Below are 72,089 nucleotides of genomic sequence, written 5' to 3'. Positions count from 1 at the left end.
GCGAAGGTGGGATGCCTGGAACTGTTTAGTTTGGATACTCTTAAGCATGGTGAAGGGTTTCCACATGTGTCTGACAACCAGCTGACCCCCCAAATAATCAATGATTATGTCCAGTGTGCTCATACTAGGATCATCCTGGCCAGCATTCCTCCAGTTCAACTGTATGATTCATTTCACAGCTCTTTCTGGGACATTTCTTTGTCTAAGATTCCCCCTTCCTACTTATAAATCATACAGCATCATTATAAATGAGTGCTTTAACCTCTCTTTGTGCTCTTCGCTGTTCTTTCTCATCTAATTTTCGCTGCTTCTTGGCTCCAATTTTGCCTTGGGTTGGAAGTTCCGGATCATCCGTTCCTGTTTCAGTTTCAGCAGCTACGCATCGGACAGAAAACAAAACAAGCGTGATGCAAGTATCAAACTGGAAGATTGCGCACATCCGAAAACAACAATTTTGGGACTCAAATGAATGTTAGATTAATACAATTACACTAACATCCTCAGATCAGAAGAGCAAAAAAAGGTGCATAGCTTTAGAACAAATTTCAAAACTTTTTAAAATAGCATCATTCACCTTACAGCAAGGTTTATGGGTTGAAACCTCACAAACCGTCTAGAATAGTCAGCAGTTATCTTCCATTGTNAAAAAAATATTTCTCCTGCTGCAGTCATCCCTTATATCTGTTTATCTATTGCATCAGAACAATCTGAGCATAAATCTACTACAGCAGTAATTCAAAGCCGTTTGCTCATACAGTAACTAGAAGGGATTTTTATTTCTAGTCGGAATAGAAATCTACGCAAATTGCTTTTAAGACTTTCATCCCACGTGGAAGGTGCTTTATAAATGTCTGTTGTTGTCACAAATTCAGCTCCATTTTATGCAGGTTAAGAGAGCAATAAATGTTGTGACCCAATTGTTGAAATATAGCTGAAGTTCTTCACTGAGCATCATCACACAAACTGAAATGGAGCATTTTATGTGACTGCACTGAAGTGCTAAGGCAACTCATTTTTCTGAAGCAGGACAGATTGGCAACCCACAATACAGGGACCAGAAGCAGACTGGCTCACCGAAAGGGCTCAGGATTTTAATGGAAAAAAGGGGCACCAACACCAAAGGTATAAAACAATGCACAAAGGCACGGCCCCACCATCCTATATCTGTATCATCCAAACCCTGGCCGCCAGGCTCAGGATAAGAGCAGCTGGCCTGGTAGATGGCAGGGAATTACTAACGCACTCACCAACATCTTGGTGGTGGTGCTGGCTTTTTTCCTCCAGGCTTCACGGCTATCCTGCCGTGCGCCGAATCAAAGCGCGGAATTCACCTGGCAAAGGAAGAAAGTAGCAGTGTCTGCGCTTGTGCCGGGCAGAAGAGCTCCCGTTTTCGCTTGCACTCAAGTGCCTATAAGGCCTTTGTTAATTCCTGGGGACCCACTGCAGTGATGGCACAGCTCATGCAGGTAGTGTCTTTCAGTAAAATCGGGAGCCATTCCTGCCAAGTGTCGTGCTCCAAAAATACTTATCTCTGTGTAGGCAGAGGCTTTATAAGAATGGCTAAATCAATAGAAATCTACCTACATCTAATTTGTTTGGCGGATAGCAGGCAGAGAAGATGCTTCCACAAGGTCAATAAAACTTTCTAATTTGACCAATGGAAAATATTTAGTTTTACAGTGGAGAAGGAGGTAGGAACAGAGGAAAAGATAATGAGTGGGTTCTCAGTATTTTAAATCTGTGATTCAGGTTGCCAAAAAGGCTGTTTGTGATGCCAGCATGAACTAACAGAACTGTACTTATAAAAATGTACAGTTTTTGGTGATCTATTAGAGATACACCCTCTTAATCAAAGCTACCCAGTCTTCAAACTACAAGAATGGTAAACTCTTTATTTTCGATCATTAATCACTTTGGTGCCTGATGGCTCATATGGTATCAATGGGTTAAAAGGTTGCAGCTTCAAGTCTAACCTTACGCTCCAGTGCAGTAATGGGAGAGTCCTGCTTTGTTCTTCAGATGAGATTTTAATCTAAAATCCAATTTGGCTGTTGTACAAGTGAATATTAAATATCTCACAATACTACGCTTGACGCTGATCACCATGAAGTGCTTTGAGAAGTTTAGATGTGATCGGGTGCTATAAAAATGCAAGTTCTTTCTTTCCTCATTTTGGATAGGAATCAATTCAGCACAGTAACTCAAGAATTTAAAACTAGCATTTGTAATTTTAGTCTGGATAAAGAGACTAAGGAAAAAATCAATGAGCCATCTACGTCCATACAACTTTATAGCGCAGCACACCTTAATATCGTAATTAAGAAATGGTTTTGTTGCACGCTGTACAGTAAAGATCGCAAGCCCACACGTTATGAAAATGGGTAGGTTGTGATGTGGGAAAATGCTAAAGTTACCGACTAAAAAAAAGGAAATGAAGTACTCTTGAAATGTACAATCAAGAACTGGAAGCAGATCTTTTAAAAATGTCCAAAAGTAAGCAGAAGGGTCAAATTATTTTTCTGAATAATAATGTTGTTAAGTAAATATTTCCTTAGCTAACAGCTACCCACTGCTGTTTCCAGTTGGCTGAGTATGAGCACTGATGTGACTGCAGTCAAGTTGTGTGACCTTGTTTTGTGAACCGTTAATAGTTGCTTAGAATTGTTGCTGATGCAATAAAACGCAGCAGTGGAGATTCGTTACTCAGCAATTCCACGCGATCATTTGTTCTCTCAACCTACAGCCTGAGGCATTAACAATAGTCTGCCACTGGAAAATATATGTTAAAATTACCGCTCGCCGAGACAGCCCAGCACCACGCTCAGAATTAACGCTGTCAATTGTGAAATCAAACAGTAATTCACCACTCGCTCTATTCCACTGAACTGATGCGTGTGAACTTCAAGCGCTTTACAGTAATTGATGGCTGCTTTTTGTCAGCAAACAAGCCAGCCATTTTGCACTCAAAAAGGTCCACTGACAACAAAGTGCAGATACAGGATTAACTTTTGTATGGACATTGCATTGAAATAACAGCCTGGTTGTTTGAAACACGTGGAACTTGAACTCACCACCTTCTTACCCAGAGGTGAGAGTCCTAACAGCTGGGCTAAGCAGACCCAAGACTTATAGCTGGTGGGAAGTTCTATTTTGACATTCAGTTTCAGACTCCCTCTGATCACGCCACCTCACATTAGGTGTTTTATTATACCCTGCAGATATCACATTCCTCAGTCAATAGTGTTTTTTTTTCATTCCTCTAAAATGGAACATGTTAAATATGTCATGTAAAATTAAAAAAAAATTCTTTCCAATATAGATTTCTACTTTTTTTTTAAGTTTGATGACCAACTGAGCTAAGCTGGCCCTAGACTTACAGCTGGTGGGAAGTTGTGTTTTGGCATTCAGTTTCATTCTTCGTTAATGATTCTGTTTAAAGGTACAGTATTTTGTTTCAAAAACACAAGGTTTCTTCTCCCCCGATTTAAAATTAATTTGTATCCCTCTTATCTCCCTCGCAACATGTAGCAGTCAGTGGTAGACAGACATGGTAGACAAAATGCTATCAGTCATCTGCCGCTGCTGGTCTGTGACTGATAACTGCACTGACTGCTGATTGCTCAAAAGCAGTCTGCATTAATTTGTCCTCCAATGTTCCTGCCCTTTGGCAAAACATTTTGCCTCTCTCCCTGTCGCCAGTTAACTATAAGGATGGACTATGAACAGCACTCCACCTTCATGAGGTTACAGGAGCCATGTAAAGGGCGCTATATTGTACTGTAAATTGTATTGCATATACCATTTAGTTTACATTGCCAAAATTTATTTTCATTTAACTTCTTACTATAATAATAATAATCCTTGCATTTGATATAGCGCTTTTCACGTCGGAAGGACGTCCCAAAGCGCTTCACAGAACACACTGTAAAGTGAATTGACTGTATATTTGTGGGCGAACGCGGCAGCCAATTGCGCACAGCAATGTCCCACAAACAGTCGTAGATTGAAAATGACCAATTTATTATTGTTTTTGGAGGGATTATTATTAGGCTCTGTGTGGAGTAAGGAAACTTGCCCAAGGTTTCGCCCTCTGCCTGGAATTGAACTCAGGTCTCTCGCTTACATAGCGAATGCTCTAACCACTGAGCTACAGGACTCCACTGTCAAAAAAAAAGCTTACTGTCATATCCCAATATCAGAACCTTTCTTATGTTATATCTGTCACTTCTCAGAACTGCTACCCAGTTTCTCTAAATCCCTCTGTATTCTGTCCGCTCCTTCCCTTTTATGAATAACTCTATCCAATTCAGTATCACCAGCAAATTTGTTTCGAAATTGTTTTCTGTTGCTACATCCACATCAATGTATGTTGTAACCAGCAGAGGCCCAACAATGAACCCTCAGCCACCCTGACCGGCTGGTAACCAGCGTCCAGTCCATTTGTGCAACAATCATTCACATTCAAATCTGTAGAATCATTCAAAAGGGAATTGGATAAGCACTGGACCAGACAGTGGGATTAATAATAAAGGGTGATAACAATAACAACTTGGATTTATATAGGGCCCTTCACACAGGGTAGAATTCCAGGGCGCTTGACTGTGCAGAAAATTTTCCTAACATTTTGCCCAGTCCGGGAATCAAACCCAGGTCCCCTCGCTTGCGCTGTGAGTTGTCTAATCGAAATGGTAAAGGACCCCATGGATGGGTTTCTTTCCGATATAGACAAACTTTAACTTCCAGAAATGTTAAAAACATATACCACTACGTTATTTTTATCTGAAAAAAAAGATCCATTACCTTCACGCTCCACTTCAGCTTCCTGAGCTCTCCGTGCCAGGAATCTGTTTCTCATGTTCCGCCTCACCCTGGGCATGCCTGCTGCCCGATCCTCATTGAGAGGACGAGGCCGACCCACGGCACCTGCAACATCTTGCTGCTGATCCCGATCAGCTGGGGAAAGGAGAAAATATGTTTTAGAATCATCATCCTGTTCAGATGAAGTAGCAGTAATAAAGATTATGATAATAATCCTTGAATTTGATATAGCGCCTTATCAAGTCTTCTAGAGTCTCAAAGCACTCCACAGAATATACTGTAAAGTAAAACGATTACATATTTTTTGTGGGCGAAACCTGGCAGCCAATTGTGCACAGCAGTGTCCCATAAACAGTCGTGGAGTGAAAGATCAAATTATTATTTTTAAAAAAATAATTGAAGGGATTATTACCCCGAGAAAGCGATCCGCTAATCGACTTACATTCAGAGGCAGGTGGAGTAAGGAAACTTATCTAAGGTTTCGCGCTGCCTAGAAATCGAACCCAGGTCCTCTCATTTCCGAGGCGAGAGCTCTAACCAAATCAGATTGTACATAACATTTATGAATTTTCCAACATTCTGAATAATAGTCTACAGCCTAAAGTTATGAAAATGCCTCTGCCATGTTAAACACTAAATTAGATGCAAATTGGATGCCATGTTTGCCTACCGAATACAGATATTACATTTTACAGTAAATCGTGTGAAGCACTTTGAGATGTCCTCCTGGCACGAAAGGTGCGATACCAAATGCAAATATTAGATACCAGCCTAAAAATAATTTGAAACACAGAATTTTAAAGTTAAACAAATGTTGGAGTCCAATAAACAACTTTCATCAAAACATGTAAAGAAAATGCAACATTAACTGTGAGAACAAAACGCAAAATACTGCAGATGCTGGAAATCGGAAACAAAAACAGAAGTCTCTGGGAACACTCAGCAGGTCAGGCAGCATTTATGGAGAAAGGAAAGTGAGTCAACGTTTCGGGTCCACGACCATACGTCAGAACTCAACAGATCTTCGTCAGAACTCAACGACATCAATCTTTGGCTTGTAAGGTTAACAGGAATTAAGTGGGATATCCCCAGTGACTGATCTGCAATTTTGACTCCTAAATCTTGTAAGACATGCAAATGTAAATGTTGGTTCAAATATTTTGAAATAAGAGTGAGGGTAAATGTTACCCTAACATCTGGTACAATCTTTCTGATAACCTAACATTTGTTTCACAGCTACTAAACTACCAACCTCATGTCTGCTTCACACCCACAACGACGTCAGAAACTGAGTCTTCAACCAAATTTTTCATTTAGAAATCTGAATTTCAAACAAATACTTGCAATATGATGTTGGACACATTGCCCTTTAGAAAGTTAGGTGCAAATCATTCTGCATCATCCTGTTATTGGACTGGTGTAAATGATTACAGTACTGTGAAACTTTCTTTTGCACATGAAGCACATTATATTTTAGAATACAATACACTTGATATAACAATGTTACCAAACATCATATTTTGTCAACCATTCCTACAGACTGGCATTCAACTGATCATCTCCCTTTCCGACTTGGAAACAATGATTCAATTCAAAGCCCAAATTCAAAAAATGTCAGATTAGTTAATAATATTCCTTACATTTCATTTCATGTCCAAGGGCATCTCAAGCACTTTACAGGAGATACTGTAAAGTGTATTGCATATATTTGCAAGCATACAATTGGATATCACTAAGCAAGTACTGATTTATTTTTTTGATCCAGATGTTACAGCACAGTCTCAAAGGTTGCTGATTGAGTTAAGTTTGGATCGTATTTTCATCCGAAGGACAGCATCTCCAATAATGCAGTGCTCCCGCCAACAATGCATTGATGTGTTGTCTTAAGACTATGCAAGTTCCAAGTCCCAATGTGGGGCTTGAAACCACAACTTGCTAACTTGCAAATTATTTCGACCACAAAATATACAGTCAATTCACTTTACAATGGAGGAAGAGGGTGGGGGGAGAGGAAGTAGAATCAGGGAGGAGAAGCAAGGAACATAGAGGCCTGGGAGAGATAAATAACTTTGGAATAAAGAGTCGTCCATAAACAGGAAGGATCATTCAGCGAGAAGTGCAGACAACTGCAGTTTTAGAGTGATGTGTGTAAATGTACGGAGCGTGACATATAAAGTTGGTGAGCAGCAGGCGCAAGTTGCCAGACGGGATTATGATGCGTCAGATTTACCAGAATGGTACCAGGAATGAGGGACTTTCGTTATGTGGAGAGACGAGAGAATCTGGGATTGTTCTCCTCAGAGCAGAGAAGGTTAAAGAGAGATTTAATAGAAGTGTTCAAAATTGAGGGGTTTTGATAAGAGCAGATAAGGAGAAACTGAATCCACTGGCAGGTGGGTCGGTGACCAGGGGACATAGATTCAACATAATTGGCAAAAGAACCAGAGGGGAGATGAGGAGAATTTTGTTTACACAGAGAGTAGTTATGGTCTGGAATGCACTGCTTGAAAGGGCAGTGACAACAGTTTCCATAACAACATTCGAAAGGTAATTGGATAGGTACCTGAAGAGGAAAAAATTGCAAGGATATGGGGAAAGAGTGGGGGAGTGGGACTGATTGGAAAGATCTTCCAAAGAGCCGGCCCAGGCACGATGGGCCGAATGGCCTCCTTCTGTGCTGTAAGATTCTATGATTCAGTACATCCTATGAAGCACTTTGAGACATCTCAATGACGTGATAAGGCTCTATAGTGCAAGGTGTATAGCATTTCATTAGATAAGGAAAATGTTGCCCTTTTTTAAGTTAAAAATCGTGAGAGCTGCGCGGCTGGCCACACATATACTCTGTCAGTCATCTGTATTCTATTCACTAACCACGGCATTGCTCATTTCATTCTTCCTGGCCTTTGGTTGATGTACTTAATAACCATATATATATATGTATACATAGTATAGAGAGATAGACATATATAAAAAGGATTTTATCTCTGTTCCCATCCTTTTTTTTTGCGCTGTCGAGAACCACAGAGCGGGGCAAAACCTTGTGCAAGTTTCCTTCCCCACACGCCTCTGTTTACCTAAGCAGTAAGTAGGAACCCGGTTGTTGGTCGATTGGTGGATTGCTTTCCGGGGGTGATAAACCCTCAAAAAATTTTTTTTTTAATTTGGTCACTCAATCCACGACTGATTGCGAGACACTGTTGTGCGCAATTGGCCGCCTCATTTTGCCCACAAAATACCATCAATTCACTTTACAATATATCCTGTGAAGCTTTTTGAGACGACTCGAAGACGTGATGGGCGTTATATCAAATGCAAGGATTATTAATATATCAAATATAATAATTATTATTGTCCCTTTTTAGGTTACTTGTTTCATAAAATGTATTTGTACAAGATTAATACAGTATGATTGGGTAAATTAATAGTAATGAACTGGGTACTTGTATCAACAACAATAAAAAAATGAAATGTGCTGTCCAGCGCCTAGGACAGTCCCCTCGACATGAACAACAACAAAATTACATTTGTATAGCGCCTTTCACATTTGGAGGATGTCCCAAGGCGCTGGACAATCAGTGCTTCAGACCTGAGCGGAGGGTCAGGGTCGGGGAGGGTGAAAGGCACTATACAAATGTCATTTGTTGTTGTTGAAGCAATCATTGGTGCCCCATCAACAATCACAAAACCAAACTCATGGACAACATGCAAGTTCAGATATTTTGCAACGCCAGATAGAGATACATTTTAGGCTGTTAAAAATTACTAAAATAAGGAACATAATTCATTAGTTTCAGCTTTGTTACAAGTTTGTGCCTTCAGTAGGTGGCAATGACACATTCACAGATGTGGTCAGACACAGTGCAGATCAAACCACAAAACTTATTTTGTTCAATAATAGTTTCAAACAAAACTCTTGGTGCCTCTAGAGTAGTCACTGAACTAATTTTCTTCACGTATGAGAGTGCAGGGGCCTAATCGCACAAGGAATGAGGCTGGATTTTTTTAAATTAAAAAGTGTAAAAAATTATTTTAAAGCAGACAGATAGTAACCATATAAATATCAAGGTGCACTGACATCAGGCATGCATAAAATATTAACAACAAACTGCATTTATATAATAATAATAATCTTGTATTTGATCTAGCGCCTTATCAAGTCTTTGAGACATCTCAAAGCACTTCACACAATATATTATAAAGTGGATTGACCTTGTATTTAGTAGGCGAAATGCGGCAGCCAATTGCACACAGCAATGTCCCACAAGCATGGAGGGACCAAAAATGTTTTGAGGGATTATTACCCCTGTAAAGTGATCCACCAATCAACGAACAACTGGGTTCCTACCGTGTGGAGTAGGGAAGCTTGTCTAAGGTTTCGTCCCATCCTGGAATCGAACCCGGGTCCTCTCGCTTACGAGGCAAATGCTCTAATCACTACACTACGGGACTCCACATATTGCGTCTTTTATGTCGGGAAGAAATCCTAAGGTGTATTTCACAGAATATACTGTAAAGTGAATTGAATGTTTATTGTATGAGTGAAACCCACCTTATTCCGAGAGGTTCTCAAACTTTGTCAAAGTAAGCCCCATTAAGCTAAGAAAAACAACTGTACCTAGATTACCAAGATAACACAAAGAGCTGGAAATCCTACACTTTGCAAGTATACTAGTAATAAAGTAGAAGGACTTTGATCTATATAGTTATAATAAGTGTCAAAAGTACTAAGTTTATTTCATAAAGCACCTTTTGTGTTATTTCAAGTTCTGTTCAAAACGAGTAAAATAGCAGTAGCTAAAATAAAACTGCACAAACATTTTAGGAAATCATAACACCAAAGGATTACAGATTACGTCAGTTCACTGTTGTCACAGGGATTGTTGTGGTGGGGAGCGTTGTGGCAGGGTGTGGTGGTCGGGGGAGTGGCTTTGCCAGTCCAGTAAAACCCAGGATTGTTGGGAGGTATGCAATGGGTCCACCCCTGACACACGTCTCGCCTCCCCAGGGAGGCGAGCTAGAGAACCTCTGCTCTAGATCAAATGGTCATTCACCTATGATTGTGGGACCCTACTGTGTGCAAGTTAGTCACCGTGTTTTATTTCCATTGGTCAGGCAAAGTTGATCTGCTGACTGTCGGGAGCAAAGAGGAATCTGGCAAGAATAGCTGAATTCATTCTTGCGTCAGTAACCTTTCTGGGAGAAGGACACTGGCTGCAGAACTACAGGATAGTTGGACCTGATGGGAGGATGGAGCGAGGCCAGCTAGTGAAGAATGCACAAGACAAACGTCAAAGTAGTAAAAACATGGATAAGGGGTTCAATTACGAAGTGGGTAAGATAGGGGTATAGACTGGTAAGATCAGGGCACAGGCAGGCAACGTTGCATAGATGGAAAAAAGAAATTTTGACCAAGGTCAGATGTAGGTTTTGAAGTAGGGCTTGGAGGAGGCAACCAGAAAGCCAAGGTTACACTCTGGCTCAGTGATTCCAGTTCAGGCAACATTTTAAAATCTTTTTTGGGGGCCCTCTTCCATCCCCACCCTTCTTCAAAAACTTCTTTAAAAAACTTTAGCTTCTTTAAAAACGGATTCTTGTCAACTTTCCCAGTAAGTCAGATTCTTATTCTGAAACCACCCATTATGGTACAACAACATTACAGACAAATGAAACTCAAAAGCAGTTCTACCGAAACTATTGCTGCGTCAATTCTGAAACAGGAGACCAATTTGGTAAATTTCAGACAATCAAAGAGACTTGATTTGAGATTTGAAAGGCAATTATCCTTAATTAAGAAATCCTTTCAATGTCCATTGCAGCTTTCAAAATTTATCAAAGTAGAGTTATTATGCTGTAGTTTTAAGGCTGAAAGTAATAATAACCCTTACATTTGATATAGCGCCTTATCACATTTTCTAGACATCTCAAAGCGCTTCACAGAATATAATACAAAGTGAATTGACTGTATATTTTTGTGCAAGAAGATAAAATTACGAGCCCTGGGTTTTGTTTTTTCTGTACTTTTTCTCTTTCACCCACCGCTCCTCATATGTCACATGTAGTTTTTGTCAAACAGCTCCTTGCGAACAACAGCTCCCCAGAGAAAAAAATTTTCCCTCCCACCTTGCCATTTTACTGTCTAGACCCCCTTTCCTAAAAGTGCCAAATCATTTCTAGAGTGTGTTTCAACCCAACTCAAGTGTAGGCATGAACCTACACTTCAAACTGCAAACATCTCAATATCCACTGGCATTAACTTCAAAATCTAATATTCATCATAATAATCCTAGTATTTGATACATGTTTTACTACATCATTGAAACATCTCAAAACACTTATACAGTATTTTCTGTAAAGTGTAGTGACTGTGTGTTTCTTGGCCAATCCAACAACCAAAGCACTAGTTTTCTTCTCAAAGCACTTTACACTTGTTGCCATCAATTGATGTGACTTTTTATAGTCAAATGCAGGAAGCATTTTGCACACAATAGCCTCTCAAAGAACCATGAGGCTAATGACTGAAATATCTGTAAGATTGTTGGCTAAGAAACACTTCTTTTTTTGATAAGTGCCTTTAAATATGGGGCTTGATCCTACTATCTTCTGACCCAAAGGCGAGTGAGCTACCAGCTGAGCCAAGCTGTAAAGCAACATTGCTAATGTGGTGAATTCTTTCGAAAGGCGATTCTCATTGAAACCTAGAACTCACAGTCTAAGTTGATGCTCCAATGCAGTGCCAGGGTTGGGCAGCATCATCAGAGGTGCCATCTTCAGACGAGACATTAAACAGAGATCTTGGCTGCCTGTTTAGTTGGAGGTTAAAGATCCCATGGTACTATTCAAAAAGAGAAGGGAGGTTTCCCAGTAACCTGGCCAACAATCTCCCAAATAAAAGTAGCCACTCACTTCATGGAACTTTGTGGGCAAATTGGCTGCCACATTTGCCTTCAAAATACATGAACTCTCCACTTCACAGCAAAAAAAGGGCTTTGAGACATCTCAACAATGTGAATGTAAACATTTTTCTTCTTCATTATCATTAGGTTAATAAAGATACGTACAACAAAAATGTCTGAACCAGTGACACACTAAATCCATATCAGTGTTCACATCTGCCAGTACTTTCCACTGCCCCACAAACGTTAAGCATTAGAACCAAAGAAAACTAGCATTTAATAGACATAGTATTGGACGAATGTTTTTGGCATCAGCCAACATGGTACTATTGCAACAGAGTTTTTGAACAGGAATTGGTGCTGTCCAAAACTCTGTGAGGTTACAACAGGGTCAGACTGTAGGCGGATGGGAAGAGACAGCCAGGGATCCCACAACTTAGTCACACAGTAAACAACCCCAGACTAGTGAAAAGGTGATGATTGTGCCAGACTATCAGTGGGCAGCTTTAGTCCGCAGAACTCCACATCAAAAACAACAGCACTAGCAGTGAAAAGGTTCTTACGTTAGTTATTTTTATTACAAAGGCCAAGACAGCTAGTTTTCTCTGAGGTATTATGAAAGATATTATGTCAAGATTATTAATGATATGATCACATCACCCATTGTATGAACAATGTATACTGCAGCTTCATTAATCATCATTTTGCACACTTTTTAAAAATTCCCAAAATCAAACATTTTGTTTGGGAATTTTGCTTTTGCTACTCTGTATTTATAATAATGACGAACCACAAATGGAAACAGTGTTTTGATGACGCTTGAGAAATGACTTCAGACACTGTAAAGTTGGATTATTTTATGTTTCCCAATTATTCACCAGAATTGGTGTCATTATGACTCAGCAGCTGGTCTGTTTGCAAAAACTAGCACTTGTTAACGTAATGGATTAATGATGCAGCATGAGATACTTTTGCACTCTTCTATACTAATAAAAACGAAATGTCTGTCTGTGCATCTATCCACCAAGAACGCAATAACCGATTGACATAGAGACATGATTTATACCTCATCGGAAAGGTCTTGCATGGCGAGTGTCATGGGCATATTTTTGGGGTGGCGATCTCCTATCGTTGATGAACTATATTTAAAAAATGCTTTAAGTAAGCCCTAAAATATGAGGTAGGCTGCAACAAAATAGCAACAGAGGAAATCACATATTCTTCTAGAGAGATACATCTATACCAATATATTCTGCAACAAAGTAGTGCAGAGAAAAGTTATGAACTAAACAAGCTCATCACACATGTATGCACTCCATGGAGTCCTCCCAACACTACTCCTCCCAACAAGGAGTCCTCCCAACACTAGTCCTCCCAACAAGGAGTCCTCCCAACAAGGAGTCCTCCCAACAAGGAGTCCTCCCAACACTAGTCCTCCCAACAAGGAGTCCTCCCAACAAGGAGTCCTCCCAACAAGGAGTCCTCCCAACAAGGAGTCCTCCCAACAAGGAGTCCTCCCAACACTAGTCCTCCCAACAAGGAGTCCTCCCAACAAGGAGTCCTCCCAACACTAGTCCTCCAAATAAGGAGTCCTCCCAACACTAGTCCTCCAAACAAGGAGTCCTCCCAACAAGGAGTCCTCCCAACAAGGAGTCCTCCCAACAAGGAGTCCTCCCAACACTAGTCCTCCAACAGGTGTCCTAGCACAGGAGTCCTCCCAACAAGGAGTCCTCCCAACAAGGAGTCCTCCCAACACTAGTCCTCCAAACAAGGAGTCCTCCCAACACTAGTCCTCCAAACAAGGAGTCCTCCCAACAAGGAGTCCTCCCAACAAGGAGTCCTCCCAGCTGAGTGTAGATGAAGACAAAATGTCTGTCTGTGTATCTGTCTGTGTGTCAATCTTCATTCCAAATTGGATCCTTTGGTTGCAAGCGAAGCTGCAATGGGTACAGCTACTTAAAAATAAAAAGAGGTACGGCTTAGAGAAATAAGTAGTAAGATGTAGATTTTATTTCTCTTTTACTTCAGTAAATAGCATTTTCACTTTTGCATCAACAGGTTGTAGCTTAAGCCCAATGTTGAAATTCCCAGCGCACCCTACACTCCCAGCGCACCCTACACGCCCAGCGCACCCTACACTCCCAGCGCACCCTACACTCCCAGCGCACCCTACACTCCCAGCGCACCCTACACTCCTAGGGCAGGCCACGCTCCCATTCAGGCCACACTCAACAATGAAGCCATATATGAGTCATGTCCACATTTAGTAACCTGAGTTAAACTTTAGCAAGCAAAGGTTGCCTATTATAACTGGGGGACTTAATAATAATAACCCTTGCATTTCATATAGCGCCTTACCGTGTCTTCGAGATGTCTCAAAGCTCTTCACAGAATACACTGTAAAGTGACCCTGTGTGGGCGAAACGCAGCAGCCAATTGCGTACCGCAATGTCCCACAAACAGTCATGGATTGAAGTGACCAATTTATTATTATTTCTTGAAGGAATTATTACAGGAAAAGCAATCCACCAATCGACTAATCCCAGGTTCTGACTGACTGCTAGGTAACAGAGGCATGTCGACTAAGGAAACTTGGCCAACATTTCGCCCTGTCCCGGAATCAAACCTAAGTCGTCTCGCTTGCAAGGTGAGTGTTCTAACCACTGAGCTACAAGTCTCCACTTGCAGGGGATGTTATAGGAATGAGGGGATTTAGGATAGTGGTGAGGGAGCACAGTTCAAAAAAAGGATTTTTCCAATGCCCTAGCTAACAATCCTCCAGATTAAATTGGTGTTCACCTCTTGGCTGAATACAGGTTCCAGCTGTGCACAAATAGCTGTTTACCTACCAAAATATGTCAGTGTACTTGTTAGTAATTACTTGTGAAGTTCTTTGACATGTTTCAATATATAGTAATAACTATTAAAAATGCCAAATGCTTTCTTCTACCTCCAGAGCATTCCCTTCCCTCTCCTTACCTGATTACCATCACCAGTGTTAGCTCCAGGTACGATTTCTTCAAATACTCTCCTCAATCACCTCCTTGGCTGCACCCTTCATAAACTGCAACTCACCCAGAAATTTGCAGCCTAAATCTCTTCTCACACAACTATGACCTCTACCCCCTATCATCGCTGGGTCAAACGTTTGTGGGTTCAAGCCCTGCTATAGCTTTAAGTTGACAGCGGAGGCTGACACTTGAGTACCATAATGGGACACAGCTTTGTATTGTCAAAGTACAGGATGTCTACAATGTCCTGTTAGCTTTTTTCTCTTTCTCTACAGTGCACTGACTAACTACGAAACATGTGGAAGAATGAGATAATTGTATTTAGAAGTACTTAATTGTATTCAGTACAAGTGGTTAACTGCATTTAGATGTCCAGAGGATGGGTGTGTGTGAGTCCCATCATTTTCATGGCAGATAATGACCCGTCACCATGTTTGGTGCAACATCGTTTGCAACATGGATGGAGTGATGAGGAGAAATGCATCTCTGACAGCTCGTTTCAGTTCCTCCATAGTCTCATATCACTGTTTTGTAACGGGGAGGTGGGTGGGGGAGAGGACTTTGTGGACTATCCCTAGGCTGAGATGTTAGACTAAAGTCCTGCCAGCATGTTACTCTTGAAAAGAGAAGGGAGTTTCCTCCTGGTACCTTCCAGATAAATTCACTTCATGACTGTCATGGTTGGGCTTTGCTTTGTATAATTGGCTGTCATGTGTTCATCTACAAAAACATGTTTACAGCAAATTACTGCTGTAACGAGTCAGAGAAATTTCAACATTCGCGCACATTTATTTTATTATAATCGTGTTCACCCCCCATTCTAACTCATATGGCTGGTCTTCTTATTCTGGTTTACTGCTCTTTTATTATTACTATTCCCTTTATTCCATGATCATAAACAAATTATTTAGCCTTGTCCTCTGAAACTATTCCAAATTCACTTGTGTTTGCTTATTTTAAGAACCTCTTAAAAGCCATCCCCTTAACTGTGCCTGCCACCATCTATAATGTCCACTGCTTCTATAAAGTGTTTTGAGACATTGGTTTATAGTAATATTATTTGTATTAATGTAAGTTGTTACTCAATAACTGGAGACCATCAATTTAAGATTAGGAGGATCTTTTTGTTACCCACAGAGAGGTGTTAGGATGTCTCTCCAGGTGGGTGGTGAAGGCAGAATCCATATTAGCTCTCAAGAGAGAACAGGACAAATACAAAAACAGGAGAACTTTTCAGGGATTTGGGGAAAAGGCAACAATAACAAATTGCATTTATATATTTCGCGTTGGAAGGAAGTTCCAAGGCATAGATAAATGTGATTGATAGAGCCAGCACAGACACAATAGGTCAAATGGCCTTCTTCGGTGCAGTAAATTTGTATGGCGCTCCACATTATATATATATATATATATATACATAGTGTATGTATATATACATGCACAAACGTACCCTCTATAGAATGGGACCAAAACTGAAATGGGGTTCTCCATAATATAATAAAAACTTTACATTTGGTTTAGTACCTTTCACGTCAGGAGGACGTCCCAAAGTGCTTCAAGGGTAGGAAGTAAAGTACAGTAACTGTGTTTTGTGGGCAAACATGGCAGCTAATTTGTGCACAGCAATAACCTACAACCAAATAATAATAAATAGCTAAAAGAGCCAAAATAACTACAGAGGCTTCAACCTCAGGTCTCTTTACAAGACTACAAAACATCTATGAAGCAAAATTCTGAAATTCAGCAAACAAATCATAAAATGTATGTTACATAAATGTTACATTTTTGTAAGCCACTTCCAGGTGTTTATTTTCTATTACAGCTATCAAATATTTTTTTCTTAACAAAATAATTAATGGGCCAGCTGTGCAGAAAGCCACCAGAAATGCTGATATTTCCTGCTCTCGCTGGAAGTCGAGATTGGCATTCCAAAGCAGTGCTGGAGGGAGCGCAGTTGGAGGTAATGTCCTTCGAATGAGACATCAAATGTCTGCCTGTTTAAGTGGACATTAAAGATCCTATGACCCTACTTGAAAAGAGTTTCTCTCTCCCAGTGTCACGGCCAACAATTCCCCAGGTAAACTTGGTGGCTCACACCATGACCCTTGTGTATAAATTGGACTGCCACATTCGCCCCCAAATGTACTTTACAATCCCGTGAAGCACTTTGAGAAGTCCTTCCAACTTGAAAGGCCCCCTCCCTCCCTCCCCACTTTTAAATTCCACCTTAAGACCATCCTTTTTAATCGTGCTTAGTCATTTCTCCCCTCCCTCTCCCCCTGGCTCAGGGTCAGATTCTGCCACTGTTAAGAGCTGCGGGATGCAACCCGGCGTGAAGGGCTCTACATAAATGCACGATGTTGTTGTTGCTGAATGTCAACAAGACCAAGGCTCTCCTGATTGGCTCCCATCAACGCCTCTACACTTCAGGCACTGATAGCATCACCATCCAAGGACGCACACTCCACCTTACTGAGCCAGTCCTGAACCCTGACATCTTGTTTGACGCTCAACTATCCTTTCTACCCCAAATCAATGCCATCACCCGCTCTGCCTTCCCCCATCTCTGCAACATCGCCCGGCTCTGCCAATGTCTCACATTGCAGGCCGGCGAGACCCTCATACACGAATTGATAGCATCGAGGCTCGACTATGCAAACTCCCTGCTTGTCGGCCTCCCCAACTCCTCCCTCCATAGGCTGCAGGTCATCCAGAGCTCTGCAGCCCGTGTCCTCTCCTACACCAGACTCCGTGACCCTATCACCCCCGTCCTCGCCCGACTCCACTGCTTCCCATCACACAGAGGATACAGTTCAAGATCCTGGTCCTCACCTTCAAAGCCCTCCATGGCCTCGCTCCCCCCTACCTCTGCGACCTCCTAACCCCCTCCCACCCTGCCCGCTCCCCCCGCTCAGCGGGCTCCGGCCTGCCTCACATCCCCCGCCTGGCCCACCCCACCAATGGCGGGTGGGCCTTCTGCCACTCTGCCGCCACCCTCTGGACCCCCAGTCCCCCTCCGCCTCGCCCCCTCCGGTGCCACCTTCAAGCCCCGTCTCTGCAGCCGCCGATTTGACGGACAGTCAAACCGACCACTCAGCGCCGCCGCCGGCACAGAAAACCCCGCCCACCTGCGCGTCGCGTCACGTGACTGACCGCTGTGCGCCGGCGCGGTCCGTGACAGCCAGTGACTGATGGAGCGCAGCGCCCGCCTCTCGGGGGGGGGGAGGAGGGTGGAGCGGTGGGGGAGGGGGCGGGTGTCGCATTTTCCAGCCTCCGCGCTTCGAGCGCGGCCGTCTTCTTCTTTTTACATCACCGCTGTCATTCTTTCGAGGGGAATCGTTACCTTCTCGCACCTGACGCCTGATCCTGGACACGAATAAGATGAGAATCGCTATGGCGACGGCGGCCAGCACGTACAGCACGGGGTCCATGGTGACGCTGCCCGTCCTGGCCCTGCCGCTGACGTCATCACGCTGGTCTCCCCACCCCCCCCAAACAAACGGCGGCCGGGACCGCACCACCGATGGAGAGAGGGAGGGGGGGGAGTCCGCATACATATCTTTTAACATTTGCGCCAACTACGTCTAATTGTCTGCTCCCACCTGAAGTGGGAATGTTATCCCATATAACGTGTTAATGCGAGCAGGAGGTTCTTCTCGCTTTTTCCCTCCCCCACTTCTTATCCAGGATCTCAGTGGTAGCGCCTCTGAGCCTCGGCAGTGACGTGTTGTTGGGGGGCGGCGGGTCACAGCGCCACCTGCCGTCAGCAGTGATAATGGTGCCACAGTTCATCGCGATTACAGAATTCTTCTTAACCGCTTTGGGATGTCCTCCTGATGTGAAAATATACAAACGAAGGAACAAATGAATCGGATTTAGACAGCTCTTTTCACTTTGGGAGGACATATCCCAAGGCACTGGACAGTTGAGGGTTCCAAGGATTTTTATTACGATGCACTGTTTCTGCTTCAATCCCTCCGTTTTATTCCCTCTACCCATCTTCAAATCACTTGTGAAGAGTTTGTCTTCGACCGTGTCTACAGTTACCTCCTCTCTCTCCGCAGCTCAGCTTCAAATGGAAAGGCGCTATATAAACGCAGGTTGTTGATGTCTTCCGCCACTCTGCCCCCACCCTTTGGAACCCCATCCCGAAATCCCTCCACCTCGCCCCCTCCCTCGCCTTCTTCAAAACCCGTCTCAAGACCCTCCTCTTTGACCGTGCTTTCAATCACTCTCCAGCCCCCTCTGTCCTCGACCTTCCCCGATCCCGACGTCCAGCTCGGGTCCGAAACGCTGACTGTCCAGCACTGTCCTGACATGAAGGCCACTTTACAAATGTTATTTTGCTGTTGTTTTGTGGGGTCCATTGGGCTTTTTTTGTTGCATCTCGGATGTGGCAACTCTATCAGTCAAATGCAATCAATCCAAGAGAAGGTGTCAACAGTGGCCAATTCTGGAGCAGTGTCATCAGTGATCAATTCTAGAGCAGGTGTGGGGGGCTGTCAAAGACCAAGTGTCATCAGTGGCCAATCCTAGAGCAATCATGATCAGTGACTCAGTTCCAAAGTAGGTGTGTCTGGGGACACCATTTTGTTTCCGTACAGGTGGCAATTGAAGCATGTGTGAGGGGGCGGGATGTGTGTGTGGGGGGGTGTGTGAGTGAGTGCATGGGGGCGATCTGGGGAGGCCTCCCTCTGGGGGCAGGGTGTGTAACTAAGTCACTGACCATGGGGGAAAATGGGGGGCTTGCACTGGGGGCGAGGTGTGTGTGGGTAGGCAGGGGTGCTTGCTCTGGGGCTGGGGGTGGGGTTCGCACTGGGGGCAGGGTGTGTGTGGGGGGCTTGCGCTGGGGGGCGGGGTATTAGATGGGGTTGGGTGGGGATGGGGTGTGTGGGGGGCTCGCGCTGGACATGGGGTGTGTGTGGGCGGGGTTTCTGCTGGGGGGTGGACGGGGGGGGGGGGGCTCGTGCTGGGGCGGGACTTGTGCTGGGGGCGGGGTGTCGGTTGGCTGGGGGGGGCTCGTGCTGGGGGCGGGGGGGGGGGTGGTTGGCTGGGGGCGGGGTGTCGGTTGGCTGGGGGCGGGCTCGTGCTGGGGGCGGGGGGGGTCGGGCTGGGGGCGGGGGTCGGTTGGCTGGGGGCGGGGTGTCGGTTGGCTGGGGGCGGGGTGTCGGTTGGCTGGGGGCGGGGTGTCGGTTGGCTGGGGCGGGGTGTCGGTTGGCTGGGGGCGGGGTGTCGGGGGGGGGGGTGTCGGTTGGCTGGGGGCGGGGTTCGTGCTGGGGGCGGGGTGTCGGTTGGCTGGGGCGGGGCTCGCGCTGGGGCGGGGCTCGTGCTGGGGGCGGGGTGTCGGTTGGCTGGGGGCGGGGCTCGCGCTGGGGGCGGGGTGTCGGTTGGCTGGGGGCGGCGGGGGGGGGGGGGTGGTTGGCTGGGGGCGGGGCTCGTGCTGGGGGCGGGGTGTCGGTTGGCTGGGGGCGGGGCTCGCGCTGGGGCGGGGTGTCGGTTGGCTGGGGGCGGGGCTCGCGCTGGGGGCGGGGTGTCGGTTGGCTGGGGGGGGCTCGCGCTGGGGCGGGTGTCGGTGGCTGGGGGCGGGGTGTCTGTTGGCTGGGGGCGGGGCTCGCGCTGGGGGCGGGGTGTCGGTTGGCTGGGGGCGGGGCTCGCGCTGGGGGCGGGGCTCGCGCTGGGGGCGGGGTGTCGGTTGGCTGGGGGCGGGGCTCGCGCTGGGGGCGGGGTGTCGGTTGGCTGGGGGCGGGGCTCGCGCCGGGGGCGGGGGCCGTGGCGCAGTCAGTGCGCGGCCATGGACGTGAGTTGGCCCATCCCGCAGCTAGTGGAGAGTTTTAGGAATGAAAAGGCCGACTGTTGCTCAGTGAGCGGTCTGGCGGGGGGAGACTGTAGTCATAACAGGGACAGGTATAGAGCCGTGCAAACGAACCGACAAGGTGAGTTCAGCTCAGCCGCCAAACAGTGTGGGGAGAGAGAGAGAGAGAGAGAGAGGAAAGTGAAGGAGGAGAGAGAGAGGGGACAAGGACGGGTTGATATTATTCTTAAAACAATCAATAAAAACGAACCAATTCCCTGTAGTATAATAATAATATACTATGTAAAGCCACCTGTGTCAGGAGGAGGAGGCGGCCTAGTCGTTAGTCCCGCTCCAGGCCTCGGGGCGCCGCTTGGAGGCCGCTGTTTGCCTTCCCAGCAGCAGCTGTCAGACAGTCCGTCAGTCAGTCAGTCAGTCAGTCACTCTGGGGGTTATATATATATATATATATAGTGTATATATATACACTACCCTCCGAGCTTAGTAAGGGGGTGAAAATATCAAAATATTAAAATATTTTCACAGGGGGGAATGGTTATGTTCTTGAACTGTAAATCCCAAGGCTTTGGTTTGTGTGTGCGTTTGTATTAATATATAAACTATATATATTATAAACGTGGATGTATATCATTTTATATATATATACACACACACACACACACACAACATAAAGCTATTCCGTCCCCCATCCGTATCGCAAAGCTAAAAAAAAATTAAACTTTTTTAAAAAAACGAGAGGCGGGAGATTTAAAATGAATTGACATTTAATGTGAACTGACTTCCCCCTCCCCAAGCAGATGCCTTTTTCTCTTCAAATATTTGCCAATTGCCGCCCCCCCTCCCCCCCCCCCAATAAGCGCTTAAAAACAGAGTGAGGTGGGAGAGCTGTGGTGTAATAGACAGAGAAGGAGTCCTTGTAATATTAAGAGACCTGACTTTTGGGGGTGGGGAGGAGAAGAGGAGGAGAAAGGAATAGGATGGTAATGCTTAACTGAAGCATAGGGAATCAAGACACACAACATGGCTTCACTGTTTAACAGACAAAAAAATGTTAATGTTATTTTGCTTAAAATAGGTTTATGTATCTTGCACTGTCATTTTTATGGTCCTAACAAAAAAAAGGGCATGGCTAAATTCAGGCCACCTTTTTACAGGACTATAAAAAACTACACTTCAAGATTCAAATCTTGTGTTATGAGATGTGGCCTCTTTTAGTACCACAGATTGTTGTAGCTTGGCACAGCTGATCTACTAAGTTAACAGTAGTGTTTTATTTATTTTCATAGCAAATGTATTTAATTTTTGAGCATTGTTCCCTTTTATTAATATTACGTTTGGTATTATTTTCTTTTTGTTGTTGGCAACTGAACTGACGAGCATAAATCCTCAAATATTTCTGGTGTTTTACAATTCTGATCATGATTTCAACCCAGTGACATTGCAGGACTTAGCACAAAACTGGTTTATCATCCTTTAACCCAGTGTTAGCCAACCTTTATAGTCGGCCAACATAATAAATTCTCTTGATTGAATATTTCTTGATTTATGCCATAAATCGAGAAATATTCAATCAAGAAAAAAGCTGAAAACACACTACCATTTGAACACGGACTTATCCAGACTCGTGTAAAAGTTCTGGGGGGTTGCTTCTTGATGGTCTGGGGACCACTTCTGGCCTGCGAGCCACAGGTTGGCCTCTACTGCTGTAACCAGTCACCATTGTCTTATTGCACTTCGCACTTTAGGATTTCTCATTTGCACAGTTCTCAGAAGCACTGTTAAAGTTTCAAACAAATGGGATGTATAAATGTTTGTATAATCCTCAGGAAAGTACCATGGGCACTAAATAAAATAAACTGCACTGCTCATTAGAGTTGGTAAAACTGCTGTGTATGCATTTATAGATTAGTTTAATCGATGCTAAGGTTCATTCATTGCTTGGAATTTGCATTGTATCCCCTACTTAACATTAATAATTCTAACACTTAAAAAAGTGGTTTTACCTATCTAAAAATAAGTGGTGCTTTTCTACAGTGATGGCATGAAATGGGGGATACATATGGATTTTACTTAATCCCAAAGGATTTTCATTTTCCTTAACGTTTTCAGTTTCTGTGTTTGTTCATCTGCACAATGCACATATTTGATGATTGAGCAGCATTCTCAGGCAGACTAGCAGTCTTTTTAGTGGTTCCCAGTAAAAGTGATTGTCTCTTTTGTTTGAACCAAATGTTTACATAATAGTGTATATAATTCAGATTCACCAGCAACAATCAGAATAATCTAGGTGACCATCTCTGAAAAGGCACTTGATCTGGAGAATATGGTGTGTACGTGCTAATAAAATAACTTAGAAACTCACTTGTGCATTGGCAGAAAGAAAAGTGAGAATCCCACAGAAAAATATCCAAACTTGGCATGTCAAATCTTTTATGGCATGAACTTTTCTTTTGGAAATTCTTTCTGTCTTGTCGATCAAAATTGACTAAAAAATTTACTTTTAAGAACTCACATTTTTTCTTCCTTTAATTATTTCCACAAGAACCATTGGAAGCAGAAAGTAAAGATTTAATAATTATCACAGGTAGAGTTTAAATATTTATCCCTGGTGGCTTAATCCTATGAAGCATTAATGCATTAAGACCAGAAGGTCCCATTTTCTGAACTCTGCAAAGTAGGTTAATCTCAACCAAGATAGGAAAGGGAATATCAACAAAGGTTCCTGTACTGATTGCCAATCCCCCTCCCCCACAACCCTGCCTGAACAAACAAGCTGGGTGTAATACCTTCCACAGGTGAATAGTCTGCTGCCTATATCGGTCCAGGCTCACTACTGAAGAAGGGCCTCTTGGGCAAGCCACCAAAGGGTTGCTATCGCTTGTGTAGCCACACTGCAGCAACAGACCCTCAGTGCTGAAAATTGGCAAAAGGGAATGTTCGCTCAATGACACATAATAGTTCTACTTTTCACAAATATACTTCAGGAATGTTGTAACTCTTCTGTTGACAAATTCTTTGGCACTATATGTTTGCAACTTGATGTTTACCAAACCTGTATGTGCTGTTCTTTATGAAATAGGTTGGATCCTTGGATACAAATTGAAAGTGAAAGGTTCAGGTCCGTGATCTTATTGAGAAGCACTTACACTCCAACAATATTAGCAGGATTATTATTTTTGGATGGTGGTGTCTTATAGAATAAACCCCTGTCTTAAGCTATAAGTCACCACCAGCCAAAGATAATGCTAATCTTTGGGTGGAATACAGGTATCTGGAATTCAAACCGGACCAGGCCTGAAACCTAAAAATTACAAAATAAATCCGCGGGCCCACGTGTAGACTCTCAATTCCTAGCAGGTGCCAAACTTGCGCTGAGCAGCTTCAGCATCAGCCTCAGCATCCTTGCTGGCCTTCACAGTGGCTGGGGATATCGACTTGGGACTCAGTTTATTTGAATCCCAAGACTCTATAAACAGTTAGGGATTAGGACCTGAGCTGTGGGGGATTAGGATCAGGGAAGGTGGAGGACAGAGAGGGTAGAAGGGTGGGATTAAGTTCCAGAGGGTGGGGGACAGAGGAGATCAAGTCTTGACCACCCATGGTGGGACGAGCCGGAACCTGCTGAGCGGAGGGAACGGACAGGTTATGTTAGGTTTCTGGTCGGGAGGACGTCCCAAGGCGCTGGACAGTGTACAGCATTTAAGACCCGAGCTGGGGTCAGGAGGGAAAAGGGGAGTGGAAGGGGGGTGGCCGATGGCATGGTCGAAGAGGAGGGTCTTGAGGTGGGACTTGAAGGAGGCTAAGGAGGGGGTGAGGCGGAGTGACTGGGGGATGGAATTCCAGAGTTTGGGGGCAGAGTGGCTGAAGGCTCTCCCGCCAATGGTGGGGCGGGTGGGTCGGGGGACATGGAGCAGGCCAGAGCCAGCTGAGCAGAGGGAGTGGACAGGTTGGTAGTGGGTTAGGAGGTCGCAGAGGTAGGATGGGGCCGAGGTCATGGAGGGCTTTGTAGGTGGGGACCAGGATCTTGAACTAGATCCTCTGAAGGATAGGGAGCCAATGGAGTCAGGCGAGAGTGGGGGAGATGGGGTCATGGAGTTTGGTGCGGGAGAGGCCACGGGCTGCAGAGTTCTGGCTTATCTGGAGGGAGGAGTTGGGAAGGCTGACAAGCAGGGCGTTTGCAGAGTCGAGCCTGGAGGTGATGAAAGCATGAACAAGAGTTTCAGTGGCCTGAGGGGTGAGGTAGTGGCAGAGTCGGGCAATGTTACGGAGGTGAGGAAAGGCAGAGCGGGTTATGGCTTGGATGTGGAGAAGAAAAGACAGTTGAGGGTTGAACAAGACACCTAGGGAAGGCCGACAAGCAGGGATTTGGCATAGTACTTGTGTCTTTGAAAATGTTATAAACAGACATGCTGAGGATTTCTTCATTTTGTAATACAGTAAATTTGTGATAATAATAAGACCCTGCTGTTAAATATCCCAGCCGCTTCCCATGCAAAATGTGAAAAGGGACTCCGCTTTATTTGTCACTCCACTTAACATGTAACTACCACTAATAATAATAATCCTTGTATTTGATAAACCGCCTTATCACATCCCCCACCATCACCAAGGTGAAGCCCACCACCTGCTACCTCGACCCCCTCCCCACCCAGCTTCCAGTCACCCAACTCCCCCTTCTCTGCCCATTACTTGCTGATACAATCAACCAATTCCTCTCCTCAGGCTTTGTCCCACTACCCTCAAAACCGCCGTCATCACTCCTCTCAAAAAACCTACCCCTTGATCCCTCCCACCTCACGAATTTCAGACCCATTTTATACCTGCCCTTCCTGTTTTCGAACGCGTGGTTGCAAAACAATATCGCTCACACCTCTCCCTCCACTCCCTACTTGAACCCCTCCAGTCTGTTTTCGCCCTGCCCGCAGCACAGAGACAGCACACGTCAAAGTAACAAATGACATCCTCTCTCAGGGCTCCCTCTGCCTCCTCGTCCTCCTGGAAATATCTGCTGCATTCGACATAGTCGATTACGCCATCCTCCACCACCTCTCCACCCCTCATCCACTTTAGTGGGACCGTACTCGCATGGTTCGAGTCCTACTTGACTCACAGGCAACAATATATCTCAGCAAACGGTTTCTCATTCCACCCCCGCCCGGTCACCTGCAAGGTACCAGCTTGTCTGACGGACATCAAGACCTGAATGAGCACCAATTTCCTGCAGCTGAATGTTGGCAAAATGGAAGACATAGTCCTTGGCTTCCTTCAACGTCTTCTTTCTGCGGGTCTGAATTCCTCAACCTCCCCGGGTTCTCCCTCAGATTCACCGAACCCATGTGCAATTTAGGCATCAGGTTCGAACCATAGCTTTCCTTTCTCTCCCACATCCGTCCCCTGACCAGGACCGCTTTGTTCCACCTCCGCCACATTGCCCACCTCTATCTGTACCTCACACCCACAGCAGCCGAAACCCTCATCCATGCCTTGGTCCCATCCCAGCTAGACTTTTCAAATGCCCTTCTCATTGGTCTTCCCAGTTCCACCATACACAAAATTCAATTAATTCAGAATTCTGCCACCCAGATACTCACCCGTATAAAACTCCAGAACCCCATCACACCAGTCCTTGCCACACTCGAACGGCTTCAAGATCCTCTTACTCGTTTTCAAATCCCTTCATGCTCTCGCACCTCCCTACCCATCTGATTTGCTTTACCCCCCACTCCACAACCTGCTGCCTCCGTTCGACCTGCTCCAACCTCCTGTTTTTCCCACGTCCCCTCCACTCCACTATCGGCGGCCATGCTTTCAGCCATTATGTCCCGAAGCTCTGGAATGCCACTCCTCAATCCCTCAACCTTGCCTTCTCCCTCCCCACTTTACAAATGCCACCTAAAGATCTTTTTCATTGTGCTTATGGTCACATCCCCCCTGGCTCGGGGGCACAATCCACCACCGTCAAGTGCTCCAGGACGCTACCCCAAATGAAGGGAGCTATATAAATGCAAGTTGTTGTCTCAAAGCACTTCACAGAATATACTGTAAAGTTAATTGACTATTTGGGTATTAACTAATTGCATTCTAGAAACTCTTGTAGGTATTTACAATATAAAATTGATTGGATAACTGCACTATAAGATGGCGTCTCGTAGCGCAGAAGCCTCCCACCCTATCCTGTGACTGGTACAGGCACTCAGTGGAGGTTGGGTGTACAGGCCTAGTTGCATTGCAGAGATCTCTGTTCTGGTGGAGTGCCATGCCTTGGCCTCCCACCCTGCCTTCCACTCTATACTATGACTCTCCAATAGACCAGAAGGTTCTGTGATGCATCTGATAATGCGCCACCAACCTCCGTCGGACACCTGCACAGGTCATAGTGTCCCCTTGTGGCCCAGGAGGACCTATGCCAAAATGGCCACTCCAGATAATTGGTCGCTGAGCCTTTTCCCTTGGAGTGAGAAGTTATCAAGGTATACTGTATGTTTAAAATGTTCCTACATATTGGGATAAATATAAAGCCATATCAAAGCTTGCTTTTCAGTATTTCTCATTGGATTACTTTTACATAAAACATAAGTAAAACTACTACCTGTTTTATGATTTAGCCGAATAAATACTGTACATGCTCATATGGTTAAAAATAAAATCTTATTTTCTAAGTAATCTACCATTGAAATGAGTAGTTAGTTAATTTGATTAGTTAATTGGAATTTTGGATGAGGAGGGCAATATAAGCTTAACCAGAAGGAAGTCTTTGCTTTGAAATAGAAATATCAGTTCAGATGAATCACCAACAACAAAATTATATTTGTATAGTGCCTTTCACGTTGGGAGGACGTCCCAAGGCGCTGGACAATGGACCTGAGCTGTGGGTCGGGATTGGGGAGGGTGGAAGGCAGGGGGGAAGGAGGATGACCGAAGACCGAGGTTCAAAGAGGAGGGTCTTGAAGGAGGCAAAGGAAGGGGCGAGGCAGGGGAAATGAAGCAGGCCGGAGCCCGCTGAGCGGAGGGAGTAGTCAGGTTGGTAGGGGGTTAGGAGGTTGCAGAGGTAGGGGGGAGCAAGGCTGTGGAGGGCTTTGAAAGTGAACCAAAGACAGAAAGTACAATCAAAGTGGGGGCAAAGATGATCTCAACAAAATAAATGTTAAGAAGGCAAAAGCAAACGCAATTACCAATCTGTTAGAGCAATGTCACATAAAAACACTGAGATGAATAGTTAATTTGATTGGTGAGGATTTGGGCGAGGAGGATAATATAGGCTTAACCAGGAAGAAGATTCCACCTTACTTTGAAGAAGAAAGAGATCAAAGGGAAAAATAGGAAAAAATAAAATGGTAGATAGAGCGGTATGGAATTAGAAATAGCAGAGCGGTTTATCCGAATCAAAAGGCAGAGATGGAACTTACAGTAAGGGCCGGTTACCCAGTTTGAGAACCATAAAATACTTCCCTCGCCCCCCCCCCCAACCCCACTCGCCCTCAATCGCTTTTTCTCTCCCCCCTTCCCTCATATTCTCTCTCCCCTCTCCCTCTCCCTCTCTACCTCCCTCTCTCTGTTTCTCTATCTCCCCCCTCCCCCCCTCTCTTTCAGCCTCTCTATTTCACCCTCTCTGTTTTTCTCTCTCACCCTCCCTCTCTCTGTTTCTTCCTCTTCCCCTCTCTCTCTCAATCACTCTCTCCCTTTCTCTCTCCCATTTTTTCACACTGCTGATTGCGAAAGAGAGAGGGTTCCTCCCAACCACCGGCTCCTGCCATTGCCCTGAGAGGATGGTTCGCCAGGAAGAAAGGAAGTGGGTGGCCTGAATTTGTTCTCTTATTCCCCCACCTCCCCAGTAAGTGCGGTAGCGGCATTACACGTTATGCAGCTGTCAAGATTTAGGCCAGGGTGGTCCAACTGGCAGACGATATCAGCCCCCTACCCTCAGTTTCATCTGACCCACCCACTCTCTCCATAACCTGTAAAGATGAAGTCCTGTAGCTCAGTGGTTAGAGCACTCGCTTTGCAAGCGAGAGACCTGGGTTCAATTCCAGGCAGAGGGCGAAACCTTGGGCAAGTTTCCTTACTCCACACAGAGCCTAATAATAATCCCTCCAAAACCAAAAACAATAATAAATTGGTCATTTCAATCTACGACTGTTTGTGGGACATTGCTGTGCGCAATTGGCTGCCGCGTTCGCCCACAAATATACAGTCAATTCACTTTACAGTGTGTTCTGTGAAGCGCTTTGGGACGTCCTCCCGACGTGAAAAGCGCTATATCAAATGCAAGGATTATTATTATTATTATTATAAGATTATGTTAGGTTTCTGGAAGGGTGACACAAAAATATTGCTTATGTGGCCCACGGATGTTTCTCAAATAGAGCATCCAGCATTTAGCAGCTAAAATGGTTGTCCACACTGACTTAAGCGATTATATGATTTATATAGTTGAGACTTGTATGAGGTCTCTTGTGCGGTATTGGCAAATTTGCAACCATTTTGTGCCAACAAAATCCCACAAACAACAAGTGAAATTAAAATTGAGCAAAAAGAAAGAGAACAATGGGGAAAATAAAATGGAAGACAGAGTGGTGTGGAGCTTGTGTCTGGAACAGCAACCAATACAAAGAGAGTGAATGGCCAGCAGTAGCCACAATTTTGCCACATCTTCGGTTTTTCTTTCCATAGGTCTTTGGCTGATAAGTGAAGACAGTCCGTTCATTCAAAGCCCTCTGCAATCTATTAACCTACGGGTTGGGTGAAGCCATGCACTCTCATGGTTCCACTTCAGCTTCCAGAGGAATCTGCACTTTCCACTCTATCTAAGGCCACCCTTCTGTTGTAGGCTGCTCCACTTAAGCATGGTATGGGTAGGAGTTAGGTTATATTTAAAGATGGTAGGATTCATTCAACTTCCCATAATTTGTCTATAAAATGCAGTCATTCTAGTTCATTTGACACCCTGGCTCAGTTGGTAGTACTTTCGCCTTTGAGTCCAAAGGTTGTGGTTCAAGCTCCACGTTGGAACTTTTAACCCACACAATCTTGACTAAACTTTGATGTAGTGATCGGGATGTGCTATATTGTTGGAGGTGACACTTCTGCACATGAGATGTTAAACCAAGGTCCCATCTGCCTGGTCAGGTGGATGGTAAAACCCCCATAGTATTATTCAAAAGGGATTTCTCCCGTTTGGCTTGGCCAACTATCACCCAAATAAAACTGGTCATTCACTTCATGGTTATTTGTGGGACATTGCTGTGTGCAAATCAGCCTACAAAATACATTCTCACTGCACTTTACAGTATAACCTGTGAAGTACTTGCGACGTCCTTCCAACGTGAAAGGTCCTATACAAATATAATTTTGTATTGTATAATACAATGAAAGGTGCTATATCCAATGCAATTTTTTTATATATAATGTATGGCATTGCCTACATTGCTCTGAGGGTCGGTGCAGATTCAGTGGACCAAATTCTGCGCAAAATGTTATAAGATTCTACATCTTTGGAATGGCCAAATTAGTGTATGAGACAACAGGTTCCATGTGGTGGAATTGTGGCTACTTCTGGCCATTAACTCTCTCTGTATTGGTTGCTGTTCCAGACACAAGCTCCACACCACTCTATCTTCCATTTTATTTTCATCAGAAAAGAGATACAGGGAGCATTTTATGGAGAAAATGCACCCTAGACGTATCCTCCTCTTAATGAATATTGTAGGCTTTAGCTCCTCTATACTCTAGGCCAGCGGTGGCCAAGCTGTGAGGGGCCATCAAGAAGGGCCCTCCCGAACTTTTGCACGGGTATAGGTAAGTCCATATTCGATCAGTGATGTGTTTTCATTTTTTTCTTGATTGAATCTTTCTTAATTTATGGTATAAATGAAGAAATATTGAATCAAGAAAATTTATTTTGTTGGCCGACCATAAAGGTTGGCCACCACAGGTCTAGGCTGAACTCGAGTGCAGTGTTGGGGGGGATGTTATCTTGTTGGAGGAAGGAGCCTTCGTAGATTGGAGTTTTCATTTAGCACTTCTGTGACTATGATGGGAAGAAAATACTTATTGTTTAATAAACTAATAGTTGTGGCAGAGTTTCTGAGAAAATAGATTGTACTTAGGATGTGGGAGTATTGGAATTGACTTATATCTTGTTCAACACTTTCTTATATAATTTGACCTGCAAATAAAACATGGATATGTTCCATATTTTCACAAGATCCCCAATGTCTGGGTGATTGGAAAAAACTCAGCCTTTTTTTGAGTAATGTCATGGATATTAAACAGTGTCATGGCCAACAATCCCTCAGGATAGATTAAACTTGATCGTTGGTAGTGGAACATTTCTGTGTCCAGATGGCTCCACATTTGCCCACAATTATAGTCACTATACAGCAATTGTCTGAAGAGTTTTGAGATATTTCAATGTTATTGGTACTATAACAATTGCAAGGATTATTATTATTTTGAAACAATGCGTCTCCAACATTAAGCATTTAAAAGAAAACTTGTAAAGTCGGAAAGCTGCTTGAAATAGTGGTACTTTATTGAAGGTTTATTTGAAAATTGGATTTTGTTTGAAGAGCAAACATTAATGCTAGGTATACATGCCTACCCAATTAACGACTTAGATACACATAATACGTTTCAAGTAAAATAAACATCGCAATGCACTTCATAACATAAGATTAGAAATGAATTAAATGTTATAGAGGCAAATGGCTGGAGCAATACCTTACAGATAATGAGATGGGTAACCAATGTGATTGGAATATTATGGAGGAACCTAACTAAATACTATAACATTTGACCAGTTGTTAGAGTTCATAGCCACTGGGTTTTATATATTTTCTGAAGACAAAATCATAATAGACACTGACTGAACTCAAAGTACCAAAGAAATGGCTTGCATTTGATGTAGCACTTTTCACATCAGGAGGCCTTCTCAAAGCACATTACAGTGCTTTGTATTTTGACTGTATTTTGTAGGCGAACATAGTTAATTTGCGCACAGCAACGTCCTGCAAACAGCCACAAAGTGAATGAACAATTTCATGTCATTGTTGGCCAGGATACCGGAAGAACCGCTCTCATCAAGTAATGCATGGTCCCAAAATAATAAATATAATAATAATAATCCTTGCATTTGATATAGCGCCTTATCATGTCTTCTAGACGTCTCAAAGCGCTTCACAGAATAGACTGTAAAGTGAATTGACTGTATATTTGTGGACGAAATGCGGCAGCCAATTGCGCACAGCAGTGTCCCATAAACAGTCGTGGATTGAAGTAACCAATTTATTATTGTTTTTTTTGAGGCATTATTATCAGGCGTGTGGAGTAAGGAAACTTGCCTGAGGTTTCACCCTGCTGGGAATCGAACCCAGGTCTCTCGCTTGCAAAGCGAGTGCTCTAACCACTGAACTACAGGACTCCACTACAGTCACTCTGCAATAAATCCTATCAAGTGTTTTGGGGCATCCTCCTGATATGAAAATCAAATGCAAGGATTATTATTATTAAAACCTGACATTAGTAAATAGTGACTTTGTCCGTAACTGGGCGGGGACCACACTGACCCTCAGTAACTGCTCCAGACATAAATTGAACAATTTCTGCAAGTCAATGTGAAGTAACTTCCAATTATTGTCAGGAGTCACTATTTGCAAATATCTCTGCGAAAATTGTTCAGTGTGTTTTTTTAAAAAAACTACACAAGTTATTTATGACATTGTAATCTTGCCAGTTTAGGTATCTTTAATGACCCAAATGTGCAGGTATTTTGAAGTAACCTGTGCACATTACAACCCTAGCATTTTCAAATCTGCCAGCTTTGCATAGAAAAGCCAACACTTAGTTGCACACTGCAATGGTCTCATTACTTTGGATACTTTGGATAATGGTCACAGTCGATGAATGCACTGAGTGGCCTGGAACTGAGCCATACAGATCAGAGATGTATAGGTTTGATCACAATCTGTCCTTCCTAATCTCAGCCACGATAGCAATACAGTACCATTCACATTTATATTTTCACATCGGGATGACATCTCAAAGCGCTTGAGACTGCTTACTATTGGTTCAGATGCCGTGTTGGCTAAAGCTCCTGCAAACGACAACAACTAGCGCCTTTCACTCAGAATAGCATCTCGGATCTAGTGAGCATGTATATAGAAGGAAAATGAAAATAATAATAATCCTTGTATTTGATATAGAACCTTATGTCATTGAGACATCTCAAAGCATTTCATAGAATTACTGTAAGTGGATTGACAGTGTATTTTGTGGGCAAAATGCAGCAGCCAATTGTGCACAGAATGGACTTGAAAATGGCTTCTCTCCCCATTATTGAACATCATTATCCAGATTAGGAATATAAAATGCTAAATTGATTGAGATACTAGAGGGAAGCCTCATTCAGTGGATAAGATCGAAGTAGATGTTGACCAGAATTGGGAAAAATTCCTAATTCTGGCATCTGGTTTAGACTAGATGGCTTTATGCAGAATCAGGAATTAGAAAAGCTAAATTCATTACTAATATAATATAAAATATATCAGACCACTTAAAAAGGTGCATATTCCAATTGCTAACTGTTGAATTTTGTAAATAGCAGTATACATATAATAATAACCTTGCATTTGCTACAGTGCATTACCATGTCGTCGAGACATCTCAAAGTGTCAAAGTATACAGGATATACTGTAAAGTGGTGAATTTTGTTGACGAACTCAGCAGCCAATTTGCACACAGCAATGAACCATAGACAGCCATGGAGTTAATGATAATTTTATTTGGAGAATTCTAGACAGGAACACTGGGAGAAACTCCCCTCTCTTTTCTAATACAGCCATTGAATCTTTAAGGTCCACCTGAACAGGCAGACTGGACCTTGGTCTAACGTCTCATCCAGAGGGGCACCTCCCTCAATGCAACACACACCAAGCACTATATTGAAGACTATATTGTTTCTAAGTCCCAATGTGGGACTTAAACCCACAAACTTCTGACTCAGAGGCGAGATTGCTATCAAGTGAGCCAGGATGACCCACTGACAATCAGACCCCACAAAAACTTTACATTATTAACGTGAATGAAGTTACAAAATACAGACCGGTCGGTGATAGAAAGCACAGGAGGACCCCAAAATAATGCCACAACAATCCATTCTTCCATCCATGCCAGTAGTGGATTATTTACTCAGAGTGTTGTGAGTTCAAGCCTCATATCAGGACTTTGAGCCCATAGTCTAAGCTGACACTTCAGTGCAATGCTGGAGGAGCACTGCATTGTCAAGAGGTCCCATCCTTCAGATGAGACATGCCGAAACCTATTGGAATCTGGTAGCTTATTGGTTAGAGCACTTGCCTCTCAAGCAAGAGGACCTGGGTTCAATTTACAGGCAAAACGTAGGCAAGTTTCCTTACTCCACACACCTCTGTTTATGTAGTAGCAAGTGAGAACTCGGTTGTTAGTTGATTGGTGGGTCGCTTTCCAGCGGTAATAATCCCTTCAATTCATGACTGCAGGGCACTGCTGTGCACAATTGGCTGCCGTGTTTCATCCACAAAATATGCAGTCATCTCACTTTACTGTATATTCTGTACAGTATATTTTGAGATGCCTTGATGACATAATAAGGTACTATATCAAATGCAAGGATTATTATTATTATAAACCAAGATCCCATCTGCTATTTGGATGATGTTAAAGATTCCATAGCCACTATTCAAAAAAGGCAAGCAAGGTTTCCTCTGGTGACCTGACCAACAATCCCCCAAATAAAATTGGTTATTAACTCTATGGTCGTTTGTGGGATAATGCTGTGCACAAAATTGCCTGCCTCATTTGCCTACAAATATATAATTCACAACACTTTACAGTAAATCCTGTGAAGTGCTTTGAGATATTTGAATAAAGTGATAAGGTGCTATATCAAATCCAAGGATTATTATTTAGAATCTGTCCATCATTTTTATTCTTTGAAATTGTATATCATATTCTATGGTGTCTTTCCTAGCCTAAATTTGTAGAACAGATAACACGGAGAATAGTCGCTGCTCAGGAACAAACCATAATGTCTCAGTTAATAGCATTCTCACCCCCAATGAGTCAAGAATGTGGGTTTAAACCACATTTGAGCTCACACACTAAGCTGACAATGCAATGCTGAGGAACAAATGTTGGAAGTTCCATCCTTCTGATGACACCTTAAAAGTCCAGTCTGCCTGTTCACTTGGATATTAGAGATACTGTTTGAAAGAAGAAGGGAATATCTTGGTGTCCTGGTCAACAATCCTACAGTTAACATTGGTCATTCACTTCATGGCAGCTGTGCACAAAATGCAAGGATTATAAAATTGGCTGCCAAATTTGCCTGGAAATTCACAGTTAATAATACACTTAACAATAAACCCTGGGAAGCACTGAGATAGAACATAAGAAATGTTAGGCGAAAAAAAGACCAAGGTCCATCTAGTTTGCCTTCCACCTTCCTGGCGGTCGCACGTGTCCCAAACTACCTATGTATTATATCCCATAATGTTGAGATGTTACGATGGCATTGTATTGACGCTGTATCAAATGCAAGGATTATTATTATTTTGATAAAACAGTAATCTAGACTTGGTGTTTAAATGGTTTCATTAACTGACAAGAAGTTTAATTAATCTTAAACCTCAATCTTGAAAGCATTCTGTCGCATTTCCTGTTGTAACATTTTGTGACTGCTGCGGTGAAATTATTTCAATTTTGAGGCTATTGGACCAGCCTTAGTGCAAAAGGAACTACTAATTGCATTCATGTGACATTCGTGTTTGATGTATCCACTCAGAAAAATAAAACGGTCTGATGAAGTCAATGACATATTATAATAACCTAATAATCCTACACTGCTGTGCACAATTGGCTGCCGCATTTCACCCACAAAATACACAGTCACTACACTTTATTCTGTGAAGACGTCTCAAAGAGGTAATAAGGCGTTATATCAAATGCCAAGATTATTATATAGCGCCTTATGTCATTGAAATGTCTCAAAGCGCTTCACTTCAGTAAAGTGGATTGTCTGTATATTTTGTGAACAAAATGCAGCAGCCAATTGCGCACAGCAGTGTCCCACAAACAGTCATGGTTTGAGTGACCAAATAATTTGTTTTTAATGGACTATTGCCCCCAGAAAGTGATCCACCAATTGACTAACAACTGGGTTCCTACTTACTGCTTGGTAAACAGAGGTGTGTGGAGTAAGGAAACTTACCTGAGGTTTCACCCCACTCGGGAATTAAACGCGAAACAACAACAAATTACATTTGCATACTGCCTTTTACATGGGACCTCTCACTTGCGAGTCGAGTGCTCTTTGAATTGTACATAAGCATGGATACTTAAAAATAATGGGATCATGCTTGGCTGTGAAGGCTTTCCCTAACTGATTCACTAGCTGTTATTCTATTATTCAAGCAGATGTGTAAAAGTCCTGATTTGGGCCCAACTAACATTGTTGATGAGCAGGGTCATGGAATATCCTGACTAAAATTTCCCTCTGGTTATTTGATTTCAAAGAAATGTGAAACACGTTCATCCTGTTATTCTGGCTATATTCCATCTTCCAACTAAATTTACCCCCAAATTAAAATGGCAACCTAAGCTTGTTTATAGGATGTTCTGATGCAGATAAACTGCCATATATATAAAAATATTCTGTTCATTTCATATTAATATCACTTTGTAAAGCACTTTGGGATGCTTATTTGTTACATTAGTGCAAGTAGCTATTGTTGAGGGGTGAGTGTGACCCAAGATCAGCTATGTGCTGTTGCGTTAAAACAGACCATCAAAAGTTGCTGTGATAATCTACACAAATGAAACTGATGTCAAATTTAACACAGTAAATGCTGGGTTTTGACTGGGTATAACATATATTCATTGCATATCATGTAACTCTTGTAATAATTACTAGAANTTTTTTAGGCCAAGGAAATTAATACAAAAATCATTGCAATTGGTGGAGCACCTTACCATGTCAGAAAGTTTCACCCACAAAATATACAGTCACTGCACTTTACAATGTATCCTGTGAAGTGCTTTGTGAAATCTCAACGATGTGATAAGGCACTATATCAAATGCAAGGATTATTATTATTATAAAGTGCTTCACAGAGTTTTCTGCAGTTTTGTACTGTATTTGTAGGCAAACAAGGCAGCCAGTTTATTTACCCACACCAATGCCCCACAGACAGCCAGTTTACAATTTTTGGGACACCAATCTGCACCAATTGTATTCCCCAACAATAATGAGATGAATGGTTTTTATGTGTTTGAATGAGGTAAGATTAATCGTCATTGCATTGGGATAGTTCCATTTTTTAAAAGAGTACCATATAATCATTTATAGATTTAACCTGAACAGGGAAATCTGTTTGATATACAGGGTGATAAAAAGTCGTGATAACTGCCCTATTATCTTTAAAAAAATCATAATTTCTTTAAGACTTATGAGACATTGTAATGGTATTACGACTATTTGGTAACCCTGTATTATTCAGAAGTGTAGCCGAGTGTAAACTCAAATCCCGATGTGGGTCCCGAGCCAATAATCTTCTGACCTGGAGGCAATGAGCTCCACTAAATTGAGCCGAAAAAGCATTAAATCACAAAGTAATGCGTAGCCGGGAGTAATTACTGAGCGGACATGTCATCAAGGGGTCAGGTGACGTCATAAACGGGATGAACAAAGGTCCAGTGTATAACAAACTGAGATTACTGCGGGTTATCATCCCCATCTAGACATTTCTTTTTAGCATCAATACTTTGGAGTTGGTGGGGCCAGTTTTGTTATCGCTTAAGATTTTATTCATCTCGACAGTAGGTGTTACGGTGGACATTGGTCAGGAAGCTGCGTATAATTGATGTGTGGTGACCTCCTCAGTGAAGGATTAAAACTGACGTAATCACTGCAAATTTCCCAGAACTTAAATTTGTAGGTTATTACTGGGAAAGTAAAGTAGGTATACTAAATAAAGTAGGTGATTTAGATGATGCTAGGTTTATACTTATAACAAGGAGAATACTTGTAGAAATAAAAATACGACTTCCACTGGTATGATAACACAAAAGTGATTTGAGAAATCTCAGCAGTTTCAAACTGATTTTATTGGCTTTGACGATCTAAATATGATTTTTTTAAGTATAGTTTGAAAACCCACTGAATATGAAATGGAATATTTTATGGCCGGTCATTTAGTATATCTGATACAAGACTGACTTCACTTGTGAGTTACACAGTGAACCCCATAGGCCACTGTCACTGTTTGTGATCTCATTGTTTTATCATTGTGATGCACCTTCAGTGGGCAACATAACTTGTTTTCTCAACAAAACTGGTAAATTTGACAGTGGGTCATTAAATATGAAATTTATTACACCATGACAAGATCTTAACAAAGAGTTATGTGAGATAAATTCGGTATTCAGGGATCAGCAGTGGGCAAGTTCTGTTACACTAAGTTGGTACTGTATAACTAACGAACAGAATTAAAATGAACCGAGCCATATCATTGTCTCTATGATTGAGACCGATTGGAGACAGCTCATGACGACAATGTTAGGAGTTATTATCTAACTCAGGAATGAGGGCGTTGTCATATGCACGGCTTGCCATGATGCATTGGATTTTTAACCCTTTTAATATTTTTACATCAATTAAAACTACTCTGGGATGATACTTCTCGTGTTCTGACATACCAGTGGAAATATAACTTCTTTAACTGTTTTAACTTCCAGAATACATATAGGATATTTGCCATCATTCCATAGGGCAATCATCGATGGCCCAATTCTGCACCTTGCTTTGTTGCAACAAATCTGCTCCTTACTTTGCTCTTTATAGGCCTTTTGGTCAATTCCCACCCCCATTGTCAGCTATAGGTCCTTGTTTCTCACATTAGAGAAAGTTTGTATCATTAATTAACTTATTTGGTTCTTTTTTACAATGCAGCTTCTTCGTCTTTCAATTTGGGGATTTGGGCTTTAAAGTTGTGCCATGATCCAATATGCTAGGGGAACAGGCTTGATGGGCTGAATAGCCTCCTGTTGTGCCTATGCTCCATGATTTTTTTAAACTTTCATCGTACTGTTATAAAATTGCATTGGATTCCTGCTGCACTGTAAAACAACTGTCTGCTTTTCATTTACTCCATGAGGAATTAGAATTTGGTTCTGAACAAATGGATATGAGAAAAGTTTAAACATTTTGCTTCTTGTGAGTTTCAGTTTTGTTCATTCAACATAGATATTGTCTCAGGGTGAGGGTGTATATGCCAATGGTAAAATTTAGATAGGAGCAATTCACAAATCCTTCTTTGGCCAGAAAAAAATGGATGCCTTTCACCTATCTCAGGCAATCATCATGGTGTTGAAAAGGTTTTATTTCCAACCTCTATGTTCCTTCATCCTCACTGCCAGCAGCAAAATAACATAGATTAAGAAGCCTAATATATACAGTACTTCCTTCTCAGTAACATACCGGTGCCCCTAAAAACTAACACTTGCCTTTGGAGTTCATAGAATCATAGAATTATATAGCGCAGAAGGAGGTCATTCGGCCCATCATGTCTGTGACGGCTCTTTGAAAAGAGCTATCCAAATCAATCCCACTCCCTCGCTCACTTCCTCACAGCCCTGCAAAATTGTCCTCCCCAAATAATTATCTACTTCTCTCTTAAAAGTTGTTATCAAATCAGCTTTCACCACTCTTTCAGGCAATGCATTCCAGATCCAAACAACTCGCTGTGTGAAAACATTTCTCCTCACCTCCCCTCTTTTCTCTTAACAACTATTTTAAATCAGTGTCCTTGGGTTACCGACCCACCTGCCCGTGGAAATAGCTTCTCCTTGTTCACCCTATTGAATCCCCTCATAATTTTAAAAACTTCCATTGAACCTCTCTTAACCTTCTCTGCTTCATGGAGAATAATCCTAGTTTATCTAGCCTCTTCTCATAACTGAAGTCTCTCATTCTGGTACCATCCTGGTAGATTTCCTTTGCACCCTCTCCAATGCCTTGACATCCTTCCAAAAATGTGGCACCCAGAACTGAACACATACTCTCGCTGAGGCCTAACCAGTGCTTTATAAAGGTTCATCATAACTTCCCTACTTTGGTATTCTATGCGACTATTCATAAAGCCTAGTATCCCGTATGCTTTTTTAACAGCTTTATCTCCCTGTCCTGCCACCTTCAAACATTTACTGATATGAACCCCCCGGTCTCTCTGTTCCTTCACCCCCTTTAAGATTGTACCATCGGCTTATATTGCCTCTCCTCATTCTTCCTCCCAAAATGCACCACTTCACATTTCTCCACATTAAACTTCATCTGCCACGTGTCTGCCCATTTTACCAGTCTGTGTCCTCTTGCAGTCTGTTACTATCTTCCCCATCATTTACTACTTTTCCTAGCTTAGTATCATCTGCAAACTTGGAAATTGTACTCCTTATACCCAAGTCCAAGTCATTTATATAGATCAAAAAGAGCAATGTTCCCAATACTGACTGCTGGGGGGATAAAGTTATGTGCCTTTATCTTATAATCTGCCCCTAACTTCGTAATATTAAAAAATTCGATTTGAGATTCATTTCTTTTAAAAAAAATGACAACAGGTCTATTGAAAGGGTCATCTAATAAAGGGTACCACAACTTTCAAGGTACTGTGGAGAGTGGAGCAGAGTGGCATCATTTTGCACTGCTTCATTTATACTGCACCTCTTACAACCAGCTCAAGGGAAAAATTGGGGGGAAAATGTATAGATTTGGTAGAATGCGGAATGCCCCCTTGAGTGCTGTGGCTAAGGCAGAATCTAAATTTTGCAGGGGTATGGGAAAAAGGCAACTGAATGGGTCTGAATGTCTTTTAAAGAAAATTAGATATATTTTAGAAAATAATATTTTGGAATCCATTGTAGTATATTTGGAAGAATTAGGCATCTTTGGAACTAAGGTTCCCAATGTATTCCACTGTGTTGTAGACTAATCCATGCTGAATTAATTGCTATCAACATCTCCATTACAGGATGGTAGAAAGCGAACTAGATGGACCTTGGTCTTTTTTCATCGAGCAATTCCTATGTTCCTATGCGACAGCATATACCCAAATAGATCACATGACCTTTTTCTGTGTTGTACATTTTTATGGTGTCCATCACTATTTGCTACGAAAGTGCAGTATAAACTCACAGTAAGAAGATTTGCAAGAGGCTCAATGAGTTTAATGGTCCCTTATTCCAATGTTTCTATGTAAAGAACCATTAGCATTTCTTATAGATCGGGCAGATGATTCTTATCAATTTAGGCATTTATTTGTGCGTTTTGAGGGTAATACTTTTATGTAAATCTACTACTGGACAAAGAGTAACATTTTGAGAGGTGGTGTGTACCTTAAAAATAATGTTTGGATTTGATTGATATAGCGCCTATTAACACTAAAATGGCCCAAGCTTTTCACGGATAATTGTTGTCAAATGTAAAGATTATAAGTACAGTAATTGTTTTTGTAGACAAATATGACAGCCAGTTTCTACACAGAAAATCCCCACACAGAGCCTTAAATTCATCCCTGGCAGGGTTATTTCAACTTACTCTAGGGCAAATTGTCATCTACTAAACAAAGGCTATGAGTGTTTTTGTGCTTCTGTGCTCCCGGGTGCTCTTAAGATGTAAATTCTCTTGAATTCCACAGTCAGATTTGGCAATACAGTAATTGGCTGTTTGTTCGCAGAGATTGAACAAACTAGATAAATAGAGTGTTCAATTTCCACATATAAACCTGAAACCAAAGTGTGGTCTTCCTCATTCTTTGAGGAAAATTCAACCTCCACATGGGAAATGAGGATGGATTTCCAGTGATGGGGGGATGAGCTGTGAGGTTTGACTTGATAAGATACGGTTCTTCAGTCTAGAAAAGAAATGTCCGAAAGGAGCCTTGTAGAAATTGGATCGAAAAAGTAAATAGGTCCAGGTTGTGAAGAGTAGTTTTGAAACAGATATGAAGGATTTTTTTGCACAGAGGGTAATAAGGAGTTATATGAGTAAGCATGGTAAATAGCTAGTGCGGGTGAGAATAGTAAAGGCCAGATTGATATTTTCAAAGGAAATCGGTAGGGTTTGTATTGTGGAAAGATGAAATGAGTCAAAGGACCTTCTTCATAAATCTTCTCATGATGTGAATAGTGGATGTGTTGTGGGCGGCAGTGAGACGTGATAAACATTTTGACGAGTGAAGGTAACCAGAGAACGTCCAACTGACGAATCTACTTGTAGTTACCTCAAAAGTGATGATATTATGTTGCCGCAGTTTTGACCACAGCGCCATGTTAAAAACATTTAGTACTTTTCAGCTGAAGATAATAATTTCCTTTGTTGTTTCATCATTCAGGAAATTGATTGATGTTACTTTTTGAAATGATGCGAATTTGGTTGCACTGGTATTTATCTGAACATTTGCAAAAAAATTTTGATAAGAGCCCTCAATAGTTGACTGAAATCTGATGTCGTTTGTATGTCAGTCTGAGCTGGGTAAAGCCCAACACGTGTGAGAAAAGTTAATGCAGTGTTTTATATGGTTGGGGTTCTCTTTGTTAGCTGTGTATTTCAATCAGAAATAATAAACTGTATCACCCAGTTCAGTAATGGTTTCACTGTACCAAAACAGTTTTAGTTTTGAACATTTCTAGCACCAACTTTTTGGTCAACAAATGCAGTACTTTATTTTTTATGCCTTGGCGTCATCTTCCTGTGGCTTACTTGTGGTGGAGAGTTTCCTTTTAGATCATCTTTGATCTGTATTCTATGCCAATCTTTGGATTCAGGATATATGTTCAATGTCCTGTTCGCATGATACCTTCATCTGGCTTGTGTCTGTTAACTACATAACCTTCACAAAGCCAAAGTCTCTGCCAGCTGCAATATTTCTTGTCTTGCCCTTTGTATAAATACTTCTTCATTCATTGCTCCACTGAATATTTTTTCTCCCTTAGGCTTGCTGCTTAAAGCTCCATGCTGTACCTCCCCAGAGTCTCTCAGTGTTAAAGCCAAGACTTATCTCTTACACTAGCCCAACCACTCTCAATACCTTTATTTTCCTTCTTCCTATAATTTCCAGGCTTTTAAAACCAAAGATTGATGCAACCTAAACTTCAACTTATCTTGACATTTCATCTACTCTAACCTTGGTGATGTCCTGCACTGTTCGTGTTGGGCCCTTTACCTAGGGTTCGTGTTGAAATATATTGCCCACAGCAAATCTCTTCTAAGAATAATGTCTGAATCAGCCCTCTCAACTCAGAGGCCTGAAATTTCTCACTGCCTTCAACAACAACAACAACAACAACAACAAGATTCCATTTATAGAGCGCCTTTCACGTCGGGAGGACGTCCTTCGACTTAAGACTATTAGTCTTTGAAAAATTCTCAAATTCACTCTTAATTTGTTATTTAAAAACTGCGGAAAACCAGCTTCCAAGCTAAGACTGAATTTTATTTTTTCCCTTAAAATGTTAAGAACATTTGGAATTTTGGGCTTCAGTCACCCTTATTCCTCCAAGTCGTACACTACTGAGTGCTCCTTCCGAGCGATACTAAAAGATTCAGCGACATTCTGCTGTTTGGAGGTATCGATATCCGAGTTCTTGAGAGCTCAATCAAAACTGTTCAAGCTCAGGTTTCTGCAGCAGTTTGGTCATGCCTGGCGAGCGTCATTGTTAATGTAGAATCATCACAAGGAACTAACATAAAACGGGGAAATGATTACTTTCTTACATAAATGGGTACGGGAGTTTAATTCAGAGGTCAACCATTGTTTGGTTATATTGTGACCAGTTGCACAGGTGCGTTCAGCTGGTATTTGAATCTGAGCTGGAACAACCAGGCACTTGAGTGAGTCTTGCTTTATACCAAACCGCGATTCAGCACCTGGCATTCGGGTGTTTTGTGTTGCCTTGTGGAGGCTGGATTGCCTGCAGTTTCAGTCAATTGGACATGCAGTGTCCAGAAAAAGCAGGATGAAGCTTTCACTGATTTAAATATTTGAGAGAATCGTGGAATTCATTGTGTCAAACACATTTTCAAAAGTTTTGAATTGTCCTAAACTAATCTGTTTAATATCTGCCAAATCAAATCTTGAAATTATTACAGTTTATTGTGCTTTAGATTTAGAACAAAAGTTTTTGACACTTGATCCTTTTGTAATTGGCATGTAAATGGATCTTAATATTATGTTGAGGCCTAAAATTTTCTCAAGGTCTTGGCCTTAAGACCAATGTCTTAAAACTTAGTTCACATAGAAGTTTTTAAATTTTGTAAATTCAGTTATTAAAATGAATTAGCTTCCATATTAAGACTGGATTTAAAAAAATGTTTTAAGAAAATCATTGCAGCAGCAAATGCAGCGTTAAGCACTGCTTCTTAATTCTTAATGCACAGCATTCTTAATTCTGTAAATAATGTGATGCAATAATAATCAATATTTGCACCACTTAACATTTGTATCCCTGTGAGTGAGTAATATAATCTAACTACAGAATGTTATTAATTGGACATTAGTTAAAATACATTTTAAGTAGATTTTAATTGTGTGCACATTGGATCTCAAATTAAGATTCCTAAAGGGAATTGCAAAGCATATCTAGCAGCATACCTCTTAATAATAATAATAACAACCGTTGCATTTGATATAGCGCCTTATCACATAGTTGAGACGTTTCAAAGCGCTTCACAGTATATACTGTAAAGTGGGTTGAGTGTGTATTTTGTGGGTGAAACATGGCAGCCAGTTGTGCATACAAGTGTTCCACAAACAGACATAATCTGGATCCTGCCTTGACTTCCACTCTTTGGGGGNAAAAAAATCTCCTAATCTTAATATGATGCCCTTTAGTGACTCACCGAATAGCAGAAATAATTTCTCCCTATCTACTCTATCAAACCAATTCATCATTTTAAAGACCTCTATCAGGTCACCCTTCAATCTTCTCTGATCCTAAGTAAGTCAGCCAATTCCTCTGACTAAGTAAGTCAGCCAATACCATTCAGCCCTGTATCATTTTAATAAATCTCCTCTCCATCATCTTATGGCTCTGATGTCCTTCCTAAAGACATGAACTTATTTTTGCAACTCACAAGGATTACATTTCAGTCTAATAAATGTTTTCAAGAATGTGAAAATCAAGTGCGTTTGATCTAAATACATATGGGAGAGAGAAAAAGGAACTTCTTTGTTAAATTCACATTTTAGTTACAAAAACTACCAAATTATTACCATTAATTATGTTAGGCATAAATGATAAATTAAAGCTGAATTTTCAATGAATGCAAATTTAACTTATTCAACTAAGTTTAAAAAAACCATTAAACTTAATTTGCATGTATTCAGTTCATTTAATTACCAGTAAAATAATAAATCTGGATTGGTTAGTGAATTACGAAGGGCAATAAATATGTATTCTATGTTACAGTACCTTTCAGATATGCAGGTTAATGGATACTGATTCAGGATAATTTTAAGACAAACACAAAGAAGAACTGTACTTAAAAAATAATCTTTGCATTCTGCATGCTCTACATTTTCAACATTTCTTCATTCAGAGGGTAATTAAAAGCTGGAATAGGTTACCAAGCACTAAGCTTTGGGATGTTCTCCCAATGTGAAAGATGCTGTATAAGTATGTATTGTATTGGTACCATAACAGGAAGACAGTTGGGTTGGTATAATGGAAGTATGACATAGAATGAGCCTAAGGGCCTCATCTGAACTTCTCTTGTGAGCTCTGAGCTGGGTGGATACAGACATGAAGTTGAAGGAGTAATTCTTTCAGGATGTTATTGTTGACATTTTGGACACGTTTCTTTGCAGATATAATGGGAGGACACAATGAGAGCGAACTTTTCACTGATAACTACTGCAGGGTTTGCTGTGCCATGTTAATCTCAGAAGTCCAAAGGACCACACATTATGAGGTAGGTTGAGGGGTTTTAATAGCAAATATAGACTCACACATCACAGAGGAGCATGTACCTATTTTCTGGATCCCTTTATTTTCTTTTTCTATATGTAGGTAATACAAATTTGACCCAAATTATAGATGACCCTTGTCATAGAAACAGTAGTGTTCATAACTTGAAAATACTACAGCTGTCTCTCTGACTTACTCTATTCTAACTCCCACGCCCCTCCTTGAATCCTAGAAATCTGCAATACAGAAGGAGGGCATTTGGCCCATCGAGCCTGCAGTGGCTCTCTGAGCAAAGTGTTCATTCGTTCGCACTGTCTCAACCTATTCCCTTACCCTCTCAAGCCTCTTACTAGTCTTGTCTACTTCCCTCTTGAAATCCATCAATCTATTTCTTTGCTAAAATTTGAATTTTCTGAGACAATCTGCTCGCACCGCCTCCATGGGTGATCTGTTCCACATTTTCATAATTCTTTAAGAAATTAAATCAGGCTTGTCTGTTCACCTTTCCTCTTCTGTATTTAAGTCCATCGACTAGAGCAATTGCTAGAGTCACTGGAATTAGTGCACTTTTCCAATAACTATGTCTTTGTGGTTAAAGTTAACCAAACGTGTGTTTAAAATCCTGTTTTTTTTTTAAAGAGCAAAAAACATGCTAACAAGGTGCGGCTTTATTTTCAAATCCACAAAGAAGAAGATGGAGCACCATATAAGAAGTTAAAAACTGATGTGGTTGGCTTCCAGGTAAGACTTCTAATACGAGAGAACAGGCTCTGAACAGAAATTACCGTAAAGCTGAAAGGTTATTTTCAATAACAGTCCCAAGACCTGATTTGTGCTGGGTGAGCAGATCTCGACTAGAGCAATTGCTAGAGTCACTGGAATTAGCTCCATGTGCAAGGTTAGGGAGGGCAAAAAAAATCATACAGGGTTTCTACCCCTGAACACTATCAAACGTGTCCTGCTGAGAAGTGTGAGGATGTGAATATTTGGTGAATGCAGGACCATGGCTCAACTGTAATAACTTTCACTGTCCAATGCCCTGTTGACGAATGAAGAAAAGGCTTTTTGCAGGGTAGCTAATGGGCCCATAACACCAGGATAAACCAGTAACTTCAGGAGTGTGTGTGTGGGCAGAGGGGGGCGAAGGTTCAAAGCTCAATAATTGAATTACTTTGGTGTATTAGCTTTTCTTAATGCTGTGTGGTGTAAGGACATACAGTATTTATTGGAATAGGTTGTTATTGTAATAACAGGTTCCAACCACTGGGTGGCTTTATGAGGAAACTAAGAACTTGTTGCAATGTGTATGTTCTGACCATTGTTTCTCCTCAATCTGAAAATGCAAACAATGCAATTAATCTACTGTTTTGGGGCATATTGCTGGCACAGAGAGACTATTTGCCTTTACCTGGAGTTAGATTAGAAGATCAGCCATCTGGCGGGGCAGGCTTGAAGGGCCGAATGGCCTACTCCTGCTCCTACATGGTATGTTATGTTATGTTTATGTTACATTCTCCAATAAATAAAGGTTTGTTTCCAGATCATTATACCTTTTAGAATTGGTCATTGATTTTGAATCCTATGAGCCTCATTATTCAGGTGGATTTCTCCCCCATCACCCCCAATCACAACTATTTCAATAAATAGTAGAGATTTTTCCTAGTTATGTTGCCTGATATTTCCTTTTCATCCAAATTCACCCCAAAAATGTGAATTAACTGGCTATTCACCCACAACACACACACAGTTACTGCACTTTACAGTATATCCTGTGAAGCGCTTTGGGACATCCTTCTGATGTGAAAGGCGCTGTACCAAATTTAAGGATTATTATTATTATCATTATTACATATCTGACTGTTTGTAGGATGTTCCTAGCACAAATTAGCTGCTACATTTGCTTCCATAACAATTTTCTCTTTATTTGTGATTAATCTCATTTGAGTAAAGCATTTCTTTTATGTGAAAGGCACTGTATAAATAGTTGAATTTTAAGAAACAAATGCAAAAACCAACTTTGCCGATTAAAAAAAATGTTTACTCACCGAAGAATACTGCATTTTTGTTGTGATAGAAGCTGTAAACTGTAAGCTGTACTTGTTTACAGGATGCTGGAACTGGAGAAGTGGACAAGAATAAACTTTGCACTCTCTGCAACATGGTCTTCACCTCTGCCATTGTGGCTCAGTCCCATTACCAAGGCAAGGTCCACGCCAAGCGGCTGAAGCAGCTTGCTGGAGAGCAGCCCTCTGTCACTCAAGCACAGACTGGTAAGCCATCTAGATTTAAACACCGTCCAGATCGAAACACTGTCCAGTTTATGGATTTACTCAAAAGAGCTATAATTTTATTAGAATATGGTGGTTAATTTTGCGTTGTGTTGCAAGGAAACCTGCCCAAACCTCCAGGACTAACCACATAACAGATTAAAGTCTAATTCTCTGTCGGTAAGTGTGAACCCGGTTGTTAGTCGATTGGTGGATTGCTTTCTGGGAGTAATAATCCCTTCAAAATAAAAATAATAATAATTTGGTCATTCAATCCACGACTGTTTGTGGGACATTGTTGTGCGCAATTGGCTGCTACGTTTCGCCGACAAAATATACAACAATCCACTACATAGTATATTCTGTGAAGCTCTCTGAGTCGTCTCAATGATGTGATAAGGCACTATATTAAATGCAAGGATGATTATTATTTACAGCATCTACAGATGTGGCAAGTGTACAATCAGAAGGAAACAGTATTGCACAGGGTTCCCAGCCTGACAGCAGCAAGCAGGACCTGGTCTCCGAAGCCCCAGCGGTGGCCTCCATGGCGCTGGATCTGGAAGATCCAAACAAGTTCTGCAAGCTTTGCAGCGCCTCCTTCAACAACCCTCTGATGGCCCAGCAGCACTACAATGGCAAGAAGCACAAGAAGAATGATGCAAGGAGGCAACTCCTGGAGGATATGGGGAAGGAGGCAGATCCTGTTGAAACCAATGGTGAGCAGCTACACAATGTGAATGCATTGCACCAGATATGGGGACAGACCTTGCAGGCTAATTAATAGCCCTCAGAAAAAACTTGCATTTATATAGCATCCTTCACATAGATAACCCCTCTGAACACTGCACAGTGGTTGGGTTGGACATCAAGATAGGAAGAAGGGGAGGAGGATGTGATTATAGACAGAGTCAAAGATGTAGTCTTAGAGGTGGAATCTGAAGGTAGTTAGAGAGGGAAGGGGAGATGGAGAGATAGAGGCAGCGAGTTCCAAAGGTTGGGATCTATTGACTGAAGACTCAGCCAATGATGGTGGTGCAGAGGGGGAAACACAGCAGGCTGAGCATAGAGGGTGGACACAGGAGTGGGTTATGAGGAGGTCAGAGAAGTAGGTTGTCCTGCAGCATGAAGATATTTGAATATGAATATGAGAATATTAACATGCAGTATTTCTTTAAACAATAGAAGAGTATGGGGATTTATTTTTGTCAGCCGGGTGTGTTGACACACAGGGAAGCTAATCACCATGCTTAAGAGTATCCTTGCCAAACCACTGAGAGTTCACTTAATCATAGGAATGGTGGAAGAGATGGCTGATTCCTTCACAACCCCTCTGACCTACTTAGGATGCTTAGATTCCAAGAATGCAAACATTCATTGGGTAATACATAATACAGATATAATACAAATCTATTTCAAGATCCTCACTCATCTTCAAATCCCTTCATGCCTTGGTACCTCCATACCTCTCCGACCTGCTTACTCCCCAACCCACGACCCGTTGCCTCCACTCGACTGCCTCTGACCTCCAGCTTGTCCCTCAAGCCTTCCATTCCACCATCGGTGCCCACTCTTTCAGCCATTACACCCCGATCCTCTGGAACACTCTCCCTCAATCCCTCCACCTTGCCTCTTCTTCCCCATCTTCAGGACAATTCTGAAGACCTTCCACTTCGACTGTGCCTATGGTCACCTCCCCTCTCCCCTGGCTCAGGGTTGTGCTCCACCACTGTCAAGCTCTCTGGGACACTCCCCTGCATGAGAGGTGCTATATAAATGCAAATTGTTGTTGTCTTAATACTATCAAAGTAATATTTTGCATTTGAGTTGTCGCCTTAGGCATTTGGAGACAAGTAGCAATGAGTTGTATTTGCAAGTGACTCACTGTTTTCTCCCAGTAGGAACAGGTGACTATCCATGTGCTATCTGCAATATTACACTTAACTCCATTGAACAGTACCAGTCACACCAGCAAGGATATAAACATCAGCTCAAGTAAGAGCTCTCTGATTTTTTTCATCCCCAACCAAGTCACATTCAGCACAGATTGATTAGTAAATATAATCTTAATGGTAGGGTTTGAGTGACAGTCATTGTTCAGCTTGGTGATATGAGGTGGAAGTTATGGTGGAATAAAGTTCAAGAAAAAAGTTCATCTCAAAGCGCTGTTGTTGTAGCCGAGCACACCAGCCATTTTGCTCATAGCAAAGTCCCACAAGCAGCTATAAAGTGAATGACCAATTAATCTTAAGGATTGTTAACAAGAACACTGGATAAACTCTGTTCTCTTTTTGATCTCACACATCCACCTGAATGGGCAGATGGGACCATCAGGTTAATACCCAAAAGAAGGTAGCTCTGAAAATGCAGTGCTCCCCTACAACAACAACAAGATTACATTTGTATAGTGCCTTTCATGTCGGGAGGACATCCCAAGGTGTTGGACAGTGTACAGCATTTCAGACCCGAGCTGGGGTCAGGGGGGGAGAAGGGAGGGGAGGGGAAGGGGGGTGACCGATAGCATGGCCGCAGAGGAGGGTCTTGAGGCGGGACTTGAAGGAGGCTAAGGAGGGGGTGAGGCAGAGTGATTAGGAGATGGAATTCCAGAGTTTGGGGGCAGAGTGGCTGAAGGCTCTCCCACCAATGGTGGGGCGGGTGGATCGGGGGACATGGAGCAGGCCAGAGCCGGCTGAGCGGAGGGAGCGGGCGGGTTGGTAGGGGGTTAGGAGGTCACAGAAGTAGGGTGGGGGAGGCCATGGAGGGCTTTGTATATGAGGACCAGGATTTTGAACTGGATCCTCTGAAGGATAGAGAGCCAATGGAGTCGGGTGAGAGTGGGGGAGATGGGGTCACGTAGTTTGGTGCGGGAGAGGACACGGGCTGCAGAGTTCTGGATTATCTGCAGCCTGTGGAGGGAGGAGTTGGGAAGGTCGACAAGCAGGGCATTTGCATAGTCCAGCCTGGAGGTGATGAAGGCATGAACAAGAGTTTCAGCGGCCTGAGGGGTGAGGTAGTGGCGGAGTCGGGCAATGTTACGGAGGTGAGGGAAGGCAGAGCCGGTCATGGCTTGGATGTGTGGAAGAAAAGACATTTGAGGGTCGAACAAGACACCTGGGTTCCTGACTGGCGGTGAGTTGTAGTGTGCAACCATGGAGGGTGATGCTGCCAGAGCCTGACGTGCTGGCGTGAGCCAATCAGGAGGGCCTCAGTCTTATTCACATTCAACTGTAGGAAATTTGCCCTCATCCAGGACTTGATATCCGACAGACAGTCTGTTAGGACAGCAGTGGTCCTGGAGTTGAGGGTAGTACTGCACTTGAGTGTGAGCTTAGACCATGACATTGGGCTTGAATCTTCCTTTCTTTAATATTTTAAATTTATGCTGTGCCACTATTTACCAAACTGAACAAACTGACCCCTGGGGGACAATGTATTTCTCCCTCCAATCTGAAAAACAATCATTCACCAATCCTCTCTGCTTTCTGTTAATCACACAACTTGATCCTTCAGGTTAACTTCAGGACATTGCTGTGTGAAAATTGGCTGCTGTGTTTGCCTACAAATACAGTCATTGCACTTTAGACTATATCCTCTGAAACGCTTTGAGACGTCCTCCTGATAAAAATGCAAAAGGAGCCATATATAATGAAAGGATTATAATAATAATCCCTGCATTTGATATGGCACCTTATTACATCTTTGAGACGTGTCAAAGCGCTTCACAGAATATACTGTAAAGTGAATTGACTATACATTTTGTGGGCGAAAACATTTATTATCAATATAACTTTCAGATAAACTCTTTAAACTTTCTTGTCATCATTACAGAGAAAACAAGGTTGCTGATCTTGTACTGAATACAAAGTCAAAGAAGTACGATTCCTTCCAGGACGAACTTGACGACTTCATAAAAGTTCAGAGAGCGCGAGGCCTTGCTCCAAAGACATACTTCAGAAAATCTGAGGAAAGGTCGGAAGAGGAAATTGAGGACTTACCTATAGTCAGACCTCCCCCTTCTCCTCCTGCTCCTGTCCCTATTCCCACTCCTGGTTTGGAATATATTGCTCAAAGCAGAGAAACTACCCCTGGGTTGAACCCATGCACTTTCCCAGAGGAATGTGATTTCCAAATGCAAGTACATGATCATACACCCAAGTGGGCGTCTTTGGAAATTGACAGTACAAAGACCACCTATATGCAAACCAATGACTTACAAATGGAATATTACACAGAAAGACAACCTCCAATGATGGCCAGTTACCCAGAAGACAGCCGAGGTCCCTCCAGTGTGGAATCAGCTGATGATCACAGACCAATGACCTCGGATGACAGCAGCAGTTCCTCCAAAAAAGACAAAAGAAGGAGAAAGAGGAAACACGGACGGGAACGAAGAGACCCGGAAGAGACTGAATCTGAAAGAGATGAGGAATGTCAGGTCTACAGGAAGGAGAGCAACCAGGAAGAGGTGGAACGGGTTCAAAGTGAAGATCAGCAAAAGCATAAAGCGGAGAAAAGAGATAAAGAGGAGTTGGAATCAGGAAAAGAAGAAAAGTTAAAACATGGAAAGAAAGAGAGAAAGGTGAAAGAGGATCCATGCATAGAAAAAGAGGACGCAAAACCGAAACATAAAAAGGAGAAAAAGAAGAGGGAGGAGGTAGATACGAGAACAGAAGAGGAAAAGCTTTGGGATGAATCTATCTTAGGAATTTGATGGCGACAACTACTTTGTCGGACTAAGTCCTAACCAATGGGCTTTGTTTCTGCTGAGAATAAAAGTGTACGTTTATTAACGAATGTGTTGAAAGATCTTTTTATTTTTGATGTTTTTTTCCCGCAATGGTGAATCAACATTGTGAGAGTAACATCTGTGTGTTTGTTGCCTCTGGGCTCTGTTTGTTGAACTTTGATGATTTTTGTCCCATTTGAAATGAGCCATGACCTCATTTGTGGAATGTAATGCTGATTAAAGCAACATCTTGAGTTATCCTTGACATTTTGTGAAAGCTTTTTGGGTTGGCCAAATTCAGGCAGCATTTAATAAACCATTTTCTTATTAACAAGGAATACGTTTGAAAGGATCCCTTTTTGTTATACAATGAAATGCTATACCAATTTTATGCAATTGGTACCGCATTTCGCTCATAAAATACACAGTTAATCCACTTTACGATAGATTCTGGGAAGCGCTTTGAGTATCAAGAAACTATATAGGGATGATGAATAGTTCAGTCCCTTGTGACATCCTCCCAACGTGAAAGGCCAGATATTCAAATGTAATTTGTTGTACACCAACGTGTGGCTTGGACTCTGAGCAAATATCTTGGTAAGATCTGCACCACTTACAAGGATTGGTAACTTGGTTCTCCTATGAGATATAGTTTGTCAAGTGAGTTCCTCAGGAGTGGAGGCAGGCCCTTGTTTGTAGAGCCAATGCCCCTCTGATGGAATGTGGTATAACGTCACATTTTAACTTAACATCTCTTCAAACCTCTCTTTAGAGTCTCAATTGCTTTGGAGACATAACAGAATTTGAGAAATAATAATAATCCTTGCATTTGATATAGCACTTTTCACGTCTTCTAGACGTCTCAAAGCGCATCACAGAATATGCTGTAAAGTGAATTGATTGTATATTTGTGGGCGAAATGCGGCAGCCAATTGCGCACAGCAATGTCCCACAAACAGTCATGGATTGAAAATGACCAATTTATTATTTTTGTTTGTTTTGGAGGGATTATTATTGGAAAGATATTAGATTATTAGAAAGTGTTGCTATTATAGTCTTTGAACTTGAATGTTTCTTTAAATAGTGCAGTACATTGCCTGGTGCAGTGGTATCACTCTCACCTCTGATTCAGAAGGTTGTGGGTTCAAGCCCCACGTCGGGACTTGGAATCACACAGTCTAAGCTGACACTCCAATGCAGTGCTGGGGGGGTGTTGCATTGTCAGAGATGCCGTACTTCAGATGAGACATTAAACCGAGGTCCCATCTCCCTGATCAGGTGGATGTTAAAGATTCCACGGTGCTATTCGAAAAGAGAAGGGAGATTGTGATGTGATGAGGCGCTATATCAAATACGTGGATTATTATTATTAATAAAACCACATTGTGGTAGAACTCAGCTTCAATTGTCTTCTCTCCCCCCTTGCCTCCCCACTCCTCTTTTTTTGAGTTTGAGACTACGGATAAGCAGTATGTTTGTTTGTGTGTGTCTTGAGCAAGGGAAATTCAGAGATGATGTGAAAAGGTTAAGTACAAGTGTCAAATACCAGGATTACTATGAAAATATGCAAAAAAAATTGTTGGGCGAAAAAGGCTGTGAAAACCACTAGTTAATATAAAATATTTAATACAAACTATGTCTTCAGAAGTTAAATTGTAATAAGAGTATTTACATTTGGCAGTGAGTCAGGAACTTGGGGGCACAAATTTGAAATAATCACCAAAATAATTAAATGATAGGTTAGAGAAAGATGGTGTCTGTACAGAGGGGTGGTTGGGCTGAGCCATTCTCTGCCGCAAGCCGTTGTGTATGTAAATTATTTAACGGAGAAATTAGATGCTTGAAAAAAGAATGTTAAAGTGCGTGGGGAAGAAGCAAAAAATTAGGAGTAGATTAGGTGACCTGGAGAGAAAAACATCAGAGTAGATTGGTTCAGTCGTTGTAGCCTATATATATATATATGTGCTGAAACATTCTACAATGTTATGCTGTTCTATTGAACGATCTTCAGTTCTGTTTCAAGTGTCAAGAGGACAGAAAATTCACGGGAATGTGGAAAGATTCCCTGCCACTATTTCAAAGAAGAGCAGGGAATTTCTCCCTGTTGTATTTGCTAATGCCCTCACTCAGAAAAATTACAATTGTCTTGATTCCTAGTTTGGGCATAATCATGTTTATTCTCAACTATACCTTTAGTTAGAAAGCAATTCGACATAGGATACTTTTTGCAATCTTAAGCTGCTAAAATGCTACTGTTTAATTTTATTCCTATTGTTGCAAAGTGTGCTGTTATAGCCTGTGGAGTTGCTCTGTTTTATGTGGGTCTGTGGCATGAATAGAGTTGGTTCAGAGAAACATATTCTTCTGCATTTCCAGTAATATTTAAACTGTATATCAGCACTGTAAGCCTGAGCTGTTCAAAACTTGCACGGTTGTTCTTGCAGCTTCAAAATGTTGTTTGCTGCACTTGCTCTGAGGTAATTTCTGAGGTGAGGGTACCTCCGAATGGTTCATTCCTGCAACATTATTGTTTATCATTAATTGTAAGCCTTTGTGAGCAATTAATGCTCTTCTTGTCGGTCTCCCCCATTCATTAAATTCAATTAATTAAAAATTTGGCTACCATAGAATAACGTCTCAGAGTGCTTTGATAGTTTAAACTCAAATTATTATACTAATATTCCTTACATTTGATATAGTGATTTTCACGTCAGGAGTCAAAGCACTTCACAGGAGTCCTGTAGCTTGGTGTTTAGAGCACTCTCCTCGTAAGCGAGAAGACCTGGGTTTGATTCCCGGGCAGGACGAAATGTTAGGTAAGTTTCCTTACTCCACACGCCTCTGTTTACCTAGAAGTAAGTAGGAACCGGATGTTAATTGATTGACAAATCTCTTTTCCGGAGGTAATAATCCCTTCAAAAAATTGAAAAAATAATAATTATTTGGTCACGCAATCCACGACTATTTGTGGAATTGGCTGAGGAGAATGTGAGAAACTACCTTCTTGCTTGTGTACTGCTGTGTGACGGCACTGTCTGGCATACAAACTTTGGACTCAGATCTAATAACAAGATCCTGAACAAGTCAATAGAATGTGTGCACTTTGTGCTTAAGTAGTCAGTCCACAGGTTGTGAATAACAGGATGAGGACTTGCCATGACGAGAGTTCTCTGCTTCTATTTAGGTCTGAGATAAGATACAAAAATCAGAGATATTTATCACTTAGATGCGTTAATCCGAGTCGGTATGCAAAGAAAATGCCAATTTCAATTGGCACGAAAAGTGTATTTGGACATAGATCTCTTGATAAAATTCTGTCATGTGAAATCTTGATATTCAGAAACTTGCCCAACAGTAATAGTTTCACGGCTTTGTTTCCACATTCAAAACAGGTTGATATAATTAACAGCCAGCACGATCTATAGATAGATAAGGCAGTCCCATCTACAGTAATATAGAAACTGAGGGGATAACACACGTTCATTGAAAACAGAATGATCAGAGTAGTAGCAATCACGCCATAGATAGATAAGGATGGTAACATTTATAGTGATATAGAAACTGGTCTGTATGGGGGCTTGTGACAAATGATGGTTGTAAATGGTAATGTCGAAAGGGAGGAATTACCTTTTCAGTTTCAAATGTGTGGGAGAGTTTTCTTAACCCTGCACCGTCTGTTACAATGAAATAGAGTTTAGATAAAGCATTTGCACACAACATGATTGTTGAATTGGAGAGAGGAAACATTGGAGGTAATATGCTGCCGCTTTTTTCCCACAAAAATTCTGTCAATCCACTTTACAGTATATCCTGTGAAGCGCTTTGCAGTGTCTCAATGACCCGATAAGATGCTATATCAAATGCCAGGATTATTATTATTATTATTATTGAGCCTCGGCAATAATTTCACAGAGAGGCAATGGCACATACATGAGTTTATCATATCAGGAATGGATACTTGTGGTTTTGATTCATTTTTGTTCAAGCTGTTATTTTGGTTGAATTACAATTCATCCAAGGATTGCTTGTCTAGACTCTTTATTCTTCTCACCCTTTTGCCTCCAGCTCCTCCCCCGCCCCTCACTCATGCTCCTCTCTGTTTAGCCGTTTGCAATTACACTTCTTGCAGAAAGAGCAAGGACTGATTGCACCAGGGTTTGCGACCTATAAACCACTCAATACAACCACCCTGAGCTTGGTTTTGCGAGGCAGGCGTTGCCTGCTTAACCAGTTGATAATGTGGTGAAAATGTTATGTAGGCCAATTCCTGCAAAGCCATGTTACAACAGATAAACTCTTTGTTATTGAAGGGATCAGCTTAACCCTTTCGAAGGTGAGAATTGAGGGGGTTTTTACATTGTGGCTCGGTTTTCATCCACACAGCTGTGAGAAAATGTATATTATAGATGCAATAAACTAATAAATCAATTTATGTTGCTTGTTCTGAAATAGCTTGGAAGGCCCAGATCATCCAAATCAGTTGAGTTGAGTCAGAACCCCAGAAGTTTGTAGCATATAGGCTAGAGCACTCACTTTGGAAGTGAAAGGACCTGGGTTTGATTCCCAGACGAGGCGAAATGTTAGGCAAGTTTTCTTACACCACACGCCTCTGTTTTATTTACTGCCTTTAGCAGTAAATAGGAACCTGGCTGTTAGTCGATTGGCGGATCGCTTTCTTGAGGCATTCCATTCAAAGAAAATAATAATAATAATTTGTCGACTCAATCCACAACTGTTTGTGGGACATTGCTGTGTGCAATTGGCTGCCGCGTTTCGCCCACAAAATATGAAGCGCTTCATATATATTCTGTAAAGTGCTTTGAGATGTCTCGAAGACGTGATAAGGCACTATATCAAATGCAAGGATTATCATTATTAAGTCATGCTCAGGCTCTACAGTGCTCTGGTCAGGCTTCAAATCACTTCACAGAATATACTGTATATTATACCAAAAATATACTGTACAGAATATACCAAATTATTGTTATTTTCATAACCCTGAACCTCTTGTGTATCTTTTCATTTCTGATAACTGTCAGTGGAAATTCTAAGATTATAAAAACATAGATATAATAATAATAATCTTTGCATTTGATATAGCGCTTTTCACGTCTTCTCGACATCTCAAAGCGTTTCACAGAATAGACTGTAAAGTGAATTGATCGTACATTTGTGGGCGAAACGCGGCAGCCAATTGCGCACAGCAGTGTCCCACAAACAGTCGTGGATTGAAAATGACCAATTTATTATTGTTTTTTGTTTTGGAGAGATTGGAGTAAGCTGGTTCATCAGGTTCGAATCTTTCCTGAGAGCATTGCACAGCGATGGCTTCAGTAGCCACTACAGTTGGCTCACTGTGGTGACCAATTGCTTCTGCCTCCCACCAACCGTTGGTTCTTCTTCCCTGGCAGGAGGTCCTTCTTCAAGGGTGGAAGACTTCTGTGAGGTCTGTCCGAGGGAAGGCTTGCGACAGCCGAGCTTTCATCAGCTCCCTTTCCAACATGGCAGTTGAGCTCCTTGCGGAGCTGTGCTGCTGATTTTCCCATTGTTCTGTGAAGTGCGGGGTGTTTAGTCAGGGCAGCTGCTGAAGGCCTCTCAGTTGGATTTGGATGAACCATCAACTTCAGTAGACCGCAAAATTCATGTGACAACTGCAAAGGTATTGTGGGAAGGTTGCCTTTTCTGATGTAATGCCAGGCCATGTCATTGGGATGCAGTCTTTCCACTCCTGCAGCCAGGGTGTTGGTCAGACTCAGGGCAAAAATATCCGCTTTGAGCAAATTAGAATAGTCCTCTTGTAATATCTCATTGGTTAGGAAGCGGCAGTCTCCTTCCTCCACTTGGGGATTTGAGATTGAAGTCACATGGCCAAGGTCACCTATTTTGTACAGTATATTTGTGGTCGAAACACCATCCCCGTCAATAAGACTATATAATTTTACAACAGTGTGCCTTTTTTGACCATAATTATTCTATAGAAATTAGTTATATATTACAATAATAGTATAAATAAATAATGATACTTGTATTTCATACAACATTTTTCATGTCGGGAGAATGTCTTAAAGAGCCTCACAGGAATTACAACGACAACTTGCATTTATATAGCGCCCCTCACACAGGGTAATGTCCCAGAATTATTGTAAAGTGTAGTGACTGTGTATTTTATAGGTGAACACAGAAGCAAATTTGCACACAATAATGTCCCATAAACATCCATCAATTGAATGACCAAATTGTGGCCAGAACACCGGGAAAAATCGTTCATTTTGGAATAGTGTCACAGGATCTTTAACGTTTATCATAACAAGCAGACAGAACATGGGTTTAGCATCTCTTCTTAAGGACGGCACCTCCAACAATGCAGTGCTCCCCCAGAACTGCTTTGGATGTCAGTCTGGACTGTGAATTGTGGTCCAGATGTGGGGGTTTATCCCACAACTGTATGACTCAGAGGCAAAAGTGCTATCAACTGAGATTGCAACTGTAGAAATGCAAAGTATTGTGTACAGTTTGGGGTATTGTATTATGCGGTACTTGGGACGTAAAAATAAAGCTCGTCATAGATTAAGTCATGTTAGCACGGATGAGGAGATTTCAGTTGTGAAGAGATTTGAGAAGTTAGCATTTGTTTTCTCAGAGGTGAGAAAGTCAAGGGTGCCTGAGGAAGACCAACAAGTTTACAAACATGTTGTTGTCCATCTTTGTGTTGGAGAATGAACAACAAGAGCTCAATTGGTAGCACTCTTGTCTCTGAGTTTCAAAACGTTATGGGTTCAAGCCCATATTGTTACTTTAGCTCATAGCCTGGTCTGGCACTCCAGTATATTACTGGAAAAGTATAGTATTGTTGGAAGTACTGTCCTTTGAATGAGACATTAAACTGAGGTCCAGTCTTGCTTGTTCAGGTCAATGTCAAGTGTAAGGAATCGTTGTATCTATTATATAAGTATTGATGAAATGGAGTGCACACAATTTGGATGTTAAACAATTGTTTCCTTTATTATAATTCCACAGTCAATGATTATACAAAGAGCAATAACCTTTACACTATCACAAGACACACCACAATAATGGTAGCAACCAGGTAATCAGAGAATTAAGTATTGATCATTTACCTATCCCTGGGAGAGCAGCAGGCAACTGGGAGTCATCAGATCTGCATCTCATTGTACCCGACTAAACTATGTATGTTTATACCTGATTAGGTACTGGGTAAAGCCCAGACCTGTAAAATAGCAGATACACCCGTTGTAGTTAAAGCTCATAGGCCCGATGCTGTAGGGCATGTTTATCAGCAGTGTTCATACCACCAGGTGTCCACGTGATTAATCCCACTTAAAATATTTTCCTCCAAGTGTTCTCACTACTTCTCCTTATCAGAAGGCATATTCCTGGTAAACAACAATAACAACAAATTATATTTGTAAAGTGCCTTTCATGTCGGGGAGACATCCCAAAGCACTGAGTCAAGGCCACAATGTTTTTTTCCAGTTAACATTTTAGTTTATGTTTTTTATCTTAACTCTTTCCTTACACAAGGTGGCCACAACACTATTTAAAAAGAGGAAAGAGTTTCTCCTGAGTTCATGGTCAGCAATACTCATAATTAATTAATTGCAACCTTTGCACCAAATGACTGTCAAATTTGCCTGCAAAACAGTCACTAAACTTGACAGTAATTATTGTAAAGCACGTTGAGACTATTTGACATTATGGACGCAATAAAAAAAATGAATGTTGTTTATTTATAGGGCTTTAAATTCAGACTTCGAGACCCTACCCTGGGTGAAGGTTGCAAATTGATGTTATAGGGACTAGAACTGTGGGTATTTCAATTTAGAGTTAGAGGTGATGTCTTCAGCTGTCTCCTGGGTCCTTTTTGTACAAACATCTATTGAAATAATAATTACAATCTCATCATTCCTGACTGAACTACCCATTTTTATACCTGATTGGTTACTGTGCAAAGTCCAGACTTGTCAAATAACAAAACCAACAACAAATTCCATTTATATAGTGCCTTTCACGTCGGGAGGATGTCCCAAAGCGCTGAACAATGAGGGATTTGCACCCGAGCTACGGTTTGCGTTCAGAGAGGGGTTTAGGGCAAGGGGGATGGAGGAGGGAAGATGACTGAAAGCATAGTCGAAAAGGAAGGCCTTTTGATGACTTGATCATTCTGAATCCATAGCTCTGAAGAAAGTTTGATCTCTGGAAGTCTGTCACTTTCTGCCACCATCTGAACAAGTGAAATGCTGCAATTTAGCTAATCACCACACAGTGGCATTGCAACTGATTGTTAACTTGACTGATGACACCTCACATGTTTAAGAGCATCCAAGCCAAACTGAGAATTCTGTGCATCCCACCTACACATGGAAATCCCAGAGATAGATTGTTAGAATAGAATGCACACTCTCTCCCTGGAGGGACATATCCTGCTTACCTAATTCCAGAAAGTATTAAGTGCAGGTTGGCAAGAACCAAGGCTTTGGGACCTCAGAGTATTCGTTGGGGTCTAACCAGCTGAAACCGCATAACTTGCTATTAATAGTACTGCCTAGCAAGCTTTTCCAATGCTTGTCCAGCTAGGACCACCCTAACCATTAGGGCTTTGGCTTGCAGGGTCAACAGGAGCTGAGTAGTAGTTGACCAATGCCATAAATATCTAATGCTGTAAGAAAAGTGCTAACCTATGCTATGTGTGAGCTGGCTTGTGTCAAATTGGGACTAAACAATCAATGTGCAAAAGGAAAGTCTTCATCCTTCCCTGTGGGTCAGAAGGTTGTGGGTTTAAGCCCCATATTGGACCTTGAAATCATAGTCAGTGTTGATGCCTCACTGCAGTACTGGGGAATGTTGTATCGTCAGAAGTGCCATTCCTCAGGGGTGACATTAAAATTTGTTCTTTATACAAATGCTAAACATCACACAACACTTTGATACTTCAGCGCTTTGGGACGTCCTCCCGACTTGAAAGGCTCTCTCCAAATGTAATTTTGTTGTTGTTGATGATACGAGAAGACAAAGGAGAAAATGGGATAGAGGACAAGGGATGATGGGTTAAAGAGGTGTTAATGATGCAAAACAAAGGGGGATTGCAATAAAACAGGGGAAAAGTGGTGTTAATAATGCAAAACAAAAAGGTGGGGGGGAGGAAATTGCAACAAAAAAAACAGACCAGAGAGAGAAAAGGTGTATCTGAGACCCAGATGAAGTGGTAATGGTCACAGAAGAGGGGAATGTGAGCTGTTGTGGTCTGAAATGGTTCAAATCAATATTGAAGCCAGAGGGCGATAAGGTCCCTGCTGAGTGTTCCCAGTGACTTCTGCTTTTGGTCCACTTTACAATATATTCTGTGAAGCACTTTGAGATGTCTCAACCATGTGATAAAGCCCCATATCTCAAATGCAAGGATTATTATTATTATTATATATCAAATGCAAGGTTTATTATTATAAAATGGCTACTTCATTTTGCAAACAAAAAGTTTTTTTATTTCATTACCTTTCTCCCTTGTTTCCCTGCTCGTAGATGGTTTTCATCAAGAGAGGCTACACATCAAATGAGCTGCTCTAATTGGACTCCATACTGAGCCAGTGTGGTTTTCTTGTGATCTCCTCAGACTGTAGGTGAAATGTTAAGTGCACCTGTGTATGCAGGTGTAGTCTCCATATTTCCACACTGCCCACAGTTTATTCTGCCCACAAAGTCTTACAGTAAACAGTTTTACTTTGTTTTCTGAGTTCCTGAGCTCAGCTCTCTCAACTTCAGGTTTTGCGCATTTCTGTTGATCGGGAATCTTGGATCTCAAAGCAGTTGTACTATTTTATGCAATTATAATCGTATAATCCTTGCATTTGATATAGCACCTTATCTGGTCGTTGAGACGTCTCAAACCACTTTACAGAATATACTGTAAACTGAATTGACTGTGTATTTTGTGGGCAATACGCAGCAGCCAACTGCGCACAGCAATGTCCCACAAATAGTCGTGGATTGAGTGATCAAATTATTATTATTTAATTTTGAAGGGACTATTACAATAATAGTTGTAATCAAATTACATTTGTATAGCGCCTTTCACATCGGGAGGACGATCAGTGTTTCGGACCTTTCGGGGATGGTGGAGGGCAAGGGGGGAAAGAGGAGGGTCTTGAGATGGGTCTTGGAAGAGGCAAGTGAGGGGGTGAGGTAGAGGAACTGTAGGATGGAGTTTCAGAGCTGGGGGCAGAGTGATTGAAAGCCCACCCACCAATGGTGGGGTGGGTGAGGCGGAGGACATGAAGCAGTCTAGAGCCCGCTGAGCGGCAGCCAATCAGGAAGGCCTTGGTGTTCCTCGCACTCTGCCCTCCACCATCGGAGGTCGTGCTTTCAGCCACTATGCCCCGAAACTCTGGAACGTTCTCCCTCAATCCCTCCGCCTTGCCCCCTCTCTCCCCTTTTTCAAGTCCCGCCTGAAAACCTTCCTCTTCCATCGTGCTTACGGCCACCTCCCTCATCTCCCCCAAGCACCCTCGGCTTGGAGTCAGGCACTGTTAAGCCCTCTGAGACGTGGTAAACCCTGCATGGAGGCAACTATATGAGTGCAAGTTGTTGTCGTCGTTGTATTGTTGATGTTCAACTGAAGAAAGTTATCTTTCATCCAGGACTTGATGTCTGACAGCCATTCTGTCAGGACAGCAGTGGTCCTGGAGTCAAGGGCGGAGGCAGAGAGGTAGAGTTGGGTGTCATCCGCCTACATATGGAAGTTGACCCCATGTCTGCGGATGATGTCACCAAGAGGAAGCATGTAGATATTGAAGAGGAGAGGACCAAGGACAAACCCGGTGCAAGGACTAGAGGAGAAACCGTTTGTGGGGATGAACTGGAAATCGTTTGTGGGGATGAAGGATCTGAGCTATTCAAGGACAGAACCATGATGTAAACAGAGATGTGTAGAGTAAGGAAACTTGGTTTTCTTAAGATTTTGCCCTGCCTGGGAATCAAACCCAGGGCTTCTCAATTCCGAGGTGAGTGCTCTAACCACTACACTACAGGACTTCACGTGACAATTGTATGTGCACACATAGGTATATGAGAACTGGGTTAGTGTGATGATCCGTGCAAGACTCACTCATAAGTATCCACAAGAGAAATGTTGTCCTCGTGGGATTGGAATCAATACAAGGCTGATGGAAGGCAATTCAGACCATCAGTCCCGTTCTTTCCATGGAAAATATGAAATGAGCCCCATTGTAGGTTCCTTCCAATTAATATCTGCTGGGGGAGGGAAGATCCTCCAAAGTATTTTTCTGTAGCCCCCCAAAATGGTACAGATTATCAATCTGAATTATTATCGGAATGGATTGGTAATAATCGCTCCAAATAAATAATTATTTGATCACTCAATCCACAACTGTTTGTGGGACACTGCTGTGCACAATTGGCTGCCAAGTTTCAACCACAAAATACAAAGTCAATCAACAATACAATACATTCTGTAAAGCATAAGAGTTGGCAGGTCATTCAACTGAAAAGGACACCAGACAAGCTTGACCTCTCTCCACCCATCTGCTAGATATGGGTACAGCCACTAGAGAGTGCCAAAAAGGGACCAGGAACAGAAACCCTGGCTGATTTTACCCACCCTAACCATAAGCATGCAACTTCTTTCTTTTTGTGCATTTTTTTCTTTTTTCATGTGGATTTTTATCCACAGTTTACAAGTACACAAGATAAAACACCACGACTACATACAACCTCACGTCTTACAGAGGACCCTGTGGTTAGAGCTCACCAGATAGAAGCAAAGTGGTTACACTTGTTCACTTCATACTTCAAATTCTAGGGCATGTGTGCAAAATTTCACCTACAAAATTCACTTTACAGTATGTATTCTGTGAAGCGCTTTGAGATGTCTCAACAATGTGATGAGGTGCTATATCAAATGAAAACAACAATAAAATTACATTTATAGAGTGCCTTTTACATCGGGAGGACGTCCCAAAGCGCTGAATAGTCAGGTGTCGGGGCCCGAGCATGGGGGAGGGGTGGTGTAGGGGTGAGGGAAGGCAGAGAGGTGGGAGGGAGACCAAAGGCACGATCGAAGAGGAGGGTCTTGAGACCGGCCTTGAAGGAGGCAAGGGAGGAAGCGAGGCGAAGGGACCGTGGGATGGTGTTCCAGAGTGTGGCGGCAGAGAGGCTGAAAGCCCGGCCACCGATATTAGGGTGGGTCAGGTGAGAGACATGGAGCAGGCTGGAGCTTGATGAGCGGAGGGAGCGGACAGGCTCATAGGGAGTCAGCAAGTCAGAGAGGTAGGAGAGGACAAGGCCATGGATGGCCTTAAAGGTGAGGACGAGGATCTTGAACTCGATCCTCTGGGGGATGGGGAGCCAGTGGAGGCGAGCGAGGGTGGGAGTGATGTGGTCTCGAAGTCTGGTGCGGGACAGTACACGAGCTGCAGAGTTCTGAATGACCTGCAGTGTGGAGGGAGGTGCCGGGAAGGCCGGCGAGGAGAGAGTTCCCATAGTCCAGCCTTGAGGTGATAAAGGCGTGGACCAGAGTTTCAGCAGCGTGAGGGGTGAGATAGTGCCGTAGTCTGGCGATGTTCCGGAGGTGATGGAAGGCGGTGCCAGTTGTGGCGCGGATATGAGGGAGAAAGGACAGCTCAGGGTCGAACAGAACCCCGAGGTTCCTGACTGACTTTGAGAGGTGGAGAGTGTAGCCTTGGATGCTGATGCTGTTAGCGCCTGAGGGATTATTACCTCTGAAAAACATTCCTCCAATCGACTAATTTTAGAGCACTCGCCTCACAAGCAAAAGGACCCGGGTTTGATTCAATTCGATTCCTTACTCCACACACCCCTGTTCACCTAGCAATAAGTAGGAATCCGGTTGTTAGTGGATTAGTAGATCGTTTTCTAGAGTTAATAATCCCTCAAAAAAAAATTGGTCTCTCAATCCATGACTGTATTCAAAATATACAGTCAATCCACTTTACAATATATTCTACGAAGACATCTCAACAACGTGATAAGGCGCTATATCAAAATGCCAGGGTTATTATTGTTCACTGTGGGGAAATGGAGTGGACTGGCTGGATTCATGGTCTACTCTGCCTGAAATTTCAATTTCTGTCATATCAAGGCTTATTTTCATTATTATGATAACATATCATTGCTCTGAGCAAAAATGTTAGAAATTACCTGCAATAAGTTTGAGTGTATTTTTTCCCTTCTCAAACCATAACATTATCAGAATTAAATCTGAGGGTATGAAAGAGTGAAACCAATATACAGAGCTTCAAAACCTGAACAGCTTTGGTGCCTAATGGGGTAGATTGTGGAACTCTGATTACAAACAAACAGCAGAGAGAAAACTGCAATACCTGCTGTCAAACAGGCTTCATCAAAACCCAACAAAGAGTATTCGCGATGCAATAAGCCCAGGAACAAAGAGGCTTTGGGGCGATTCACTATCATCTCTCCAACCTCAAACCAATACTGAACCAGCATTGCAGCACGCCTGAAGATCCAACGCTCTCTCTAGCTTTTTCAAAAGAAAACATTCAGGAAGCCACTTCATTCGACCACAAAATACACACAGTCACATCACTTCACAGTATCTGCACAAACAGCTTCTCCTCCCGCTCTCACCCGGTTACCTGCGGGGTACCCCAAGGATCCATCCTTGGCCCCCTCCTCTTTCTGATCTATATGCTCTCTCTTGGGGATGTTATCTGCAGACATGGGATACAACTCTATTTTTCCACCTCTCTTTGCGACCCCCAGTCCCCTGATGTTCTGTCAGTCTGCCTGTCAGACGTCAGGGGCTGGATGAGCGCAAATGTCCTTCAGCTGAACGTTGACAAGATGGAAGCCAAACTCTTTGGCTCTCATCAACATCTAAAATCTCACGGTTCTTACCTCCTCCACCTACCCGACCTCCCCCTAAAACTCTCCGAAACTCTCCGTTCTCAGCCTAGGCGTCAGGTTCAACCCCCAATTATCCTTCATCCCCCACATCCGGTCCCTCACCAGCAGCGCTTTCTTCCACTGTCCAACGCGTCGCCCGTCTCCGCAAATATCTCTCTCCAAAAGACGCTGAAACCCTGGTTCATGCCTGTGTCACCTCTTGGCTGGATTATTCAAATGCCCTCCTCGCCGGTCTCCCATTCACTACCATCCATAAAATCCAGATTATTCAAAACTCTGCTGCCAGCATCCTCACCCTCACCAAACTCCGCTCCCCGAATACCCCAATCCTTGCCAGACTGCACTGGCTGCCTGTCCCAGAGAGGATCGACTTAAAGATACTCACCCTTGTCTTCAAATCCCTCCACTCCTCTGCAGCCACCTACCTCTCTGACCTCCTCGCTCCTCAAAACAGTGCCCGTTGCCTTCGTTCCTCCGGGTCTGGCCTCCTCCTCGTCCCCCGAGTCCTCCACTCCACCCTTGGCGGCCGTGCTTTCAGCCACTATGCCCCAAGGCTTTGGAACTCTCTTCCTCACTCCCTTCGCCTCGCCCCCTCTCTTCCTATTTTCAGGTCTCTGCTGAAGACCTTTCTTTTCGACCGCTCCTTGGGTCATATTCCTCCCCCTCCCCCTGGCTCGGTCCCGGCATCCGTTACTGTGAAGCACTCTGAGATGCCGTCCAGCTTGGAGGGCGCTATATAAATCCAAGTTGTTGTTGTTTTATACCTGTGAAGCGCTCTGAGATATCTCACTGAAGTGATAAAGCGCAAGGATTATTATTTTTAAGAAGAAATAAGGAATTCAAATGTGGATTTAGGTAACTGGGAGTGTGTCAAACCGAGCTCACAGTCAACAACAACAAATTACATTTGTGTAGCACCTTTCACAACGGGAGGACAGCCCTAGGCGCTGGAAGCTCCAGGAAAGGCTGACCCTCCAGTGCAGCGCTAGGGAAGTTTTGCGTTGTTGAAGGTTCTGTCCTTCAGACGAAGGTCCTCTCTGCCTGGTCAGATGGATGTTAAAGATTCTTAAAGATCTTCAGCAGAGACCTGAAAATGGGAAGGGAGGGAGCAAGACGAAGGGAGTGAGGAAGGCAGTTCTAGAGCTTCGAGGCATGGTGGCTGAAGGCACGGCCACCGAGGGTGTAGCAGAGGACAAGGAGAACAGGGAGGAGGCCAGACCTGGAGGAACAAAGGCAACGGGTACTGTTTTGAGGAGAGAGGAGGTCAGAGAGGTAGGGGGTGCAGAGGAGTGGAGGGATTTGAATACAAGAGTGAGGATCTTGAAGTCGATCCTCTCTGGGATAGGCAGCCAGTGCAGTCTGGCAAGGACCGGAGTGATCGGGGAGCGGAGTTTTGTGCGGGTGAGAATGCGGGCGGCAGAGTTTTGAATGATTTGGATTTTATGGATGGTGGTGGATGGGAGACCGCGAGAAGGGCGTTAGAGTAGTCCAGCCGAGGGGTGACAAAGGCATGGGACCAGGGTTTCAGCGGCTTTTGGGACAAGTTTACAAGGTTATAATAATTAACATGGTAGTGCACTAGGATGTTGTCAGAAGGGTTGGCTCCGGAAGTAAGTCTAGCAGTGGAACTAGCCACTCTGTGGAAGCCTGCGACAAAGGTGCAGCCAGAAAAGACCACCCTGGTCTGTTTAGCCAATGTATAAAACTGGGAACCTGAGAACAGAGGATCCAAAGTCACTTGTATTTTATGCTAAACAGCTCATTTATTTATTAAGGCAAAAATGCATATAGTTTGCATTGACTCATTGATCAATCACTCCGTGGGACATTGCTGTGTGCAAACTGGCTGCCACATTTTACCCACAAAACATACAGACACTACTCTTTACAGTTTATCCTGTGATGCACTTTGAGACACCTGAAGTAGGAAGGGCTCATTAGCTCCCCCTAGTGTTTTATCTGTAATAATAATAATTAATCCTTGCATTTGATATTGTGCCTTATCATATAGTCGAGATGCGTGAGAAAGCTTCAAAAAGGTCTTCCCGGAAATTAATAGGATTTAGAGTAATTTGATGATAAAGAAAGAATTTGCATTTTTACAGCATGTTGGCACATTGAAACATGTTTTACTGTAATTACAAAACCATATGACTGTTTTTGTAGGTAAAAGCAGGAGCAGTTTTGCACACAGCAAGATCCCACAAAATGAATTGAATTGGCTGGGTCGCTAGGAAACACGCCCTCCTCTTCTTGAATAGTGCCGCGGATTTTTAAGGTCAAGCAGACAGGACTGTGGTTTAATGTCTCATCTGAAAAATGCAGCTGTCCCCCAATACAGTGTCAGCCTGGACACTGGGATTCAAACACACAATTTCTGATCCAGTTAATAGATTTTAAAAAAATCTGGCATTTTGATGTAAGAATAATAAGAATCTTTGAATTTGATATAACGCCTTATCACTTCATTGAGGCGTCTCAAAGTGCTTGGCAGAATATACTGTCAAGTGGATTTACTGTGTATTGTATGGGCAAAACATAGTGGGCGAATGTAGTGCCTTATCACATTGCAGAGAGGTCTCAAAGCCTGTTACTGACAAGTGTAGGGATTGTTTATCTGCAGGTGAATGCAGCAGCCAATTTGTGCAGGTGCAAGAATGCTCAGTTAGATATGTGCAGATGCACCTTCTCAGATAAATATGTTCAATTTTTGCAGGTGCAGTCACCCAATTAAATATGTCAAAACAATCTTTAAGAGCTTAGTCCACATGGTCCAATGATGTTATTCCTTCCTCATACAGTTATTGTGTTACATTTTTTTTAAAAAATCTATGACTAAAAAGAGAAATAAGTTGATTGACGAATTACTTTCAAAAAATAATAATACTTCAAATTAATACTTCAATAATAATACTTCAATTACTTCAAAAAAAATAATAATAATTTGGTCACTCAATCCACGAGTATTTGTGGGACATTGCTGTGCACAATTGGACATGTTTTGCCCACAAAATATACAGTCAATTCAATTTACAATATATTCTGTGACACTCTTTGAGGCATTTCAATGATGTGATAAAGCGCTATATTAAATTCAAGGATTATTATTATTATTATTAAAAAAAACTTTGAAAGGTAAGAGAGTGAAGTTTCTAAGTGATATGTTCCTGGGTGGTTGAATATTAAAAAACGTGTGGGGCTTTTTAACAATAATAGATATGAGAGCGAAATAGAAAGACAGAAAGTTTTCAATGATGCAAAAATACTTAGGGTTAATAGAAAGGAGAGCTAATAAACAGGGCGACTAAAATCCCCAAAGTAAGTTCACAGCTGCTTTCAGTAACATTAATAATAATAATCCTTGCATTTGATATAGTACCTTGTCATGTCAACAAGGCATCTCAATGGGAGAGGAAGAGAGAGAGAGAGCATCATACTTCCTGACTCTGGAATGATTCTAAGATCATGAAGAAAACAGAGATCTGGAAGGAAATTCTGACTAAAACATCCGTTTAGACGCCTTTAGGCAGCCAACTGGAGGTGGGTTACGGTGACCAACAGCTGTCACTAAATTCACATTTATTGAACTATGATATTTGTTTGAATGGAATTGGAGGGGAGTGGGTGTTGGATGTAGAATTTTCAGTTGCAATGTGACACCATTTCAAACGCAAAACATTTAGTGATTTTTTTCCTCCAAAAAAGCAATTCCCCTCCCTCTCTCCCTCCCTCCCTTTTCTTGCACCCACCTCAGTTTGACTCCGGATAACCCACCCACCTTGTGAGAGAAGAAGCTAGTTCAGAAAGTTGGTGTTCACAATTTCGGATCATTGTATCGATTCTGATTATTGAAGTAACGCGTTCAATAATTTCATAAAGGGAACCACAACTCCCATATCAATGGCGAAACTTTAGGCAAGTTTCCTTACTCCACACACCTCTTTTTACCTAGCAGTAAGTAAGAACCATGTTATTAGTCGATTGGCAAATAGCTTTCCAGGGGTAATAATCCCTCCAAAATAAGAGCAATAATTTGGACTTTCAATCCACGACTGTTTGTGGGACACTGCTGTGTGCAATTAGCTGCTGTGTTTCACCCACAGTAAATACAGTAAATTCACTAAAAATATATCCTATGAAGCACTTTGAGACGCCTCCACGACATGAAAAGGCGTTCTATCAAATGCAAGGATTATTATTATAAATTTGCTTGGGTGTAGACACACATCTAACAATCTAACATCTAAAATCCTTGGTGGCATCATCGGGGTGTTTTAAATGATGTGGGATTGCAAGAGATGAATGTGTGCCATTGGAACTTTTGTCCAGGTTTGGTGCAATATAATTTGCTGCAAAAAAAATGTACAGTGTTTAATATTATTTCTGACCCACACAGTTGTGAAACACAGCAGCTAATTGCACACAACAGTGTCCCACAAACAGTCGTGGATTGAAAGTCCATGGCTGTTTATGGGACACTGCTGTGCGCAACTGTCTGATGTGTTTTGCTCACAAAATACATAGTCCAAATCACTTTACAGTATATTCTGTAAAGCGCTTTGAGACATTTCGATGATGCGATAAGGCACTATATCAAATGCAAGGATTATTATTATTTTTCCTGGCAGAAATCTATTAGTTGCCCCTTTTCTTGCTCCTTCCCCTCGAGGCCTCAAGACCTGCAGCACATGACCCAAAAAGCACGGAAATTTATCAGTTACCCCGCCCGCAGACTGAAAAGTAAACATTTTACCAACGTTTCAAAAACTGCAATGACATGAGTTGATGCAAAACCAACAGCCAATCTTATCAAGATGAGAAAAGTATCTGATGTCAACGAGGTGGGCAGATTGCTCATTACCCATTTATTCAACAACAACAGCTTGCATTTATATAGCACCCCACGTCCCAGAGCACCTAAACCCATAGCGCTCTATTCAGCTAGACACTGTGGTTTGTTTTGTCCACAAAAATACACAGTGATCCACTTTAATAATAATAACAATCTTTGCATTTGATATAGTGCCTTATCACACTGTTGAGAAGGCTCAATGCCCTTCCACTGTAAAGTGGATTGATTCTGTATTTTGTGGGCGAAATTTGGTAGCCAATTGTCCACAAACAGTTTTTTTTGGAGATTATTACCGCTGGAAACTTTACAGTGGATCCTGTGAAGCGCTTTGAGACATCTCAATGATATGAAAAGGCGCTATATCAAATGCAAGGATTATTATTGTTATTAATCTCCCCCCCACCACCGAACATCATGGATTCAGTACAGGCAGCAAAGACAGGTTAAATATGCAATAAAACAGACCTCTTCATTCTCTGCTCCTCTCTGTGTTTAAGCATGAAAGGTACCAGCTATGTACCTGTAAACTGGATGGTATGTGGTTAAAACACTGAAGCGTGTTTGTGTGTGGGGAGGGGGGAGGGGGGAAGAGGTGCCTTTGATTGTTGCATATTTAGGGCAAAGCGTTGTTTTCTGTGCAATTGAAATAAATTGCTCTCTCTCTCTCACAGTTTCTCCTCCGCTTTCTAAAGGGCTCACATCCTGAATGCCTGCAGTTTAATTTGCCTTGATTAAGGCAGAACATCAATTGGACATAGTAATAATAATATTCCTTGCATTTGATATAATAATAA

At 42.3% G+C, this 72,089-nt stretch overlaps 2 protein-coding genes across 6 annotated transcripts in view; one reads left to right on the top strand and one right to left on the bottom strand.

The window, feature by feature from the left end:
* Window positions 1-18,214, bottom strand: part of LOC103181490 (DDRGK domain-containing protein 1) — a 34,740-nt gene extending 16,526 nt beyond the window's left edge. Inside the window, exons 1-3 of one of the 3 annotated variants that reach the window (XM_007898008.2) lie at window positions 18,069-18,214; window positions 4,801-4,953; window positions 263-375 (exon numbers count right to left, since the gene is read on the bottom strand). In XM_007898008.2, the coding sequence (XP_007896199.1) occupies window positions 263-375; window positions 4,801-4,953; window positions 18,069-18,156 (354 nt within the window). In that variant the 5' untranslated portion in view covers window positions 18,157-18,214. Of the gene's footprint in view, window positions 1-262; window positions 376-4,800; window positions 4,954-14,693; window positions 14,897-17,557; window positions 17,584-18,068 lie in introns of those variants that run through there. The other 2 variants (XM_007898009.2, XM_007898010.2) reach the window with 2 other exon arrangements.
* Window positions 18,215-19,086: 872 nt separating this feature from the next.
* Window positions 19,087-52,751, top strand: LOC103181489 (zinc finger matrin-type protein 1-like). 3 transcript variants are annotated; one of them, XM_042343532.1, is made up of 7 exons: window positions 19,087-19,291; window positions 45,431-45,534; window positions 46,170-46,271; window positions 47,638-47,800; window positions 48,235-48,516; window positions 49,696-49,792; window positions 51,626-52,751. In XM_042343532.1, exons 2-7 carry the CDS (start codon window positions 45,436-45,438, stop codon window positions 52,506-52,508), a joined length of 1,626 nt encoding a protein of 541 aa, XP_042199466.1. In that variant the 5' UTR covers window positions 19,087-19,291; window positions 45,431-45,435; the 3' UTR covers window positions 52,509-52,751. The 3 variants fall into 3 exon arrangements, with proteins under 3 accessions (XP_042199466.1, XP_007896198.2, XP_007896197.2); XM_007898007.2 differs by lacking the exon at window positions 19,087-19,291 and adding an exon at window positions 20,470-20,658 and having other exon boundaries at window positions 49,699-49,792; XM_007898006.2 differs by lacking the exon at window positions 19,087-19,291 and adding an exon at window positions 20,470-20,658.
* The last annotated feature ends 19,338 nt before the right edge of the window (window positions 52,752-72,089 follow it).

This window comes from Callorhinchus milii, unplaced genomic scaffold, assembly GCF_018977255.1.
Source record: "Callorhinchus milii isolate IMCB2004 unplaced genomic scaffold, IMCB_Cmil_1.0 Scaffold1, whole genome shotgun sequence".
Classification (NCBI taxonomy): Eukaryota; Metazoa; Chordata; class Chondrichthyes; order Chimaeriformes; family Callorhinchidae; genus Callorhinchus; species Callorhinchus milii.
Note: the sequence above shows the minus strand (reverse complement) of the source record. Positions and strands in the feature narration are given on the sequence as shown.

Excerpts from the sequence above, each read along its gene's own strand:
- LOC103181489 (XM_007898006.2), top strand. The coding sequence starts at position 20,517 with ATGGACGTGAGTTGGCCCATCCCGCAGCTAGTGGAGAGTTTTAGGAAT. Across the intron at positions 47,801-48,234 it reads TGTCACTCAAGCACAGACTG|CATCTACAGATGTGGCAAGT; the intron begins GTAAGCCATCTA and ends TATTATTTACAG. Across the intron at positions 48,517-49,695 it reads AGATCCTGTTGAAACCAATG|TAGGAACAGGTGACTATCCA; the intron begins GTGAGCAGCTAC and ends GTTTTCTCCCAG.